Here is a 72,089-nt window from a genome sequence, read left to right as displayed (position 1 = left end):
TACATGATAAGGATAAGATATGCGTACACATGCACTATTATTCCTAGATCTTACTTGTGAAATTATATTATATATATTTCTAAAAATCTTTCTTAAGTTGCACTATTCATAGAGTGCTTCTTAAGAGATGAAAAAATTAGTCTCTTACGTCTTTTAAATTACTTTTAAAATTTAGTGTTAAATCAAACATTTTCCTGTGATAAAACAGCATTGTTTTTTATTTTCTCAAAGCAAATAAAGTTAATTTTAAAAATGTTAAAAAAAAAAAAAGAATAATGAGGTGGGGGTCCTGAGACCAGAAGTCAAAAGAAGAATGGTAGTAGTGTTCACACATGGGGTTCTCTCCCGGTGTCTCCGGCAATTGTCTCCTCCGTATTATGTTTTGGTTTATCCACGTGTTGCTATATCATTTGTCACTCAGTTTTCCACAGATTAAGCTACTTTGAGAAATGAATAGGGCAATATAATTAATAACTAAATATAAAATAAATATAATACTCATTATTTTTTATATTGAACGGATATTATTGAATATCTATTTTAATAAAATGAATAAATAAAAATAGATTAAACTGAAATAACTATTTTTAGAAAGTGAATCAAGTAAAACAGTGGGCAAAAGGAACGTGCTTCTAGTGTTGCGTTAATTCCTTCCTAAGCCGTAACTAATTTCATGTCATTATTATCATCTTTATCTTTGTTTTATTATTTGTAGTGAGTGGATTGGTTTGTTGCACTGATATAATTTAATTTCACCTTAAGGTCTCTCATAAAATAGAATTCTCTATTTTAAATTATTCATCGTATTTTTTTATAAGCTAAAAAAATATTAATTAGGAGGAATTTTGCTTATATTACCCCATTTATGTTTTGAGATATAATAATCTCTCTTCGTTGAATATTTACTCTATTATGTTATATAAATTTTAAGAATAATTATGAAGGCCAAAATGAGAAAAAATAATTAAATTTATTTTAAAATTTTAGAATGACAAGTATATAATTCGAATCAACTATATTTAAAACTCACAATAAAGAATTTGAAATTAAGAGAGCATAGTTATATTTGGTTGGTTGAATGAGCAAGATAGAATACTTAAAAGCTTTTCTCAACTTGACAAGAACTATTAATTGTACACCTGAATTATTTGTAATCACAAAATTATAATCATGATTTATATCAAATCGACGTTATTAAAGGGTCTACGATTCAAGGAAACAGAGAGATAGATGAGGATGTCTCCCACCGTATTTGGGCTGGTTGGTTGAAATGGAGGCTCGCTTCAGAAATTCTATGCGATAAGAAGGTGCTCCTCAAGCTGAAAGACAAATTCTTTATAGCTGCAGCTATGTTGTATGGAGCGGAGTGTTGGCCGGTTAAAAATTCTCATGTCCAAAAGATGAAGGTGGCGGAAATGAGGATGTTGCGTTGGATGTGTGGATTCTCTAGGGTTGACAAAGTTAGAAATGATATTATTCGGGAGAAGGTGAGAGTGGTGTCAGTGGAGAAAAAGACGCGGTAAGTGAGGTTGAGATGGTTTGGTCATGTGATGAGGAGGGGCACGGATGCCCCAGTTCGTAGGCATGAGTAGTTGGCCTTGGATGGCTTCAAGCGGGCTAGGGGTAGGCCGAAGAAATAATGGAGAGAAGTGATTAAACGTGACATGGAGCAGTTACAGTTGACTGAGGATATGACCCTGGATAAGAAGATATGGAGGAATAGCATTAGGATAGAGGGTTAAGGGTTTGGTTAAGGCGTTGTCAGTATTTAGGTGGACTTTGGGGTCTTGTGTTTGGCAACATACAATTTTCTTTGGATGTCGTATAGTTGATATTTTATTGTGTTCTAGGATTTTCATGCTTTTGTATGTTGTCTTCTAACTTGAGTTGGGGGTCTATCGGAAACAGCCTCTCTACTTCTTTAGAGGTAGTGGTATGGGCTGCGTACACTCTACCCTTCCCAAACCCCACTATGTGGGAATATACTGGGTATGTTGTTGTTGTTGTTGTTGTCTTCCGGTATTTATTGTTATTTAGAGAAAGTAAAAAATGCAAAGAACCAAGTGTTAATTTTTTATTTTCCTAAAAAGTGTTCTCCATTATTTTGATCTTTATACAATAAAATCTTCCTAAATTAATACTTAGCAAATTAATAATATTTTTCTCCGATTTCGACTTGAGATAGTGAAAAAGTTATCGATTTCGATAAGAGAATACGTTAATATATTTTCAAAAGACCCTTATATAAATATATAGTCCTACTATTATTATAAAGGAAAAATCTTTTCGGCCCAAATTTGGCCACAATAGAAAATAGGGTCAATAATCACAAAAATATCTAAACTTTGATTGGATTTTCAGTTGAGCATATTGAACTTTGCGGGGGTTCTATCACCCCTAAACTTTTTTTCGTATTTTAATGGCTGTCACACCCCTTTTTAACCTAAAAATTGATTTTAAAGTTTCGAAAGGGTTTTAATTATTAAAGTGATAAAATATGAAAATTTGTTTAAAAAGGGACTATTTACATTTTTATTTAGAGTCACCACTTAGAATAATCCGATGTGCCAAGTCTCCTTTGAAAGATCCTTTTCAAAATGATTTGACTCTTTAAAATTGATTTGCGAACGGAGATTCCGGCTAAGGAATTCTGTTGACCGAGAGGAAGGTGTTAGGCACCCCTCAATCCCATGGTTCGACCACGGTTGCTTGGTGGAGCTTATCGGCTAATTTGACATTACAAATGTATAAACCATGCAAAAATACATAAACAATCATTCAAGCAAACAAAACAAAACAATCCAAATTTTAGTGTCCAGTCCTATTATTACAATCTCGAAATAGAAAAATTCAAAAATATAAACCTACTCTATTCTATGTTAATTCTAAACTACACTCCATTGCTTTCTCCACCCGACATTTTGAGCCTTGATCGTGCGTCGTCTTTAAGTACATGGTACTTCGGGGCATTCCCCGGATAAATAAATACAAATCCCTCAGGGCATTCCCTGACAAATAAATACAATTTCAATTTCATGAGATAAACTAGAAAAGCATTCAACACATTCAACATTCCACTCATCCAATCCAACATCATTCCTAACTTTGCCTACCCGAACTTAAACTTTTGCCTATTCATTCGATGGCCCAATCATGATACTGTCACATTTGACCTTCGTATTTGTTCTAAAATAACCAACGATAATAAATCAAGACTAAACAATATTCATTTTTATCAATTCCTATCATCCACCCCCCACATCCCCTTTTAACACTAAATTTCAACAAATTCAAGATTACTATTTCAACAATCCACAACCATCTATTCAACGAAATTGGGCAAAATAAATCAATATCACTCAATATCCAACCAAATCTCACACAAATCAAAACACATATGATGAACTAAAATGAGAAGAGATAGAATCGGACCTTTTGATGACTGATTTTCGTCGATAATAATATTTAAGAAAATCCGGACTTGGAACCTCAAATAAAATAACCTCAACCGTGATGAATCCAACTCGGCATAGAGAAGATTATTGAAAAATTGATTTAAAACAAAGAACCAGTGATAACAATGAACCCCAAAACGGAATCAAGAGGAGAACCAATAAATTCCGCCTATTCGGAGCTTCGACGAGCGTCGATAGAACAGAGAACAGAGAAAACCACTCAGGTTTTGATGATGGTGACGTCTTTTCAGCGAGAAGCAGCCGAAAAATCCCAAAATCCCCATATTCCCCTTTTCTGTTCAATGTGAAGTCTCGATCTCTCTCTCTCGAATCTCTCTCTCTTTGCTGCTCCCTCTCCCGTTCTACTCCCTTTTCTGGGCGGTATATTTGGTCAATTTCTAAGTATTGTATGTCAGTTTACGGTGGTGAATCGAAGAGAAGAAGATGATATTGCCGCTCTTCGGTAGAGCTAGGTCCCATATGAGGAGAGTTCACTGTGTATGTGCCTTTGTTGTGTTTTTAATGGTATGGTGTGTATGGTTGCTGTTTGTATATAATTATGTGTGTAGTGTGAGAATCTATGAGAATTGAGAGTGTATGAATTGTATATGACCGTGGAGTTGTTGTTGGAAAAGTGAGGCGAGCAGCCTAGTATGTGGATTAGGTGAGGGTAAGGGTAGGTAGGGGGTAGGGTAGGTAGGGGTAGGGGATAGGTAGGGAGAGACAAATTAGTAGAAATTATTTTTTTAGGACGGACAAAATTACGTGTCTACATCATGCCCCCTTTGAATGTAAACACAAAGTGTTTATAGACAACGAAGTAGACAACGAGATGGAATTTTATCCCGAGCATTATTCAAAAGAAAGAAACAAAAGGGAGGAAGACAATCGAGTCTTGATTTTGGGCTAGCTACCTTTCTCAAGTTATGTGATAGTCAAGTCACATGTAGTTCCTGGGTTGAAAAGGAGGTGGACTATAACGAGTTGGAGAGTCGAGTGAGGTCCCATTGAGGTGTCGATCCGCGACACTGTTATTACATCAAAAATAAAATTACAAAAGATCTATATATACAGCATCTCCCGATTCTTGTCTTGGGTTTTCGATACTTTCAAAAGTGACAAAAGATCTGATCATCTTTCGGTTGAACTTGCAAATAGATTCTTTCTACATACAAAATTTGGTGTTGGAGATGAACTCAAAGTTGGCCATGTTTGGCAGGTGGTATGTTTGAGCTTGAACCTGGATTTGAAATTCTTCACCTTATTTTTCAGGCTGGCTCCTGACTTGCAATTTTTCACCTTGTTGCTTGGCTTCCATTTATTCACCTTGTTGTTTAACTTTCAGTTTTATCACCCTATTTTTCAGGCGGACTCCTGACTAGCTATTTCATCAATTTTTAGTTTCATCACCCTGTTCTTCAGGCGGGCTCCTGAAATCACAATAAAACTAGAAGGAGAATTATCCTAAACAAAGATCATGATAAAAAATGATTTCATTGTTTGAAATGACGGTTCTATTTTCCAGGAGGGTCCAGAACAAAAATTAAAAGGAGGGTCCTGAACAAAAAGTAAAATCTCATTTTCCAGGAGGGTCCTGAACAGAAAGTAAAATCCCATTTTTTAGGAGGGTCCTGAACAGAAAGTAAATTCCCATTTTCCAGGACCTTTCCAGGAGGGTCCTGAACATAAAGTAAAATCCCATTTTTCAGGAGGGTCCTGAACAGAAAGTAAAGTCACATTTTCCAGGAGGGGCCTGAACAGAAAGTAAATTCTCATTTTCCAGGAGGGTCCTGAACATAAAGTAAATTCCTATTTTTCAGGAGGGTCCTGAACAGAAAGTAAATTCCTATTTTCCAGGAGGGTCCTGAACATAAAGTAAAGTCCCATTTTTCAGGAGGGTCCTGAACAGAAAGTAAAGTCTCATTTTTCAGGGGGGTCCTGAACAGAAAGTAAAATCCCATGGATGTGTATTTTCAATGGTAGCTGAATTAAGTGGAGAGAATTTTCCCCTATTTCAACAAAGAAAATTTGTCAGTTAAAACTTAGTGGTGGCTTGCAGCACTTGGCTTCCCAGATATCTGCTCCATCACTTGTTCCTTTCATCTTTGTTTCAGATTACTTACACTTTCCCCTGTCTTGTCGCATCATTGACCTAAATCAGATTGAGGGTAATGACCTTGACTCAAGCACTGAGTTTCTGTTCTGCCATGCCTATGAGATGCACCTTTTGACATCTGATACTCCCATGAATCCAGCAACCTGTCGGTTGATAAACTACCTTAGCCTTGCTTTGAATTATGATCGTGTTTCTCTGATGTGCTGGTCTTGGCTTTCCTCATACAATTGGGAAGACTAATAGCAAGTTTTGAAGTCCTTTCTTACTTGTTTTGACACAGAATAGACTCAAAAATGTAAAGAAACGACGGTGACTTTCTTTTGATAAAAGGCATAAATGAACAAAAACATGAATGTGTAAATAAAAGAAAAAGGGCAATGTCCCTCAAAAAACTTATCTGAATATGGCAACCAACTCCAATGACTATGACATGCATTTTGGATTGAGCTGCCTGATCTTCCTATCAAAACTTTCCATTTGCTGTTAAGTTCATGCCTTTTCCTCTGAATTACTTTTTCAAGCCTGTTGGACTCATACAATTCCTTTAATTGATGACATCTTGAAATATTTTTGCTAACAAGCCTCTTTTCTTTTTACTTTTCTCAAAGTCGCTATCGTCTTGCGGTGCTCGTGGGGGGTTTCACCAATTAGACTCTTTTATTTTTTTATTTCTCTCAACTCACCATCGCCTTATGGTGCCCGTGAGGGTTTTCACCAATAAGACTCTTTTTTTTTAATTTCTTTCCTGATTCCTTATGCTGAGGAAGACAAGTAGTTTCCAAAATGCATCGTCATATCCATTACATGCTTAGCCTTAAAATTCTTAAAGATTGATATGAAGGTCTTTCTTTGGTTGTAGCTTGGCTTTTGGATAGGGTTAGAAACAAAGGATAGCATGAGGCTCAAACGACACTTGAAGTGGGGTAGGACTTACAACTTTTGGAATCAACTCAAACAATGAGGATTAACTCATGCCCCAGTTTTGGCTGGACAATTATAAATTGTTTATTTGGTTGGACCGAGCCCCGAATAGTGTATCCTACGTATCTCACTTCCGAAAGAGGGGAATCAGGCCGCACGTAGTTCCATCAGCTTGTTCTTTGTTTTAGTTTGATTTTTTTAATTTCTTGACACTTTTTTTTTTACTCTGTTTTGATTCCAAAAGACGGGTATGAAAGAAAAATAAAACTAAGCTCAAACGGGGTAAACAAAGGATGACACAATGTTTGGATAGCAGAATGAAATACCTTCATCATATCAATCTTAAAAAAATTCTAGTACTAAACATGCAATAGAACCAACAAGGAATAAAATATCATACATAATATCTTTTGACTGCATCTACATTGATAGCCATTTCTGCCATTTTTCCTTCAATATCTGTCAAATATAAGGCTCCATTGGGCAACACTTTCTTCACAATAAAGGGACCTTGCCAATTTGGGGAGAACTTGCCTTTCGCTTTGATCTGATGAGGAAGGATACGCCTCAATACCAACTGACCAACTTTAAAATGTCTGGGCCGTACCTTTTTGTTATATGCTCAAGACATTTTCTTCTGAGACAATTGGCCATGACATACCGATGTTTGTCTTTTTTCATCAATCAAGCACAACTGTTCCAATCGAGTTTTGACCCACTCATCATCATCAATCTCTGCTTCAATAATAACTCAAAGGGGAGGAATTTCAACTTTTGCGGGAATGACTGCTTCTGTTCCATACACCAATAAATATGGGGTTGCCCCTATTGAAGTGCGAACAGTAGTGCGATAACCTAGTAGTGAAAACTATAATTTCTTATGCCATTGCTTGTACCCTTGTACCATTTTCCGCAGTATCTTCTTGATATTCTAATTAGCGGCTTACACAACACCATTTGCTTTTGGACGATATGGAGTGAAATTTCGATGTGCGATCTTAAATCATTGACACACTTCTTGCATCAAATGACTATTGAGATTGGCAGTATTGTCTGTAATGATCATCTTTAGAATTCTAAAACTAAAAATAATGTTGGCATAAACAAAATCTACTATCATCTTCTCTGTTACTGACTTGAAAGTTACTGCTTTCACCCACTTTGTGAAATAATCAATGGCCACCAAAATGAATTTATGTCCATTTGATGCCTTCAGCTCAATCGGTCCAATCACGTCCATTTCCCAAGCTATAAATATCCATGGAGCAGCTATTGCGTGCAACTTAGCGGGAGGAGAATGTATCAGATCACCATGTACTTGGCAGTGATGACACTTTTGAACAAATCGAATAGAATCCTTCTCCATAGTACGCCAGTAATAACCTATGCGGAGAATCTTCTTTGACAAGACATAACCGGTCATATATGGCCCATATACTCCAGAGTGTATTTCAACCATGATTATCGAGGCTTTTTTTGCATCCACACACCTCAAAAGTCCCAGATCTAGGGTTCTCTTGTATAAGATTCCCCCACTTAAGAAAAATCCACTAGCCAAACGTCTAATAGTCCTCTTTTGATCACTGGTGGCATGTGTTGGGTAGTCTTCTGACTGAATGTATCACTTGATATCAAAGATCCAAGGTTCGCCATCAAGCTTTTCTTCAACCACATTATAGTAATCATGTTGATCACGACTCTGTATATGCACTGGGTCGTTGTAGGCTTTATCAGGATGCTGGAGCATTGAAGTCATAGTAGCTAAATCATCTGCAATCTCATTATGAATTCTCGGAATATGCCTAAACTTTACTGACACAAACCATTGACATAGTTTTTGCAAGCATTGTTGATACGGTATGAGCTTTAAATCTCGCGTCTCCCAATCACATTGAATCTGATGGACGAGAAAATCTGAATCTTCCAACACTAATACTTCCTGGACTCCCATATCAAAAGCTAACATCAAACTTAAAATGCAAGCTTCATATTCTGCCATATTATTTGTACAATAAAATCGAAGTTGCGCTATTACTGGGAAATATTGCTCCAATTCAGAGATAAAAACTGCACCTATTTCGACTCCATTCATGTTGACAGCTCCATCAAAGAACAGCTTTCAACCTGGATCAGCATCTATAATGATTTCATCAATACACACACCTCTTCATCAGGAAACTATGTTTTTAATGGCTCATATTCTTCATCAATGGGATTCTCAGCAAGATGATCTGCCAAGGCTTTGGCTTTCACGGTAGTTCGAGTCACATATACAAGGTCAAACTCGGTAAGCAATATTTGCCACTTTGCAAATCGACTGGTCGGTATAGGCCTCTGGAAGATATACTTCAAAGGATCCATGCAGGAGATGAGATAAGTAGTGTAGGATTAAAGATAATGCTTCAACTTGTATGCTACCCAAGTCAGGGCACAACACGTCCTTTCAAGAAGAGTGTACCTACCCTTACATGCTATGAACTTCTTGCTAAGATAATAAATAGCCTGCTCCTTTTTGCCCGTGACATCATGTTGATCCAACACACAACCGAATGAATTGTCCAAAATCAATAAGTACAAAATCAACGGCCTGCTAGGATCGGGTGGAACTAGTATCGGTGGGTTTGAAAGATATCTTTTGATTTTATCGAATGCTTCCTGACATTCTACAGTTCACTCAACAGCAGCACTCTTCTTCAGCAACTTGAAAATGGGCTCACAAGTGGTTATTAGTTGAGCAATGAACCTACTGATTAGATCAGTCTACCAAGCAAACTCATCACCTCTGTTCTATTCTTGGACGGAGACAGATCCTGAATGGCTTTGATCTTTAAAGGATCCAATTCAATAGCCCGACGACTGACTACAAACCCCAATAACTTTTCGGATGGAACTCCAAATACACATTTTGCCGATTGAGCTTCAGATTATACCTGCAAACCCTCTCAAAGAACTTTCTTAAATCTTTAACATGGTCAGCCTGAATCTTTGATTTAATAATCACATCATCTACATAGACTTTAATCTTCTTATGCATCATATCATGAAACATGGTGGTCATGACTCTCCTGTATGTTGCTCCAGCATTCTTCAAATCGAATGGCATTACTCGATAACAATAAGTCCCCCATGGTACGATAAAAGATGTCTTTTTTGTGTCTTCATTATCCATAATGATCTGGTGATATTCGACATAGCAATCCACAAAAGAGGCTACCTCATGTTTAGTGTAGTTATCGAACAAAATATGGATGTTGGGCAGCGGAAAATCATCCTTCGGACTTGCTCTATTTAAATCATGGTAATCAACACATACTCAAATTTTGCCGTCTTTCTTTGGGACAGGAACAACATTGGATAACCACGTAGGATAATGAGCTACTCGAATAACTTTGGTTTCAAGTTGTTTCATGATTTCCTCTTTGATTTTGATACTTACATCAATTTTAAACTTCCTCAACTTCTGTTTCATAGGGGGAAGGTAGGATCAGTTGGCAATTTATGAGTCACTAATTCTGTGCTTAAACCAGGCATATCATCATAAGATCATAGAAAACCATCCTTATAATCAATTAATGCTTGAATTATTCCATTTAGCTGTGGAAAATCATGTACACTGATTTTAGTTTCCAAAATATCTTTTTGATTCCCTAGATTAATTGACTCAGTTTCATTCAAATTAGGATTCGACTTGTCTTCAAACTGTTCCAACTCTTTGCTTATTTCTTCTAGTGCCTCTTCTTTATCATATTCCCCCTCTTGCTTCATTATATCTTGATTAGTTTAGATTTTAAGATCACGCTTAAAATTTTGCATGCAACTCATGTCATTAGAGTCAGCATAAAGAGAACAGTATAAAGAAAAGACAAAACAAAATACATTAGACACAAAATAAAAGGGAAATTGTATTTCATTAAAAGGGAAAGATAGAAGGATTTAAACAGAAACAACAGAATATAAACAAGCTAAATTCTGAGTTACAACCCTGCAATAACTTGAAAAACTGAAAGAAAAATAAAATAAACTACCAAAACTCCCTCCTAAAGGGGAGACGAGTGACTTCCTAATTATTGAGACGGATAGCTGGACCCATGAACTGCATATCTACCTTACTGGTAGCTTCTCCTACTTTAACCATGTTAACTTCAATCAACTAGTTCTGGAAGTCATCAACCAATTCAACTTCAAATTCTACAGGCTTCGTGACACCGCTCTTGACAAATGACTCATTGAGCAGCGGCATTGGGCGGGGGAGTGACCATGCTTTTTTTTCCTTTCCTTGGCCTTCTTCAGATCTTCTACCGTAGGTTCAAAACCCATACCAAAAGTGCCCATGCTCTCTCTCGGACATATGGGACAAACTATACCGTGCAGAGAGACTTCCAACCCCCTTCCTAGCTTGAATCCATATTTTAACATTTCATTTATCATCATGACAGAAGCAGAAGACAATTATGGCCCTGGAATAACCTGCCCTTCAAAGATACGATACACCGACACTGTATCAAAGGTTTGATAGACAAATGTGTCCTCTACGTTGTTCGCTTCAATAAGAGACAAGGGAGAATCTTCGTAGGCGGACAAATCCCCTTCACCATGAATAACCAATTCTTTCCTGTCAGGCTCAAACTTGATCATTTGGTGCAATGTATATATAACCGCCTTGGCCTTGTAGATCCACGATCTTCCCAACAACAGATTTTAAGAGGAGTCAGTATTCAATACTTTAAACTCTATGGCGAATTTGGCAGGCCCTATAATCAACATCAGTTCTATTTCACCAATGGAGATTGATTTTTCTCCATTGAAAACCCTGACACATACATTGTTGGGTCTGATCCTCTCAACACCAATGTTTAATTTTTGTAAGGTGGAAATAGGGCAAATATTTGAGCCAGAACCTCCATCACTCATGACATGAGTAATGTACAAATCTTCACACTTCACGATAGTGTAAAGACCCCGATTATACCCCGTACCTTCAACTGGCAATTCATCATCAGAGAAGCTGATTCCATTTACTTCAAAGATTTTTCCAACCATTTTCTTAAGCTGATTTATCGTAATCTCCCTAGGAACGTATGCTTCATTCAATACCTTCAGTATAATGTCACGATATTCCTTGGAATGCAACAACAAAGATAAAAGACAAATTTGAGCAGGGGTCTTCTTCAATTGATCTATTATTGAATACTCTGGCAATTTCATCTTTTTTAAAAATTCTTCAGCTTTTTCTTCAGTAACAGACTTTTTGAGAGATGAAGGCCCGCTCACCACTGGCTTGGGCTTCCTCAAACCTTCAGGCATGAAGCATCTTCCTGACTGAGTCATACCCCCTACCTCATCTACTTCTTTCTCAACTTTCTTTCCCTAATAAGTTATCACAGTTCGTTTATAGTTTCAGGGCATCTTTTTCGTATCAACCATCAAAGTTGGGTCACTGGTTTGATGATAATAGGCTGTAAGTGCTCATTTCACCGTCAAGATAGGCTTATCCAGAGCTCCTACCACCATCAACTTAGGTTTGTCTTGACTTAAACCAACATCTTTTCTGGCGCCTTATACCATGATCACGGGTTTATTTGCGCTCTCTTGAACTTTATTTTCTCTCATTCCTTCCTAGCTTAATGACATTGCTTTCAATAAATCTGCTGCATTTACCGATTTGTCCTTATTGGTCTGTATGCTAACAATAGGCTTATAACACATCGACGATTCTTTGACATCATATATTAATTCCAACATATTGGTTTCAACATGTGTTGGCAATGGATTCTAGTTAATGTTTGGAACTTCCGGGGCCTATACCAAAATCTGATTTACATCGATTAAATCTTAGACAACTCTCTTTAAATACTAGCATTTCTCGATATCGTGGCCTGACATGTTAGAATAATACACACACCTTAAGTAATAATCAAGATTCCTCGAACGTGTATTTTAGAGCCTTCCTTGGATTGGGCTCAAGACCTTTATCTTTCTCAACCTATCAAACAAGTTAGCATATGATTCCCCAAGAGGTGTGAACTGATTTTTGACCGCCTTCTCTTTCTTATAATCGGGAATAGGTTGGAAACCGGGTCTGGAAGGGTTTTGGTAATTTGGTGGGGCTGATGGACGATTTTATGGAGCTTGCGCACGCCATTACGGGTAATAAGAGATTTAGACATATAGATGCGCGTTATATACTGGGTACGGGAGTAGTGGAATAAAATATAGTGGGTTTTGTGCAGGATAGTAATGGTGGGGAGGAATATATGGAGCTTGGGCATCGGCTTGGGCTTGGGCTTGGGGATAAGGGCGAGGTGGTCTTTTGGGATAGGAATGAGTTCCAGCTACAACGGTTGCCACGTACTCTTTCTTCTTCTTACCTCTGAACCCTCCAGATCCACCTTGAATTGCTTGGGTGGTGGATTTCAATGCGGTACAACTCACTATCCACCCGGTCTTAATTTCATTCTCTATCATCTCTCCCATTTTAGGGACTTTGATAAAAGACTTTCCTATTGCCGGAAGTAAATATTGAAAATAGGTCTCATCCTGTGCCTGAATGAAGACCTCTACCAGCTTACTCTCCTCCATTAGAGGCTTTACCCTAGCGGCCTGTTCACGCTATCTTATTGCGTATTCCCTCAAACCTTCAGTATTTTTCTTCTTCATGTTGACCAAGGATTTTTTGTCAGAAATCAGGTCGATGTTATACTGAAAATATTACACAAACTCAATAGCTAAGTCATCCCAGCTGTTCCATTTGTCAATATCCTGATCGACAAACCATTCTGAAGCCAGATCGAAAAGACTTTCGCTAAAGAAAGCTATGAGCAGCTCTTCCATTCCTCCTGCAGCCCTCAATTAGTTGCAATAACGTCTCAAGTGCACCATGGGATCATCGTGCCTAGCATACTTCTCAAATTTAGGCATTTTAAAACCAAGGAGAAGGTTAAAGTCTGGGAACATACAAAGATCTTTATAGAAAACACTCTTATAACCTCTGATTCTCTACAAATTTCTCATGGCCTGTTCCAAACTTTTCAGTTTCCGCGCCATGACTTCTTGTTCCTCTGTTGCAACAGGCTTGTTCATACCAAATAGAAATACAGGTGACTGAGTGTACCCATACGGTTCATTCATCCTCAAAGTAGGTTCCAGGGAATAATACTGATCATTCAAAACCTTCAATACTGGCTCACTAGCAGACCGAGGGAGTACCATCGTCGGACACACAACATAGGTTGGGGCTTCAGGTGGTGGCGGAGCCATGTACATAGGCGCTGCAGGTGGCGCCGGCTGAGCAACAGGCCTTGGTTGGGGAACTGGCAAGGGCACACTGGGGGTGCCAGGATAATATTGACGCGGAGTGAATCATGGCGCGTGCACAGGTGACTCAGTGGGAGCAAAAAATTGCTCCTGAGAAAGCGGTGGACAATTAGAGATATTTCCAAGATCTTCGGGGAGTGGAGGAGGAGGAATTCCGCTAGCCCACGCCCGGTGAAAATATATCAATTGTTGACTGAGCCTTACTACCTCATCATTGCGTTCTGAACTTTCTTCTCTAGGATCCTGATCCGGGTTAATGAGCAAATTTTCAATCTCCCTGCTAGCCATACCAAGCTTTGCTTTCGATCTAGTGAAGTATGGGTGACTAGCCAGAGTGCTACAATACCAACCACTTTTGAGTCATGTGTATTTCTACCAACCTTTGAGGGTAGCGAGGTCATTTTAACATCATCCTAATCTTTCTTCTATGCCAAATTGCTTCTTTCCTCCAACGACACCTCTTTTTTTTCTTTTCACCCTCACTTTTCTCTTCTTTTTATCAGTCTCTTTTCTTTCACCTTATTCTCTCGTCACTCTTTTTATTTTTTTCTCTCTCACTATCTACCTTCTTTTTATCATTTTTATGGCTTTTGCTTTTCTTTAAAAGAGGAAAAATAATGAAGAACGAAGATCAAAATGATTAGATCGAACCTACAAGTAAGTTGCCTACGTATCATGTTGTACATGAATTAGATCTTGCGAGTTTGGGAAGTCTTGTCGAAGCATCACAAAGTTGAAGATTTTTGATTGATTTTTTGTTTACGAAGAACACACAAAAGAATACAACACCGCAACATCACTACATTTCACAAAAGAGACAACTAAAACAAACTTCTAATTTAAGACAACTTTGAAACTAATTAACAAATACGAAACAACACTCTAGACCCATAGGACAACATACATTACTTTCCTAATAAAGACTTCAATGTTAAAACAAACTTGACACCGACTTAACAAAGACTCAACAATACAAATAACAAAAACAAAGGACTCAAAAATAAAAGAAATGAAGTGTTCCTTCAAACTGCTGCACTGCGTGATGGCCTTGGCTGAGATGGACCTGTCTGTGGAGTTCTTGCTCTCCCATTCAAACTTTGTAGCATATCCTGCAATGTATCTTTAATGCTTGGGAAGAAGCTCCTGGCACGTATTCCTGCCTCTTGAGGGGTACACCTGAAAATATTTCTCTGATACCCTTTCATAGTTGTAAGCAAACCTAATAATTGAACCCTTAACAACTCCACTTTGGCCCCTACACTTTCATCCTGACAATCATCAATTATGCATTCTTCCTGTATTCTCTCTCTAGGTTACGCTGGCAATGGTCTATTGACACCTCAAGGAATAGATTGTAGCCTAATTCTATATCTTGGAGTGTATCCTGGATTATCCATACCTTCTTTGAGAGAATCTACACCCATTTTTGTTGCATTAAGCCAGAATTGCTCATATCTGATTTTCCCTTTTACTATATTCTTAAAATACTCGACATCCTTTTGAAGATCCATTATTAGTGGAATGTCCTGAAGTCTACCCAATTGAAGCATTACCCTACTCGGGTTGTAAGGTCTAGTGCATTTGAGCCCAATCAGAATAAGAAGAGGTTCCATGCGCCATCCATACAAGATTACCTTCTGATTGAGCCAACGATAAGTCTAAAGGATATTTTCATGAGTTCTTGCTTTAAGAAATTTGACCCAAGCATTGACTCCTATAGGTAACGTGAACTTATCAAAATGCATTCTTTGTTCGATGGCGTTCAGTCGCTCGTTTAAACAACGATCAATCACATCAGGTCTGACCAAAGAAGGAGTGTGCAAATGTTCCATCATCCATAATTGTAATATCAAATTGCTTCCTTCAAAAAATTGCAGCCCCCCTCTTACCTCGGTCAAAGCCTTATATAGTTCCACCAAAATCTAATGGGAACACTAAATTACCTAACAACGCCAAACAGAAAACCTCAAGACGCCGTTTTTCCCAATTCTTCTTGGTAGTACAAAATTCATCCCAAAAGTAATCAAAACAATCTGGAGACCCGAATCTACCGAACAAATAATCTAAGGAAATCTAAGATTATTTCAGGGACCCTAGGTGTTCATTTGCCTTCAAACCGCAAAGCTCGAGAAATCTCCTGCTAGAATGATTTCGATCTAGGATTAACTTCTCACCGATATATGGAAAATGAAACAGACCAGATATTTCAGCCAGGGTAGGCGTCATTTCACAATCTCCGAACCTAAACACCAAGCTGTCTAAATCCTAGAAGGTCGATGCGGCCTCTATCAGATCTGGTCGGGATGTGATATTCAAAAACAATGTAAGATTGCCTAACAATTTTTCTATCTCATGCCTTTTAGAGTAGTTGAGCATACCCCACTATTTGATTAACTTCTTGGGTACCTTGGAAATCATCAAGACTCTAGACCCTGTGGACGGCTCCATCCTGTAACAATACACAGAGTTATGACTCATGATTCAATAAGGGCAAGAGAATTCCCGGCCCTCGAGATTCTGACACAAAGAAGTATCACGTAACACAGGAACAAGACGACCTATAACTCAAAATCGCCGAATAGAAACGCTAAGAAGACTCAACCTAGCTAGCTATGACCGTTAACAAATACTTGACTAAGCAGAAAATGGACCTTAATTAGGACTAGGACAACAATTGAACTTAAAAGATTATCGGACCCACCGAGGGCTGCCTACGCATCCCGCCCTGAGAGATGAGAATCATGTATGTGTAGTTCGTCCAGATTGGACAAATAAAGATTAGACAAATGATTCAAACCTAACCTAAGAGACACGACCATAAATTGATACAAATCAGTCCACCAAGATGCCAAAATAGTCCACAAAATGTGAGAAGAACAAGCAACACAAAGGGATACAAGATGACAAACATAAAAACACACGGATTTGCAAAATAATAAAAGGATAGACAGTGAGACCAAGATTATTACAAGCTTAAGAACCATGTATATTTCAACATTAACCCCTAATGAATGTAATAATCAAAATCACACTCTTACGGTGACTGCCAAGGTAATCGATTTACCTTAAGATCCACCGTTTCCTAGCAAAGAACAATATTGGATTTTTCCAAGCCCAATACTAAGGATGACTTTTCCAAGTCCTAACTAAGAGTATACTAAGGTGGTCTACTCTCAAGAGAGAGGATTTCAAGTGTTTCAATCTTTCATCTTTCAAAAACTAACTAGCAAATGAGCTAATAGAACCTATTTATAGTCTAACTTATTACATAACAAAATGACCATAATACCCTTAATGAAAAAGGATGGTCATGGAGTGTTACTTGGACAAGGCTAAGTGACCAAAATGCCCTTAATGAAGGCCCAAAACCGTGAGTCCTCAATTTTCAATGCTCCAAGCAATCTTCCACACGTGGGATTGCTCTTTGGTGTACTCAAATCGGCTGCTCCATGTAGGATCCCGTGTTCTCAATGCGACCAAAGCTTGATTCCCCACGTACTGACTTCGAATGATGTCATCGAAAGCTAAGGTGACCATTTGAATCGTATCATAAAAAGATGACACACAATGTTAAAATATCTTTTTGGGTTTCCAAATTGATACTTTACATAAACTAGACACCAACAACAGTGAAAGAAAAATCTTTTTAATATTTTTGTTATATGAAATGTACAAAACTTCTATCATTTTTTTTAAAAATAAATTCCTCGAAAAAATCTTTTTGATTGAATTTTTGAATTTTGAATTTTGAATTTTGAATTTTACTAAAGAAGACAAAGGAAAATATTTTTGATGCTTTTTTGACAAATGAGTGCAAAAATAAAAAAAATCTTTTTGAATTTTAAAAAACAAAAGCCATAAAGAACTCTAAAACTACGACACTCTCTTTTTCTTTTCGATCTCACTTTTTCTTTCTTTTTCCTCTTTTTTTTCAAATGTTTTGTCTACACACTTTAGTTCTAACACATGCTTTTTTCAAATCAGTCCGTCGAATGACCACGTTACCCTCAGAGATGCAAACATTTAGTACATAGAGATGCTTTAGAGGTGAGTCTCCTACAAAGGGCCACATGGGTCCCGCTAGGTCTCGATATGATGCAAATAAGCATGATCTAAAGGTTGACCTACGCTGGGGTTCACTAACAAGGACGGGAGCGTATGATCGATAGTGGCGGCAATAGCTTTCCGCCCACTCCATACATCCGACGGCTCCCCCTCCTAAAATAAGGGTGACTCAACTAGAGTTCGTGTACACGACGTGCACTCTGAGACTTGTTGCAGAAAGAATTCACTCGGGTTATGCAAATGATGTCAGATATAAAGCGGTAACGTATAAATAAAAACTGTTAAATAAAGAATACGTAGGCACTCAACAATGGTAAACAATAACACAAAACTGCACAAATAAAATATCTATACACCTATAGTGCCAAATTAAGCTGATACAACTCCCAAAAAATAAGCTCAAATAATTTAGTATTCCCCAACAGAGTCGCCAGAGCTGTCACACCTCTTTTTTTTAACCAAAAGAATTGATTTTAGAGTTTCGAAAGGTATTAAAGTGACAAAAGATGAAAATTTATTTCAAAAAGGATTATTTATATTTTTATTCAGAGTCGCCACTTGACATAATTCGGTGTGCCAAGTCACCTTTGAATGATCCTTTTCAAAATGATTTGACTCTTTAAAACTGATTTGTGAATAGAGATTCCGACTAAGAAATTCTGTTGACCGAGAGAAAGGTGTTAGGCTCCCCTCAATCCTGTGGTTCGACCACAGTCACTTGGTGGAGCTTATCGGCTAATTTGACATTACAAATGTATAAACCACACAAAAATGCATAAACAATCATTCAAGCAAACAAAACAAAATAATCCAAAATTTAGTGTCCAGTCTGATTATTACAATCCCGATATAGAAAAATGCGAAAACATAAACCTACTCTATTCTATGTTAATTATAAATTACACTCCATTGCTTTTTCCTCCCGACGTTTCGAGCCTTGATCGTGCATCATCTTTAAGTACATGGTACTTTGGGACATCCCCCGGATAAATCAATACAAATCCCTCGGGGCATTCCCCAGCAAAAAAAATACAATTTCAATTTCATGAGATAAACTAGAAAAGCATTCAACACATTCAACATTCCACTCATCCAATCCAACATCATTCGTAAATTTGCCTTCCCGAACTTAAACTTTTGCCTATTCATTTGATGGCCTAATCATGATACTATCACATTCGAACTTCGTATTTGTTCCAAAATAACCAACAACAATAAATCAAGACTAAACAATATTTATTTTTATCAATTCCTATCATCCAACCCCCACATTCCATTTTAACACCAAATTTCATCAAATTCAAGATTACTATTTCAATAATCCACAACCATTTATTGAACGAAATTTAGCAAAACAAATCAATATCACCCAATATTCAACCAAATCTCACACAAATCAAAACATATATGACGAACTAAAATGTGAAGAGATAGAATCGGACCTTTCGATGACTGATTTTCATCGATAATAATATTTAAGAAAATCCGGACTTGGAACCTCAAACAAAATAACCTCAACCGCGACAAATCCAACTCGGTATAGAGAAGATTATTTAGAAATCGATTTGAAACAAAGAACCAGCGATAACAATGAACCCTAAAACGAAATCAAGAAGAGAACCAATAAATTTCTCCTAGCTGGAGCTTCGGCGAGCGCCGACAGAACAGAGAACGGAGAAAACCACTCAGGTTTCAATGATGGTGATGTCTTTTTGGCGAGAAGCAGCCGAAAAACCCCAAAATCTCCGTATTCCCCTTTTTCGTTCAACACAAAGTCTCGATCTCTGTCTTTCTAATTTCTCTCTCTTTGTTGCTGCCTCTCCCTATCTACTCCCTTTTCTGGGTGGTATATTTGGTCAATTTATAAGTATTGTATGTAGGTGTACTGTGGTGAGTCGAAGAGAAGAAGATGATGTTGCCTCTATTAGTTGGAGCTGGGTCGCGTATGGGAGGAGTTCACTGTGTATGTGCCTTTGTTGTATTGTTAATGGTATGGTATGTATGGTTGCTGTTTGTATATAATTATGTGTGTAATGTGAGAATCTATGAGAATTGAGAGTGTATAAATTGTATATGGCAGTGGAGTTGTTGCTGGAAAAATGGGGCAGGCACGTGAGGGTGGCAGCCTAGTGGGTGGATTAGGTGAGGGTAGGGGTAGGTAGTGGGTAGGGTTGGTAGGGGTAGGGGATAGGTAGGGTGAGACAAATTAGTAGAAATTAATTTTTTGGGACGGACAAAATTACGTGTCTACAATGGCATATATCTGCCCACTTGGACAAGTGTAACTATGAGGTTGAAGCGTGTATTACATGCGCCAATACATGTGTAAAAATGAGATTGACCCTTATATTACACCGCCAGCCGCCGAAACTGAGTATAGAGTTTTTTTTGGGGGAGGGGAGGGGGGAATTAAATCTACTTTAAAAAGTCTAGAGGGGTAATAGGACCCCGCAAAGTTCAGTATGCTCAACTGGAAATCCGGTTAAAGTTCAGGTATTTTTGTGAGTATTATCCCTAGAAAATATACATGTTCACACTATAAACTAGTTTCATTTTGGACATTTTTACCCTTTTATCTTAAAAGTTGAATATATTCTTCTATACTATTCCCAATACATTGATTATGTTAATGTGCTTAATTATGGTTAATTTAACTATGAAAAGGTGTTTGTTTCATGATTTATATTCATTGTCAACTTGGAAAATGCATTTTCAATAATCTTTTTACTTAGGTAAATATATTTGTTTAAGTATTATTCATATTTATATGTGTATTTCTGAAAAATATATTAGCTAGAAGTCTCTAATTTTAATTAGTATAATTTTACACTTTTTGAAGTTAAGAAAAAAATAATTAGGTAGAGATCTCAATATTTCAGTGTAATCTTAGTCAATGTTTATTCTTTCATAGTAAGAATTTTATTTGTGACGGTAAAAAATAACTAGTACTTTAATTCACATATTTTAAGTTTGAACATAACACCCTTGACTCTAGCTACGGTTGTTCAAAATTAAATCAAAACCAATAATCTGTAATGATAGTTTGATTATTGGATTAATGGTTCGACTTATCGGATTACCAGATGTTAAGTGTTGCGAGTTGTTTTTGTTGTAATATTTTATAAATTATGCTTGAAAATTATTTAAATATATACATTAATTTTATTTAAGTGTAATAATTTAAAAATAATTAATTAGAGATCATTTTAGTAATAAATATAAGTAATAATTCATGATTTATCAAATCGGCGTAATATAGAGGCAAACGACTTGTATGATTAACACTTATTGGTTCGACATATGTGAACTATATGCATGATTTCTTTAAGTGTCGACGTTTACCAGATCTAAAGTGTGGTGAGTAGTCGTTATTGCAATATCTTACAAATTATGCCTGAGAAATATTTAAATATATATTTTAATTTTATTTAAATACAATACTTAAAAATAAATAATTAAAGGTCATTTTAGTAACAAATATAAGTAATGATTCACAATTTATCAAATCGGCGTAACATATGGGCAAAAGACTTGTACCATGAATATTTATGTCTCAGTCTCTTTGATTCGACACATATTGACTATATACATAATTTTTATAATATGTCGAGACTTACCAAGTCTAAAATGTGTTGAGTTGTCATTATTGAAATATTTCACAAATTATATTTAAAAATTATTCAAATATATACTTTAATTTTAATTTAACATAATAATTAAAATAATTAATTAGAAGTCATTTTAGTAATAAATATAAGAAATGATTCACAATTTATCAAATCAACGTGGCATAAAGGCGAAAGACAATCAACACTTATGTCTCACTCCTTTTGGTTCAACATAGATGAACTATATGCATAATTTCTATAACGTGTTGATATTTATCAGTTCTAAAGTGTGTTGAGTTGTCGTTATTGAAATGTTTCACAAATTATGTTTAAAAGTTATTTAAATATACAATTTATGTTTTATTTAAATATAACAATTAAAAATAATTAATTGATGGTTAATTTATATATATCTATCTATATATATATATATATGTATGTATATATATATATATATGTATGTATATATATGGGAAAATACTCACAAAAATACCTGAAGTTTGACCGGATTACCAGTTGAGCATGCTGAACTTTCCGGGGGTCCTATTACCCCCCAAACTTTTTTTTCGTATTTTAATAGCAGATATCTTCCACTTGGGCCATTGCGTGTTAGTCACGCGTATTGAGCGCGTGAAACTGTTAAAAAATATTAAAAACTTCTTTTTTTTGCCAAATAGCCCCTAAATTTTCTAATTTTTTAAAGTTTTATATTTATTTATTTATTTTTTCATTCTTCTCTCTTCTCTTCTATCTTCTTTCTTTTTTCTCTCCAATAATGGAGTCTTCAATAATGGTTGCTCCATTGTTGAGTTGAAATTGAACACAATTTTATCATACACATACACATCCAAATGGTCATATTCAACACACTCAATTCAATTACATCAATTTGATTCAATTTCAACACCCCCTTCCCCAAATGGGTCATCTTCAATTCTATCAAAATGACAAAATTTAACCCAGCATTGCCAGCACCAACCAACCACCATTGATCAGCCACCAACTAATGGGAAAATCAAAAAAGAAAATTCACCAAGAGAGGAAAAAAAATTATTCGTCAAAACTAGAAGCAAATTTGAATAATTCTTGAAGAAAATTTTCAATTTGAAACTTTAAATAATTTCAAATTCAAATTCAATTTCATACTTGAATTCAAATTCAATTTCCAGTTTTTAATTTCCAGTTTCATTGCGTTCAATGTGCCATAGATTGTGTTGAATAGTCAAAAATTGAAATTTGAATTTGAATTTCCATTTTTTTGGACTTGAAACTTGTAATTGACTCAATGAAATCATTTGAAATTTGATTTGTAGAAGGAATTTGAGTTGTGGAATCTTTAATATGGTTATAATGGTAAAAAAATGTTGAAAAGTGATAAAATGGAGAAGACAAAGCGCGTGTACTACACTTCCAAAGTCAAATCTGGGTATAGCTTTGCGGGGGATAATTAATTCCACTTTAAAAAAGTCCGGGGGAAATTAATTTCACTTAAAAAGTATAGGTGTGTAATAGGGCCCCCGCAAAGTTCAATATGCTCAACTCGTAATCCGGTCAAATTTCAGGTATTTTTGTGAGTATTCTCCATATACATAAATATCTATACATTATATATATATATATATATAAGTAGCGATCCACAATTTATCAAATTGGCGTTACATAAAGGCGAAAGACTTGTACGGTCAATACTTATATCTCACTCTCTTTAGTTCGACACGTATGAAATATAAACTATATGAATTCTATAATATGTCAACATTTACAATGTCTAAAGTATTTGAGTTGTCGCTATCAAATACTTCACAAATTATGTGTAGAAATTATTTAAATATGCAATTTCATTTTATTTAAATATAATAATTAAAAAATAATTTCTTAGAGATTAATTTGATAATATATATAAGTAACTATCCGCAATTTATCATATCGGCATAACATAAAGGCGAAAGACTTGTGCGATCAACACTTATGTATCACTCTTTTTGATTTAACATAGATGAGTAATCAATTTTTATTTTATTTTCATAATTTTAAAAAATAATTAAAGTAGGTGAAAATTGTGGGATTACATTGGGTATATTGTTGTAGGCAAAAATTGAAAGAATTTAAAAATAGAATATTTAAACTAATGTTTATTTTGGTCAAAATTTATCGATGATCATCTAACATTGAGTTTGTCACACATAAAATTCCTTTCATTCCTTTTTTTTTTTTTTACGTAAAATAACAATATTTTAATAATTATACAAAAATATTTTGCTATTTTATTACATAAAAGTATTCCATCTTTAAAATTTATCACAACAATTTATTTTATTTATTTTTGTAAAATTTACAACAAAATAAGTATATCAGGATAGAAAAACAGTTAAATTTTTTTTAAAAAAATATTATTGATAATACGTTAAAAATAGAAAAACAAATATGACAGTGTGTATTTCTAAAAGTCATGTGTTACCCTATGTATCAAACCACTGATGGATGTTTTGAATATTATCATAGATGTAATTTATTTTGAAGCAAAAACATATTTTTTATATAAAATATTAAATTCATGCAACATTTACTTTTAAATTAACTTGTTTAAAGTTGAATGGTTGCTAAGTGACAAAAAAAAATGTTGAATTCATGTGATAAATTTTAAAATTAATAACTTTTATGTAAATGAAAAATTAAAATTATATGACATTTTAGAATTAAATGACTTTTATATACTAAAAGGTAATTTTTATGTAATAAATTTAAAATTAAATGACCAATGATGATTTTTTTAAAATTTTATTTTAATAAACTATGATTTGTATGTAATGAAATTAGTTTTAAAATTTAATTATTTTAAAAATAAAAAGACAAGATAGAAGATTAAAGGGGAAGTAACAAAATTTTTTTAACAAAAAGGAAGATTAAAGGGGAGAAACGAAATAAAAAAGCAGTGGACAGAAAGAGAAAAAGGTGAATGTGTCCCATATTTAAAGTCATGGCTCACTCACATAATTAATAGCATAAAATTTTGATTTGAGTGTCTAGAAAATAGTAGTAAAAGAATAGTTTAAGTTATTGGAACAAAATGATGTATTCATTATTAGCAATTCTTCCTTAAAGAATGTTTTGCATGATCAATTCTACTATATGCTAAAGGATATCATTGAAATTTAGTTAATATTCTAGTGAGTATGAGCAAGGTTGGAGGTTGAACTTTCAGTTGTCACAACTTCTTCTATCACGTCCCTAGATTGAATATATGCCGTCAACTACTCCAGATCCACCGGATCCGCCGCAAAATGTTGATATCATCATGGAAGATTCGGAAAATAAAAAACCATCTTTTAAAGAGATCCTAACAGCTAAGGCTCAAGATCTCAATAAATCTTACTCTACCAACAGTTACTTCTCGTCAAAAGTAGGCCCAACCAATGGGGAATCCACACTCCTATCGGATCTTGAAAAGGAACGGATCTACCGCCCTTGGCACCATTCAGTGGTAGTAAAGCTAATGGGCAGAAAGATCTCCTATCAATTACTCAAATCCAAAATAATGGAACTTTGGAAGCCGTCAGAACCTCTAATCTTGATCGACTTGGGCCATGCATTCTTCACGGCCAAATTCAAGAAGGAAGAGAATAAGATAAAAGCATTACATAGCGGACCGTGGTTCATTGTTGGGGGCTTTCTCTCCGTAATTTCTTGGGAACCCAATTTTGCACCTTTGAACCTAACAATGTCTCACACCGTAATTTGGGTTAGGTTGTCGCAACTCCCTACGGAGTTCTACAACCATCTGATACTCGAGAAAATCGCCAACCATCTGGGCTCCTTACTCAAGATCGACTCGTGTACCTCCTCAACCCTTTGAGGAAGATACACACGTCTATGTATACAAATCCCCTTGGGACATCCAATCCAGAAGACAATCACAATCGGAGAACATACCCAGCTAGTGGAGTACGAAGGAAATGGCGTCCTATGCGTGGGTTGTGGCAGGGTAGGGCACACCCTTAAAGGTTTTACCTTCACACCAACGCCTCAGGCTCCACCTATCGCAAGCTCATCCACCATCACTCAACCTATTGGGGGAAAATTAGAAGACATGTGGACCTTGGTAAGTTTTCCAAAGAGAAAATTATAGAACAACAGAGCTTCAGACCAGGTACCAAATGCTGGATCTCGGGCAAGTTAGTACCCTAACCATACTACCCCTTCCCATAATATCTCCAAGAGACCGGCTAACCCTTCTCAGCTATCAAAGAGATCTGAAGACCCCTCTTTGGTGATATATGGATCTAAACTGGATAACATTGTTGATTCTATTGAAGGGAAAGGTGTTTCTGCCCAAGGGACAACTTTAGTAGTTCACAAAATAGCCCAGCTTGACAAAAAGAATAGATCCAATGCTTTGAGAAAAAATATTCCTGAGAACAGGAATGTTCAGCTTAACACTGTAGATGACAAGACCCTCAAGGTCATGTCCATTAATACCTATGCTCCCCCTGAAGGATCAATCCATTTAATGGAAGATTATAACTCCTCTGAAAGGGGAGCTAAAGAAACCCCAACCGTCCAAGATATGACCATTGAGGTCCCATCTTTTAACTCTCCCTTTACCAACCAACATCCTCTTTCTAAAAATGGTAAAGATCTCCCTAACAACCTTCAGCTGCTAAACTCCTAAAATACCAATGGACAAAGCCCAGAAGCAGAAAACACCAAATGCCCCCTCCAAAGACCCCCATCTTCTTGGTGACTGTACCTCCTCCTCAGGATTACTCACTAAGATCCTGGTTGGAACTATTCCCACAGGACTTCCCCCTAACACTCAATTCTTTCATTGGGAATCAACTTGTGATCCTGACCCTGAAAGACCCTCATTACCTGGCCAATGTAGTGAAGGAAGCAATAGACCACTCAGTCAACTTGCTGGGCAACCAATTATGGATGTAAACCATCCTTCAGGCCCAAGCATCCATGAACTCTGTACACCTGATCACTCGGGATTATGTTTCAGACTCTACCCTTCTTCCCAACTTAACCTTCCAATGCAATACTAGTGGGTCTTTCCTTCATACCATAGAACCCTGTGGGCCCCTTAATAAGCTAACAACTACCCCAAATATCAGAAGTATGGGTAGAAAACCAAGAAGAAGAATAAATCTCCAACCTCAACAATCTAAGGTAATTCAACCAGAAGAGATCCTAAAAAACCTTAGAGATCTAACCCCAGATACCTTTCTTCTAGAGGATTACTTTTAATAAGAGTTAAAAAAGCCATCAAGAGAAGCTATTATTGTGCTTTGTCCAAAAACACATAGACCTTCTCTCTAACCCTGAAGACAATGATGGACCAGAACCCACCAGTGATAACACCAAGGCCATTCAGAGTACCCAACCCCACTCAAGCCTAGGGGAAAGAAAAGATTATCATCTCCATACCACTAATCCCAATGCATATAATGATAAACTTCATTATTTAGAATGTTAGGGAAGCCCACAGTAGAACTTTTAGGAGGTAGTGTACCTCCTTAGTAAAGCTTCATAACCCTGCCATGTTGGTTCTGCTTGAGATAAAAATAGTTGAGCATAAGGGTATCACCTCTGAACTTGGATTTGATGATCAAATTCAATCCCCTTCTATTGGTAGAGTTGGGGGAATGGTTATTATGTGGAGGGAGTATTTCCTGAAACTTGAAGATATATCCATCACTCAGCAGTTTATCCACACCAGAGTTAAGGTACTTTAATCCTCTCACTCTTGGCTCTTTACTGGTATATATGCTAGCACTGACTTTCCCACAAGAACTGCCTTATAGGATAACATTATAAACCTGGCTCAGAACCACAACATTGACTGGTTCTTAGGAGGGGCTTCAATGAAGTCCTCCAGGCCAGTGAAAAGAATGGGGAAAACAAGATAAACCCATACAGAACCAACCTCTTCTGGAACTATCTAAAACTTTGTGGGCTAGTTGACCTAGACTTTAAAGAAATTAAATTCACTTGGCCAAACAAAAGATACAGAAAGAGAGGGGCATACATCCTTGAAAGGATAGACAAATGTCTAGCTAATAACCCCTGGATTACTAGGTACCCTGACACCTCCATCACCCACCTACCTAGGACTCATTCAGCCCACGGCCCAATGCTTCTTAATCTCTCCAAGATCAAACAAATCCATTCTAATAGACCTTTTAAAATGGAACCTATGTGGACCAGACACCCTAGTTTTAAAAAAGTGGTCCACCAGTCCTTCCACCCTCCTACTTCTATCGTGCAAGCTATCACCAAACTCCAACAAAATTCCACCACTTGGAATAAAGAGTCTTTTGGAAACATCTTCCAAAAAATAAAAAGACTGATAGCTAGGATTGAGGGAATCCAAAGATCATCTCATTATGTTTCCAGTGTCTTCTTGCAAAACCTTGAAACTGAGCTTACCTCAGAGTATGACATCATGCTAAAGTTTGAAGAGGACTTCTGAAAAACCAAATCTAGAATTAACTGGCTTCAGCAAAGGAACTCTAACACCAGGTTTTTCCATGCCTCTACACTAATAGAAAAAAAAGGAACAAAATCCTCAACCTAAAGGATGAGGCTGGGAACTGGATAGAGAACCACACTAACGTAGCCAACCATATCACTGAATTCTTCTCCTTACTCTACACAACCAGACATAGTGCCTCTTTAAACATAAACCATCCCACATATCAGACCTTTGTATCCTGCAACACTCTTACCACTTCTGACCTTTCTTTGCTAACCTCTCACTTGACTGACTCTGAAATCACTAGGGTCATGAAATCTTCAGTCCTATGAACGCCCCTGGGCCAGATGACATTCAACATAATTTTTTACAAAAATACTGGGAGATAGTACAACCTCAGGTTATGGAATTCTGCCATGACACCTTCAGGACTAGCACTATGGAACCCTCTGTAAATAATACCTTTCTGTGTTTAATCCCTAAGTATCCCAATGTTGTTTTAATAAAAAATTATAGGCCATTAGCCTGTGTAATACCCTGTACAAACTCATCATAAAAATTATTGTCTTCAGAATAAAACCTCTCCCCCATAAGATCATTGGTTCTAGTCAGGCAAGCTTACTTCAAAACAGGAAAGCCTCTGACCATGCCATGATTGTTCAAGAATTCATAACACACTTCAGGAGGATGAAAGGAAAACAAGGCAGTATGATCCTAAAAATTGACCTTGAGAAAGCCTTTGACAGACTGGAATGGTCCTTCATCAAGGATACACTTCAGTTTTGCTTTTTCTCAACCTCTCATCTCACTCATCATGTCCTGTGTCTCCATCACTGTCATTTCCATCCTCATAAATGGATCCAAGTCTCAATATTTCAAACCCACTAGAGGCATCAGATAAGGAGACCCCCTCTCTCCTTACCTCTTCATCCTCTGCGTGGAGAGACTTTCCAGAAACATTGACTCAAAAGTTTCTAATAAAGAGTGGTAACCCATAAACATCTCTTATCATGGTCCCTCCATTTTCCACCTGTTTTTTACAAATAACTTAATCCTCCTCCAAGAGCCAACCCTTAGGCCTACCTAGCAATAAATCATGCTTTCAAAGACTTATGTGCTAGATCAGGCCAATAGGTTAACCAAACTAAATCTAAGATAGTCTTTTCTTCAAATTGCAAGGACACCACTATGTCCTCCTGCATTAGCCTCCTAAAGATCAACCCCAGTAACACCTTTGGTAAGTTATTAGGTTTTCCTATCTTCCATGTATAACCCTCCAATAGTGATTTTCAATTAATTATTGATAATATGCATAAAAGACTGGGTGGATGAAAAAATAAAATGTTTTCCATGGCTGGAAGGCTCATCTTAACTAAGTATACCCTTGCCTCCATCCCCTCCCATGTTATGCTATTCATTAAAATCCCTGACATAACTACTAAAACCATTAATGAAATTCAAAGAAATTTTTTCTGGGGCAGTACAGCTGACAAGAAAAAGATTCATTTGCTTAGCCGGGAGAGAATCTCCATAGCCAAAGAAAAGGGGGGGTTGGGCCTAAAAAATGTGAGATCAGAAATAAGGCTGGTCATGCTAGGCTGGCTTGGAGAATTTACCAGAACACTCAATCTCTTTGTACAAAAATCTTCTACAGCAAATACTGCATATAACACCAAAAAAGATTAAACCAAAAAGCTTGTTCCAGAACATGGAAATACATTAAAGAGAAATGGTTAACCTTCATGGAAAACCAAAGATGGACTGTCTACAGAGGGAACAGAGTCAGATTCTTCTTAGGCAAATGGATCCCCAACCACCATTCTATTAGGAGATACATTTCTGGCCCTCTAAATAAAGATGAAGACAAGCTTAATGTAGATACAATTCACAGACATAGAACATGGAATCTTGGTGCCATATCTTTTACTCTACCCCATGATCTTCAGAATATTATCACCAATACATATATCCCCTACCAAACTGTGCAAAAGGATAAACTCATCTGGGATAGTTCCCCAGATGGCAAGTTCACTATGAAAAGTGCATGCAACACTCTTCAAACCAAGTATATATGTGTCTTATCTGAACCTGATAAAAAATATCTTTGGATTTGGAAGCTTAGAACACCTAATAGGATAAAAACCTTCCTCTGGCTCCTCAACCACAATAGACTCCCAACTGGGAGTTTTCTCAGACACCTGGGAATGGAGGTGCCTTCTCACTGCAATCATTGTAAAAATCTAGAAGAAGATATCTCTCACATCTTCTTCCAGTGACCAAAAGCCAAAGTTTTTGGGAGGGAATTGCTTCTAAAAGAATCTCCGTCACTTCTTTCAACTCTTCCACCCTTAATAGTCACAACTGGATTGAAACCTAGAATGCCTTTGGGAATAAACCTTTAACCAACTGGTACTCATGGGACACCATTCTCCCTTTTTGCATGTGGAATATTTGGTTAACCATAAATTATAACTTGTTCAACAAAAGAGATGACAATATCTCTATTGAATAAATATTAGCTCATGCCAATAAATATATTCTTACCATTGTGAATTCAACCAGCTCCATAAAGACTTCCTCCACCATTTACCTCAAATGGGAAACCCCAACCTAGGGCTCCTATAAACTTAACACAGACGCGAGTGTCAAGAATCAACCGGGACCAGGTAGAGTAAGGGGTGTGTTTAGAGACCATGAGGGAAACTGGATCCTGGGCTTTATAAAAGACCTCCCCCATGTTGATGTGCAGCAAACAAAACTCTTAGAAATCTTTGAAGGCCTTAGGATATCCCACTCCAAAAAACTGACCCCCATCGAAGTTAATTCAGATTGTAAGACTGCCATAGAAATGATATGCACTAACCACCTTGGCTACTGCAATGTTATTTCGGAATGAAGTTTCTTAATGTAGGGTTTGAGCAATCCAACACTGAAGCACTCATACAGGCAGCAGATCAAGGTTGCTGAAGCACTAGCCAGATCCTGGGGAGGGGAGGCAGCTCTTGATCAGGTGCAAATTTTGACAGTTTCACCTTCGTTTGCGAAGAGCTATTGAATCGGACAAGTTAGGGATTGCCTTTCCTAGAAAGGTTGTACAAAATTATGTAACTAATATTAACATGGCTTCTTACCAACATGATTTAGAGGACCCTGAGTCCCTTACTATCCGTCTTGTAATTAACTTTGTTTAACTATTAATGTTATGCTCTCCTCTTCACCCAAAAAAAGTAAAAGAATAGTTTTCAATGTGAGAATTGACTTTTAAGTTTAAGGCATAACAAATAATTTAATTTTCTTTGATTAAAGAAAAAGGTCATTGCAGTCTTTTCACAATTGTGGCCAAACACTACAAGAAAGAAGACATTTTCCAACAATTTTTTTTGTTGCCATATATTCTATGTTGTTGCCAAAAGTACTTTTGGCAACAATAAAAAAGTTGTTGCACGTCGTTGCAATAAATTCCGATGGAAAAAGTTTTTGCAACAATAAAATATATTATTGTCAAAAATAATTTTACGTAACCAAAAAAGTTGTTGTCTTACATTTGTATGGTTGTGGCTTATAACAAATTTCGCTACAAAGTTTAATGTTGCTATAAATTATTTTTTTTACCAACATTATTAGTTGTTGCAAAAACTTGTCAAAAAATTAGTTAGTAGGTGGTTAGAAAGCTTTTTAGCAACAATAATTTTTATTGCATAACTTAAATATTTTCTATAAACTTTTAGCAACAATTTGTGAGTAGTTGCTACATACACAAACACATTTTAAATACAATTTTATAAAAATTCTAAAAATTAAAAATTACATAGTTTGCAAAGGTCAATAAATATATAAGATTCATGAACTAGATATTTTCTACTTTCAGAAAATTAAGTACTACATGTCTTAACTTGTAAAAAAAATATAAACTGATCATTATGATCCTATACTAAGTAATTAAAAAAAAAAATCTTCTCCGATAGCACTTCTGTTGTTACTTGATTTAAATCTTCATCTTCTTCTCTACTTCTTCAATTTTTCCCTCAAGCAATGCTTTTTCACTCAAAAGTCTCTTCTTTGTCTTTTCTACAGTACGTAACATAGAACGAGCTTTCAACTCTTCATGAAACTTTTCTAAGACCTGCTAGTGAAAGATTCATGAGTTTGTATTTTATGGATTACAAACAAATTTGGACAAAGGTCAAATTCATAGGTCTACCTGGTTATTTTCTTCAACCAACTCTTTTGGATTTTTTTCAAACCTTGAGGACCCAGCAACTTTGAAAATTGTAATTCTAAGTTTTGCTTCTCTATTAAAGCAACCTGTCAAGAATGAATCAATAAAATGAGATGATTTTCGCTTTAATAAATAAAATTTAATAACTTTTAACAAATACCTGAAACTCTGTATCTTCTTCATTGCATAAAGATCTGAATATATCACAATCACAATCAGCCACTTCCAAATTTTGCTTCTCAAAAGTGAAGTTGTCTTTTGAGCGATCCAGTTCTTTTTGCAACTATGATTTTTGTTTTTGCTTTTCTTGTAAATATTCCATCAACTGTTCACCAACATATAGACCATAGGTCATAAGTAAATATTTACCAAAAATATATTTCATTATGCTTAATAAAGATCAAATGCAGGGTATTACTGAGAATAATAAAGAAAAACAATCTCAAGATCAACAGTTTTTTTAAGGTGAAAAACAAGCTTTATTCAGGACACAGAGATCTACATAGCTGTTATATTTGTTCCCACACACATTAACAAGATACCAATATCAGCTAACTCAAAATTAGTATCTCTTTTCACTGCACCAGCAGTCTCAATACCAAGACTGATAGGTGTGACATCAAGAAGCAGCAAATCTTGAACTTTCCGGTCACCTTCTCCACTCAAAATTATAGCTTGAAAAGCAGCACCATAAGCCACGACCTCATCAGTTTTGGATTATTCGTACACTTGACCCTTATCAATCTTGGCATCCTTTAAGCATTTCTCCACAGGTTCCATTCATTTCCTGAAAAGATCCATGTTCATCTCTTCAAATCTCGCCCTGGTTATCGTAGCATAGAAATTGATTCCTTCATATAAAGAATCAATCTCAATAGTCGTCTGAGCAGTCAAAGAGAAAGTCCTCTTCGCCCTCTCACAGGTGGTTCTCAATCGCCTCAGCGCCCTCGAGTTGCTACTAATATCATTTTTATGCTTCCTCTTAAACTCTTGCACAATGTGATTGACAAGTCTATTGTCAAAATCTTCACCACCTAAATGTATATCACTAGAAGTAGCGTTCACTTCAAAAATCCCTTCCTCAATAGGCAATGAAACATCAAAATTTTCACCACCAAGATCAAAGATCAACACATTCTTTTCGCCAATACTCGTAGCCTTCTTATCCAAATTATAAGCAATTGCAATAACAGTAGGCTCATTAATAATCCTCCATATTCAGACCACTATTAGCCCCTGCATTTTTAGTAGCCTGCCTTTGAGAATCATTGAAATAGTGCTGAAAATGCAAAACCTTGAAGTGCTGGTATAGCAGAGGAGTTAACAGATAGCAAGAGTGAAATTGGATCGTTTGAGACAAGTGAAGCATTGTGACCAGAAAGTCCCAAAATAATCAAATTCCATGACATAACCATAACTAAAGGAATAGTTCCACCTATGATTATTGCTTTTCTAGCATCATGTACAGTGTTACCAGCAAGTTTACAAATGAAAGGTGTGATTACATGGAACCCCATCTTAAGCACAACCACCAGAATAACAGGCAAGACTGATGAAAATCTCCACGAAGAAAATCCAAAAGAACCAAGAATACTCATTCTCCCAACAACTATTCCAGTTTCAACTAATGTTGTAATGGAGAAAAGCATTGTGATGCATAGAAACCTATTAGCTACATCGATAACGTTGAACGGTAACAAACATAGAACTATCCCAACTAGTGATGGAAATAGCCCATTAGCAAGAACATGATTGATCTTAGGAAACCACAGAGAAATAATCGAACCAATGCCTGAAACACATGCTACTAACAAAGCAAAAGTTAACGAACCATAAATCAAAGCGACTAAAGAACCGAGTGTACTTCCCAACGCCTTGGTTGCAAGGCTAGTGAAGCTAACTTCAACAACCCCATCTTCTTCCATTGCTGCAAAACTAAGCTTAGCTACAAGAATTATTGATGAAATAATATAAACTCAAGTCAATAAAAATGATATAGTTGATGGAAGTGGACCAGATTTTATAGTTGCTACAGGTAATCCCAATATCCTGGACCTACAACACCCCAAAAGCTCTTTTCTTGAACCTTGTAGCTTTCAGAAATACTAACTTCATCTACATTCGAAGAAACAGCTAAAACTTTGTGCTTTACACATAGATTTTGACCTTTAAATTCATCTAGAATGGGCTTACAGGCTACGTGCTTAAAGTTTGAAACTTTCAATCTTTTAGCATGAGTAATATACCTATTATAACAACTATGGTGTTTGAAAAATTGAATCTTGAACTGATTTAAAAGAAGCATTCTCAGATACTTAATTTTTTTTCAAGATTTCTGGTTGATTACACGTGACAAGTACTATAAAAGAACAAGAACTTTCAATTTTAAAAAAAATATAGCCCGATATACTAAAACTACCGCTATGCACAGGGGGCCGGACCAACAAATAAAAGTATATAAATGTATCTATCTAACAACGTGAACTTTTATATGAGATCTCACATAATTCAGCACAAACAATCCTCAAAAGACTTAAACTTTAATAACTAAATGCACAAAGAAAAGGAACAATCTGTACTAGCATTCACCAGTAATAATTTTCCATTGGTTTTATCATAAACCATACTCCATTTAACTCAATAAACTACAATTAAACAGTTCTCAATTGAAACTGTAACAATTACTTATCAAACACATTGCTTAACAAGTTGCTAGATTCGACTAAACTAAATAAGAACATACAAATTATACACACACAGATCACTCACCTGGAAAGCAAATTAAATAGTAACAAAAATATATCCAGTGTAATCCCACAAAGTAAGATCTAGAGAGGGTAGGTGTACGCCGACCATACCCCCTACATGGAGGTAGAGAGGCTGCTTCTAATAGACCATCAACTCGCACAAAAACAGATTAAAACAATTTCAAAAAGGAAAAAAGAGAACTGAAAATACTATAGAAAGCATGACAAAACATAGTGAATAGCAAATACAACAAAAACACAATAATCAAAGTACAAGATGTGGCAGACAAAAAAAATCTATGAATAAAAAACTACAGAATTAATGCTACTACTAGCATGGAAAGATAAGAAGGACCATATTCTACTACCTGCTAATCTACCATCCTAATCTGTATACTCCACAACCTCCTATATAAGGCCATATCCTAGATAAGGTGAAAAACAATTCAAAAACAGAAACTTAAGAACAAAAAGCTATATAAGAAATGCTACGATTACTAGTATGGAAGGATAAATGGGACCATACTCTACCACATGCTAACCTACCACCCTAATTCGTACCCTCAACAACCTCCTAGCCATGATCAAGTCCTCGATAAGATAAAAACCAATTTTAAAAAACATATCTACTCAATATAATTAAAAAAAAGTAGATAATGAAGAAATGAACTATAATTAGGTTTATCTTCAGGTGTAATAGTAACTGACTAGGAACAAACGGTACAAGGAGGATTTGATGGACGGATGAGGCACAATGCATTGGAAACGACACTGGAACAACCAGTGCCTAGGAAGATCAACATTGATTGTTGCAGTTGCGTGCTGCCGTTCTCAGCGGGGGCCATTTTTAACCGGAGAGGAAGAAATGTGCGTGTTTAATTCGATTGAGGAAATATGCCGCTGTTTAATTCTAAACTAAGGCAAATTATACTCTTTACTTATCAAATTGGAACACCCAATTATCTCTTCGAATTAGCAACTTCAAATCGAAATTGAACATAAAATCCATAAACAAGTAAAATAATAAAGAGAGTACGTACCAAATGGGTAAAGAAAGACAGTGAACTGAATAAAGAAGGAATCTATTAGTAGAGAGTAACGAAATGGGTAAAGCCGCAATAAAGGAATCGTAGAAGAGATAATGCAATGAAAAAAGAAAACCTTATTTTGGAGGAGTTTTTTGAGGGATTTGAGAACTGAGAAAAATGAGTCAAAAGATCCCATAAAGTTTCCAATTAAGAAAAGAGGACAAGTGGGTCCCACAATTTTTTAAAAAAAAACTAAGTCTTTTTGAACAACTGTGATAGTTGTTGGATAACTACATTAGTTGTCTGAACAACTTCGCGCTGTTGTTGAACAACTTGTGCAGTTGTTGAACAACTTTGATAGTTGTTGAACAACTTCGCAAAGATGTCTAGCAACTTCGGTAGTTGTTTAACAACTTCGCAAAGATGTCGAACAGCTACCAAAGTTGTTCTACAATTGGAACAAGTTGTTGGGACAAAAAAACTTTAAAAAGAAAAAAAAACTTGTCCCTCTCACCTAATTTAAAAAACTTGGAGGACTCCCACTTAATTGGACAACTTGGGAGTCCTTTTTAATCCAAAGTCTTACTAATTTTTGGCGGAAAATTAAAAAAAAATTAATGAATTAAACGCTAATTAAGCAGATTAACAATATAAAAAAAATATTATTGACAAATAATTTATAAAATAGCAACAATTAAAATAAGTTGTTGCCTTTTATTAAAATCAGACAACAAAATTATGTTTGTTGCAAGTTTTTAATATTTAAATTTTCTTATATTAATTGTAGAATATAGCAACAAAATAAATTTTTTGGGCAACAATATAAAAACCGTGGTTAAAAATTTCAAGATGTAGCAACAATAAAATTAAGTTGTTGCCATTTATTGATTTAAGCCAACAATAATATTGTTGTTGCTAAAAAGTTGTTGCTAATTGTACATTTTCTTGTAGTGAAATTTGGGCCATATTTTTGTGGCCATTTAGCACTTCCCTATTATAAATTATTTTTTAAAAAAAAATTATAAAAATATTTAATACAATTTAGTGAAATATGATTCTAATATTTTTTGCTCAAATTTAAATCTAGTTGAAACTCATCTCTAACTTTTTTTATTGTATCTTAAAAATTTTGATGTTATCTTCTTGAACTGCTCCAAAAGATTGTGAAGAATTCTAGACTCAATAAATGTTTCCGTACGCCTAGTTCCACAATTTCTTCTAATCTTGAACCTCTCAACAATGAAATTACAATAAATTATTTAATTAAAAAAAAATTACAATAAGTCATACATCATACATTCTACTTTATGTATAATGATTCTTTTTATCAATAATTCAATATATATACAATGTAAATTAGTAAGACACAATAGTTTTGATGTAATTAAAAATTACCCTTCATTGAATCTCAAAGAAACTCTTTAGATTAATAAGTAATACTTTAGATTAATAAATATTACTTTATCAATTGAATAATATCTTTACAAAGTAATAATATTTTATGACCCCAACAATATTAATTTAGAGAGGTTTCACTGTATCTTTGAGAAAGAATAAATTAAATACTACCTTCATCTTATTTTAACTCATAAAATTTGCTCCAAAATGATTTTCATATTAAAAATTTAAGACTAAAATTTGCAGTTAGCTTTCAATTAAGACTAAAATTAAACAAGTAGGATAGATCGGTGTACTAAAGTTTCCGTCATGCAAAAAGTTCGAGGAAGGGCCCGACCATAACACTCTATTGTATGCAGTCTTACCATATATTTCTGTCAGAAATTGTTTAATGTTTGAATTCATGACCTTCTGCTCACATGCGTGATAGTAACTTTACTAGCTAGTTACTTCAAAACTTCCCGAATCTTAACATTAAAGAAATATGCACAATATTTAAGAGGAAAACCAATCTAATTTTGCTAAATAAGAATAACTTAACGAACTATAATTTATATTTAAAACAAAAAGACAAAAACTAAAATGGAATAGGGGAAGTAAAATAAGCATAGAGCAGTGTGCATGGAGTACTATGTGATCCAGGAAAGATTTGTAGTGTGAAAAATGTATAACTAACGTGATTAGGAGGATAATAAACTCCTCAATGTATGTGTTTTCCCCCAGTTTTGAAGGAGAGATTTGTGATGCATAAATAAATTTCCATGAGAGCATGGAAGCATGTTCTTCTTCATTAAATTTATTCTATCTCACAGATGTTCAAACCTTGAAATTGATGTACTTTTGGAATACTGTAGTAGTAATTTACATTCTACCATTCCTTGGGATCAGTACTAATATATCCTACCATTACTTCATTCATGTTTGCAACAAGTTAGACTTCACGTGTACTCCGTCCGTTCATTTTACCTATTCTAAATTTTTAATTTAATTTCTCATTTTACTTGTCATTTTTCATTAATGAAAATAAGATAATTTTTTTTTCCTTTTTTATCTTTAATATTAAATATTTTTCTCCATATTAAAAAGTAAATATCATTTAATAGTAGAGCTGTCAATACGGATCTGCTCAAAGTTAGCTCACACGGGCTTTCAGTTTAACGGGTCAGGCCGGGTTGACCTATCATTTTTTATGGGCCAAAAAACACTTACTCTGTGAGCTGCGAGTCTCACGGGTCAGCCCATTATTTAAAAAATAATATTTTAGAATATTAATAAATATAAATATTAACGGACAATATTACATAGTCTTAATACTTGTTATTCAAGTCACCAACACCTCAAAACATACTACCAATAGCGAAATTAAATAACTTTTGAAATGATATCTTTCGAACCAAATACAAAAATTAATAAACAATCTAAATAGTTACATATATTTGACTTATGAGCAGGCCCACGGGCTAACCCAACCCACATTGCTCAAGTCCCACGGACCACAAGCTTATCCGGACCGATCTAAAAGGCCCTGTTCTTAAATGGACTACAAAAACTAAAGCCCAACTCCATCAAATTACAGGTTTGGTCGGACAAGCCCGACGGACGTAACCCATATTGACGACTCTATTTAATAGGAGTACTATGATAAAGTAATCATGTTATTAGTTATTTTTTTTAATCAATATACAATATCAAATTAGAACGAGTAAAATGAAACAGTGGGAGTAGTCATGTTAATATAAGTGATAGAGGTACAGTTGTGATATTTTTCATGCAATATTTGATTCACTTTTACTTGTGTCACTGCAGTAGATATATTTTTTATTTTATTTATTCGATTTAGCATATTAAGAGAAAGATAATCTTTTTTTTTAAAGAAAATATACATTTTATTTAAAAAAAAATTAAAAATATATGTTCAAGTCAATTAAGGAAATGAATTGTGACGTGAGACAATGTTCGTTATATTTCAGATGACGTTTTAACCGTTTAAGTTTGATACAAAATAAATATGTTCTTCTTGGTGGTATTTATGTACTTGCTTCGTTTCAAAATAATTGATTTTTTTTTTAAAAATATTCATTTCAATTTTGTTACTCCATTCATGAAATCAAGAAAATTTTATTATATTATTTTAATACTACTTTTATCATTAAATAGCTAAATAAAATATATTTACTCAAATTTATAGTTTCAAAACATAATTAATAAAGTTAATTTAGTAAAATAAATTTCTAATAAATACTTCCTCCGTCCCATTTTATCCATCCCAAATTAGGTAAGTTGATGTCCCATTTTACTTATCAAGATAAGACAAACTTTTCTTTCCATGTTTTATCCTTTGCATTGATTACTTTTTTAAAAAATTAAAATGTAAACATCATTTAATAGGGGTACTTTGGTAAACTAGCCATGTTATTTATTATTATTTTTAATTGTTGTGTCATCCCAATTTGGGACAAGTAAAATGAGACGGAGAGAATATTTTCGTAAGTAAAATATTAAGTCAATAAGGGTTAACTATTTTGAAGGGAGTATCAAGAAACATTGATCATTCTTTTTGAAATTTACACTTACTACAAAGAGATAAAAGGTGATTAGATATGTAAAGTATAACTTAGTTAAATAATCCTAAGAATTAGTATTACTTATAATTATTAAATAAAAAATAGTTTTTCTAACTGAGTGTGAAAGAATTTGAATGACACATAATAATAATAGGAGAATCTAAAAATAGACCCAAATTAGGGTGACTTTCAAATTTTAGCCTCAAATAAAAAGACTTTGTTAAAATAACTTTTACTTATTAACTCAAACTTTTTTGGACGAAAATACCCCTCCAATATATTAGCTTTTCTTTCTTCCAAAACAAAACACTCTAACTTTCTTTCAAAACAAAACAACATCGCTCTTTCTTTCAATCAAACAAATTCACACGATCATCGCTCTTTCTTCCTATCAAATAAATTCGCAGCCGCAAGATTTTTTCAGGTAAGAACTTTATCATCATAATTCTCTAATTCTTTGGGGGCAGTTGAGTGAATTTTAGCTCTGTGTAAATATCTAATTTGCAGTAAATTTAAGCTTATTGATGCAGTGCGGTAAATATTAGCTCGTTATATAATTAGCATATTGATTTGATTTTCGGGGAGGTGAACGTAAGCTGGAGTTGGGATATGTTGTTGTAGTCACATATTTTTCGAGGAATTGTGCCGAACAGGTTGTGGGAAGTTTGTTATTGCAGTTATGATTGTGTTTGAGTAGTTGGGGGGGGGGGGGTGGTCTTGGAGAAAAAGGATGTAAGCATGTGACTGTAAGCATAAATATATTGCTTGTAAATTTGGACCACCACTTATCAAGAATTTTCTGTTTGGTTACTCATTCATTTGATTATTATTGATTAATGGTGTCAATTATATGTAGGTAGTCATTGGCAATGAACTTGTAGGAGATTTAGTTGGTTATTGAGATCAATGGACAAGAGGAATTAGTTATGGAAAAAGAGACCTTCTGAGAAGAGCAGTGGTGAAACTGAGAGTTCTAGTTCACTCTTTTCACATTCAGAATGACACTCTGATGAGCAGGTACAAGGTGAAATAAATATTTTTTTTGTTCATAGGATGTCTTGATAATCTCTTTCTGACCTTCTAATTGATTGTGCTGATATAAGGAAGCTAATACTTTGATTTAAGTATTCGTACTCAAATCTTTATATGCATGTTTATTTAAAGCTGAAATGGTCGAGCTAAATATTCAGCTCATGTTTTCCTAGTTAGAAAGTGTTATACTGTCAATGGTTATACTCATAAAAATTTAGTATGCTTCAATGCCTTTTGCAAATGTTGTATCTTGGCAACTCTAATCGTCTTTCATGTATTATATCTTTATTTTTCTTCTACCTCTTTCTCCTTGAGTTGTGTCTAGCAGTTCTTTGGAACTACAGGATTCAAGTTTCAGACATAAATGCTTGAGAATCCTTTGTTTTCCAATGAACCATTGCCAAGAATTTGTCATTCGTCATTTTAGTATGCTTGAAAGTTGGAAGCTTCAACTTTAGATTGATCCAAAATATCAATGACTTAATTGTAAAAGTGGAAGTATGGAAACATCATTTAGTGTTGGAGCCAGCTAGCTACCTAGTAAATGGGCACTTGAATGACGTTTTGTATATTTGAATTTTGTAGAATTAATATCCACTAAATTTTCTCTACACTAAATTTGATGTGGTAGTGGTAAATTTATAGTTTTAAATAACTCAAGCTCTGTATTCAAAGATTCTAGTTCTGATGCCATGAGTCTCAAATTCGTAAGCCAAAAGACCAATATAGGTGTGAAAGAAAGTTGATTATTTCGATCCCTTAATTGTTGATTAGCCAGAGTATTAAGAGAAAAGCTAAATGACTGCTAGTTAGTTTCATGTGCATTTTACTTTATATTAGCTAATATAGTAATGAAATTTTATCCCAAGCTTGATGCTGTTGTGTGCTTGCCTTTTTTTCCCCTGGTAATTCCTTGTTAGTGCTTGTTAACTTCACTACTCTTACTTTAACACTTGCAATTTCTACTATTCGGAGCAGGATTCGTTAAACGAAACTCCAGAAAATGACAACCAGTCACCAGAAGTGACCTCAAAAGCAGTAACTATTGATAATGAAGCCAAGGAAAGTCCAAAAAAGTTGACAGAAAAGTTATCAGCTGCTCTGGTTAATGTTACCGCTAAAGAAGACTTAGTTAAGCAGCATGCTAAAGTGGTAGAAGAAGCTGTTATAGGTATCTTCAACCATACCTTTCTTAGAGATAGTCTAGACAATATCCATCCCTTTTGTTGTACATGAACTATAACTATGCCTCATTGGCAAGACTTTAGAAAGTTGTTGAAATTGAAAACTTTTGCCCAAAAGGCAACAATTTATTCTTTAATTGCACTGATTAGATTATTAACATATATGCAACTTTTGCGTCATGGGCAAGACTTAGTTTAGAAAATTATTGAAATTGAAAACTTTTGCCCAAGAGGCAAAAGTTTATTCTTTAATCACACTGATTAGATTATTAATATATATATGCAACTCTTGCCTCATGGGCTAGACTTTAGAAAATTATTAAAATTAAAAACTTTTGCCCAAGAGGCAACAGTTTATTCTTTAATTGGACTGATTAGATTATTAACATATATGCAACTCTTGCCTCATGGGCAAGACTTAGTTTAAAAAATTATTGAAATTGAAAACTTTTGCCCAAGAGGCAAAAATTTATTCTCTAATTGCATTGATTAAATTATTAATATATATGCAACTCTTGCCTCTTGGGCAAGACATTAGAAAATTATTGAAATTAAACCTTTTGCTAAGAGACAATAGTTTATTCTTTAATTGCACAGATTAGATCATTAACATATATGCAACTCTTGCCTCATGGGCAAGACTTAGTTTAGAAAATTATTGCAATTGAAAACTTTTGCCCAAGAGGCAAAAGTTTATTCTTTAATTGCATTGATTAGATTATTAACATATATCAACTCTTGCCTCATGGGCAAGACTTTAAAAAATTATTGAAATTAAAAACTTTTGCCCAAGAGATAACAGTTTATTCTTTAATTGCACTGATTAGATTATTAACATGTATGCAACTCTTGCCTCATGGCAAAGACTTAGTTTAAAAAACTGTTGAAATTGAAAACTTTTGCCCAAGAAACAAAATTTTATTCTTTAATTGCATTGATTAAATTATTAACATAAATGCAACTCTTGGCTCATGGGCAAGCCTTTAGAAAATTGTTGAAATTGAAACCTTTTACCCAAGAGGAAACAGTTTATTAGTTAATTGCACTGATTAGATTTTTAACATATATGATAAATGAGGAAAAAAGATGAATGATATGGGTTCCTAATGAACAAGATGTGGGATCTAATGTGCAAAATGTTGATCAAGATAGAAACACCAATGAACAGACTCCTAATGAACAAGATGTGGGCTCTAATGTGCAAAATGCTGATCAAGATGTAGGTGTTGTTGAGCTAAGTGTTGATCCAGATGGAAACACTAATAAACATTTTCTTAATAAACAAGACGTGGACGCTGCTGAGCAAAATGCTAATCAAGATGGAAATGCTAACAAACAGAGTCTTGATGATCACGATGTAGGTGTTGCTGAGCAAAGTGCTGATCCAGATAGAGACACTGATGAACAGGTTCCTAATGAACAAGATGTGGCTGCTACTGAGCAAAATGCTGATCAATATGGAAATGCTAATGAACAGGTTTCTGATGAACAAGATTTAGGAGCTGCTGAGCAAAATGCTAAACAACATGAAGACATTAATGAACAGAATCATGATCAAGATGGAGGCACCCAAATGAACTGAATGAAGATGTAGATCAACTGGCTAATGGAATAGATAATATGAACCAACAGACATTGATAGCCTATTCATGCTGATAGAAATACAGAAAGATATACACTTTTTGGATAGACTAATTAGACTTCATACTTACACAAAATGCTAATTCTATAATTGTGTGGTATTCTGTTTTGAGATTGCAGTACTGTAACTCTCTATATGCTGCTTAGTTTGTTTTTAATTTCTCGACACAGGTCATCTGTCAAGCATTTGAGTATAATCGACAAGTTAAAAGTTACTACTGGATTACTGATCTATTTCCTTATATTTTGCAGGACACTTCATAATAAATGCTACTGAACTTTAGTATTGGGAAATATGATGTTTTGTTATATGATGAAGTTAGATTAACAGATACATTTGAAAATTGTGGACCTAATAATTTTCGGTTTTCACTCTCATCCTGAAGATATAGGGTGGTCTCCCATGTTTTTTGTAGTGCAATTAAAGAAGAGTAAATACATAATTACCCCACTGATGTTGGCCGAGATTTTTAAAAAGACACCTAAACTTTGAATTCGACCTATTACCCCACGATTCTTTTTTATTTCGTTGCAAACATACCATTTTTCGTTGAATCTCAATCACAACAAGGAGAGTGAAATACATGCGCCAATCAGGTGCTTCCACGTGTCAAATACGTTTAATTTATATATTTTTTTATTTTATTAATAAAGTTTTACTTTTTATTTAATTTAACACCCCACCCCCTCTTCCCCTACCCACCCCATCCAAAAACTCCCCTAACAACTCTCCTCCACTCCTCACCCCCATTCAGCACCCCAACCCCCGTCCAACACCCCCACCTCATCAGTATCTCCCCCAAGCACCCCAAACCCCCCACTCCATCACCATTCTCTCTACCCGTTCATCTTTTTTTCAAATCAATTCAAAAAATAGTTTTATGATTGAATTGAGAGTTTTATGATTGAATTGAGTTTTAAAGATAGTTAAATGATATGATTTAACTGAAAAATTAAGCTTTAATGATATAATTTAAAAAAAAGCTTCAATGGAGGAGCTTTAATGGTGACATTGTGTTGAAGAGCTTTAATAGTGTTGAAGAAGATATTGTGTTGAAGAGGAAATTGTAGGTAGTTAAATGATATGATTTAGTTGTAAAATGAAGCTTTAATGAATGATTTAAAAAAAAGCTTCAATGGAAGCTTTAATGGTGAATTAAGTTGAAGAAGAAAGAGGGGGTGGGTTGGGGGGGGGGGGGGCAGAGAGGGGGTAGGGATAATTTTAAAAAATAAATAAATATTATTTTTTTAAAAAAATGAATATAAATTATATTTTAAATTATTTTACACGTGGCAGCTTTTAATTGGTCAAAAAAGTCAAATTCAAGCCCTTTCATGCGCCTGTGGCGCGTGTATACACGCAGAGGGTCAAAATGGTGTGTTTGCAACGAAATAAAGAAGAATCGTGGGGTAATAGGTCAAAGTTAAAGTTTAGGTGTCTTTTTGCAAATCTCAGACAAGATCAGGGGGTAATTATGTATTTACTCATTAAAGAATAAACTGCTCATATATAGGGCAAGAGAAAGCATATTTGAGAAATGGGGGAAAAAGATGAACGAGAATGAATATCTAAGGAAAATTCTGGAAAAAAGAGAAAAATTAAAAAAACTCTAAATAAAGGTTAAAGACAACTAAATTAAAAAAGGAAAAAAATAAAGAAATAGATAATGGTTGAAAAAAAAAAAGAAAAACAGAAAAAAAAAATAAAGGTTGAGACAAATAAATTAAAATATGAAAATAAAGTTGAATAAAAAAATAAAAATTGAAAATAATAAAAATAACAATAATAAATTTAAATGAAAAAATAAAAAAGTGAAAAAAGTAGAATTATAAAAGTAAAGGAAAAATTAAAAAGTGAAAATAATAAAAAATAAAATTTGACAGATAAATGAGTATGGAAAGTTTAAAAATATATTTGAAGTATAGAGGGACAAAATGGTACTTTTAGTATATTAAAAAGTAAGAAAGGTTATTCTTCAAAGACATTCTTATTTGGGGTCAAATATCTAAAGCCACCCATATTTGAGTCTATGACATGTAATTTTCTCAATAATCAGGGGTAATATGCCAAAAGTTGGATCTTGATTTACGGGTAGTTGTCTATCCAAGCCCATCACAATATGATTCATTATATGAGTCGTTATATTAATTAAGAAAAGGAAAAAAAATTACATTTGGAAACTTTATTTGTTAGCTTTTCTGTTAAATACTGCCATAAGGTATTCCTTTATAAAGCCTTAGTAAATAATATAAACATGGAATATCAGTTTCAAGTAGTGTGGAATAGACAACTATTAATAGGTCAGTCACTGGAGACGAGAATGATTTTTTTTCCTTAGAACCACCGTTGGTGAGGGGTTAGCGATTTACACGACCCTTTATATTTTCCAAAAAATCAAGTACATGGAGGAGGATGTAGACCTTTGCCTCCAAGATAATATGAAGAATGAGAGAACTTATTCTTAGATACATTTGAGCACAAAAATTAAGGTTGTTATGCTCGATCTTCCTCGCATAAGGGTAGGGGGTTGGGTGGTGAGTAGTTATACTAATACTACTATTAAAAATAATTATTACAATCATTAATAACAAAATGAATCTTCTTATCAGTGATTCTGAAATAAGGGATTCCCTCCATATCAAGCCTCACTATGCTCTTTATCTTCTCCAGCAAGGAGTTAATCTCATAATAGATGATTAGTTTTTTTGAGTCTTCTCCAATGTTGGCCAAGTGATCAACAATTATATTTCCTTCTCTAAAAGTATGAACAAAACTAAAATTTCCATACTTGAAGAGGGTGTTAATCTGATCTATGATGTCTGCTACTTACCAGGGTGCATTCGCTTTGTTGTTAATAAAATTCACAATCAACTGGGAATCCGACTCAACAATAATAGTCAAGTAGTTATTCTCAAGACACATCTTCATCCCTTGTAGGATGGCTTTAATTTCATCCATATTGTTACTAATTTGATCATAGAAATCCGCAAAAGCAAAAATGCAAGAACCTGTGTGCTCTCTTAGTATCCCTCCTCCACTGGAACTTCCCGGATTACCTTTAGAGCAACCATCTGTATTGAGCTTTAAGAACCCAAGGATAGGTTTTTCCCAAGTAACCATTCGACTGTTAGTAGTTGTAGACACGTAATTTTGTCCGCCCAAATATTAATTTCTACTCATTTTTACCTCTCTCTACCTACCTCCTACCCTACCCCTACCTTACCTACCCTACCTAATCAAACAACTCTCTGAAACTCACCCAATACTCCACTATATTTGTTTTCCATTCACAACAACAATAAGAGATAAAACACAATCATTTCACAAGGGGGTCACGTTTTTCTCATCATCACAACAACACGTACAGAACACCCATCTCCATATGCAGAAAAGCTTTCATGGAAAGGAGAAACACACTTACCTGACACTTCCACTTGGATTCTATAAACACGTAACACAAATTCTTTTAATGAAATACATACGCGCTATTTTGAGAGGAGAAGGAATCGATTTTCTTTTCCCTTTTTTCTGCTACTGCGTACACCCACACGAAAGAGAAATATATGAAGGAGGGATATGAGAGAGAGAACTGATTGAGAGATTTAAGAGAGATAACTGATTTGAAGCTGAGATCTAAAACTGAGAAGAAAATGGGGTCGAGTTGAGGTTATTCAGGAATGGATTTTGTGGGTTTGGTCACTGTTCCGGCCGAGCTTCAAGTTTTCCCAGTAGGGTCTTCAAGTTTTTGGAGGAATTTTTTGCCAGAATTAGCTTCGAAACGCTGAACAGATCCGACCCAGTCTTGAAACCTTTGAAATCTCCTAGTTTCTTTTGATTTTCAAGCAAGTCAGGCCTTAAAGTACTGAAATTCACTTGAACCAACATTTTATACTGTCGTCGGAGCTCACCGAAGCTCGAGCTACGTTGGGTTTTGGTTTTCTATCATATTATTAAGATTTTGGGTTTGCCTATTTTATGGTTCATGGTCAATATCGGGTTTTGGGGTGATTTGCACACCGTATTAAAGTTTTATTCCCACTGGTTTTGAAGCTTTTCGATAATTAGTTCTCTATACAGAGTCAAATTTGGTCGTGGTTGAGGTTCGGTTTGAGGTTTTCAGGTGAAGACTTTCTTTTATTAGAATAACATTGAATTCGAACGCTTCAAATGAGGTCCAATTCTACTCTTTCAACTCTTTTATTTCATTGTTGATGATATCTGGTGCGTTGAATTGAATATCGTGTTGGTTGATCTGTGATGATGTAAATTTTTGGTTGTTTTGATTCGTTGTTTGACTCCCTTGATTGTGGATTATGTGATAAAGTGATATCTCATTTAAGAATTAAAATTGGTTGTTTTGGGGCGAAAGTTAAAAGTTGATAAAGTGGTTATTGTGGTTTTGATTCATCGACATCGAACTTGATGGTATCATGGTAGGTCGAGTGGATAGGCAAACATATGTCGGGTAGGCAAATTTAGGGATTATGGATTGATGGAAAATTTGAATTGTGTGATTGAATGGTTTTTGGCTTTATCGCTTTGGGATCACTTGTATCATTTGGCCGGGGAATGCCCCGAAGTACTTGTGTTATTTTATCCGGGGAATGCCCCGAAGTATTTTGTACTCGGAGGACGTCCGTGATAAAGGTCCTAGGCATCGGGTAAAATGTCAGAGCATAATTTAGGATTAGTTCAGAATACTATTTATATTTTTTGCATTTCTTTATTTTTTGGATTATAATAATTGGACTGGACACTATAAATTTGGATTTGTTTGTTTTGTTTCTTTGATCAATTGGTTTGTATGTTTTAGTGTGGTTTATACACTTGTAATGTCAAATTACCCGATATGTTCCACCAAGCGACCACGGTCAAACCACGGGATCAAGTGGTGCCTAACACCTTTCCCTCGGTCAACAGAATTCCTTATCTGGAATCACATTTTGCGGATCAAATTCTAGAGTCAAACTGTTTTGAAAAGGATTTTCAAAGGTGACTTGGCACACTCGATTTATGTCAAGTGACGACTCTGGATAAAAATGTAAATGATCCTTTTTCAAAGCAAATTTTCAATATTTTGTCACTTTAATAATAAAAACTCTTTCAAACTTAAAAAGAATCTTTGGGAGTTAAAAAAGGGGTGTGACATCTCTGGCGATTCTGCTGGAGATTTTTCAGAATTTGAGCTTATTTTTTGGAGTTGTATTGGCTTAGTTGGGCATTATGGGTGTATAGACATTATTTGTGTTATCGTTTGTATTTATTTTATCATTGTTATGTGCTATGTGCTACGTGTTTACAGTCTTTCTTTATGTGTTACTGCTTTATATCTGACATCAGTTGCATAACCTGAGTCAATTCTCTCTGCAACAAGTCCCAGAGTGCACGTCGTGTACATAAACTCTAGTTGAGTCACCCTTATTTTAGGAGGGGGAGCCGTCGGACGTATGGAGTGGGTGCAAAGCTGTCGCAGCCACTATCGACCATACGCTCCCTCGAACAGCCTTGTTAGTGAACCCCAGCGTAGGTCAGCCTTTAGGTCATGCTTATCTGCATCATAGTGAGACCTAGTGGGACCCACTTGGTCCTTTGTAGGAGACTTACCCCTAAAGTATCCTCTTGCTAATTGTTGCATTTTTTTAGGGTAACGTAGTTGTTTGATTGATCAATTTGGGGAAAGCATGTGTTAGAAGTAAAGTGTATAGATGAGAAAGTGTTGAAAAAAAGAGAGAAAAAGAAAAACTGAGTAAAACAAAAGAGGGCTTCATAGTTTTTTTAGAGTTCTTTAGGGCTTTCATTTTTCACAATTCAAAAATTCAAAAAGATTTTTTTTACCTTTTGCACTCATTTTTTGAAAAATAAAAAACGTCAAAAAGATTTTTCTTTGTTTTCTTTAGCAAACATTCACAATTCGAAAAGTCCAAAAAGATTTTATTTTCAGTAGAAGTTTTTTTAAGAAAAATTCAAAAAAAGATAGAATTTTTGTCCATTTCGTATAACGAAAATACCAAAAGATTTTTCTTTCATAGTTGTTGATGTCAGTTTTATGTGAATTGTCAATTTGAAAACTCAAAAAGATTTTGTTAACGTTGTTTGTCGTCTGTTTATGGTCGTGTCTCTTAGGTTAGTTTTCAATCGGTTGTCTAATCTTTATTTTTCCAATATTGGACGAACTACGCACCCCTGACTCTCCTCTCTCGGGAGTAAGATACGTAGGCAACCTATTGTTGGTTCGAAAATCTTATTTCAAAAATCCAAAAAATATTTTATTCACTCTTCATTTAGAGTAGGTGTTTCATATACATCTTTAAGAGAAAACTACAACAAATTTTTCTTTAATAGTTTCAAGTTTCATTTTCGTATGAAATTCAGAATTTAAAACCCCAAAAGATTTTTCTTTGGAAATTATAGGTTTTATTTTGTATAGAAGTCCAAAAAATTCAAAAAAACATCTTTTTCACTCTTCATTTAGAGTAGGTGTCATATACATCTCTAGAAGAAAACCACAAAAAGAGTTTTCTTTCATAGTTTCAAGTTTTATTTACGTATGAATGCAAAATTAAAAATTCAAAAAGATTTTTCTTTGATAATCGTAGGTTTCATTTTGTATAGGAATTTTATAGCTAAAAATTCAAAAAGATTTTCATCAATTCTTTTGACCATTTGTTATTTTCTTTTCTTCGTAAAGTTTCAAGAAAAAAAAAAAGAAAAGAGTTTGATCGGTCATTTTGGCAAGACTTCACGAACTACGCACACCTGATTGTCCTCTCTCAGGAGTGAGATACGTAGGTGCCCTTCTTGGGTTCGGTGATCTTTTCAACAAAAAAAGTGAAGGAAAAAGAGGTTTTGAAAAAAGTGTTAAAATTCTAACACATTTATTTTTTGTTGAATCAGTTTAAGGTGGTTGGTTTGTGACATTCTGGCTGGTCCTCCATATCACACCAAATCCAAAGGGTTAGTTGTGTCCAACAAGGATATACAGACTGACATCATGGATCAAACAAAGAGTTAGGAAAATGAGAGTTTAAAGTAAGATATTAGGAGACTAAGACAACAAATGAATGAAATGCATCGAGCTTGGGCCAGTGGGTTGCCTCCTCCTCCATTTCTCGCTATTGATCCTACAAATACCTCGAGTTTTCCACCAAAATTGCAAAGTCAGTGTCCTACTGTTGTTAATGCACCACAACATGACTCAGAATTCATTTCAGGCCAAAAGCATCACAATACTTCCATCACTTTTCCTCTAGCTCCTCGGTATAAGCCTGCTACATTCACAATACCACATATCGTCTGTGATCTTGTTGCTTAATCCCCTACTGAGGCTTCAATATTGGCCAACCGCCCAACAGTTGTTCTTCTTCATGCTGCTAATGGACCGTTGTTCAATACTCTTGGTGATCATCTCTATACTCCTAATCCTACTTTTATGCTAACTGGACTAGCAAAATTTCTTAACAAGAAGCCTAGTGTGCCAGAAGAGCCAGAGAAAATGGTTGCTATTGTAGTTGGAGAACGGGCACATCCAAGAAGACAACGTTGTCGTTGCCTTCAATCTCAGGCCCAAGTTCATATCCAAGCTCTCTATAATCACTCCCAAAATCCATTATACTTCATTTCCCCACCTTTATATCTAGTATACTATGCACAGCCATATGTTCAACTCTCTTCTTACTCACAATAGCGCGCACCAACTCCTCATAGTTACGCTCCGACTCCACAAATCTATCAAAGATTTTCTAGGCTCAATTTTGGATCTAATACAAATAATGAAATAAGGCAGAAATCGAGGGATAGCTTCAGACTAATTGGAGAGTCGTATGCCAGCTTATTTTAGAAATTGGTACAGTGGAGTATGATCACTCCTCTCCTTGGGTATACTCATGATCCACATTCAAGAGGTTTTGACCCTAGTGTACGATCTACATATCATTCTGATGTTCAGGGTCACAGTATTAAAGATTGTCAAGCCTTGAAAAGAGAAATTGAAAAGAAGATTCAAGATAGATCAATTATGGTGCAGAACATTGACAGTGAGAAAAAATCTAGTCACGCTGATATGCAAACCAGTGGCTAAGATGTCAGACTGAGCAATTGAGAAGTCACCCCTCTCCCTCTTAAAAAGAGGTCTGGTAGTTTGTTTTGTTTTATTTTTTGGTATCCGAATTATTTAAGGTTTGTAGTCCGGGATCTATCTTGTTTTGTCCATTTTTTCGTTATGTTCAAACCCTTCTATATTTCATTTTAATTAAATAGAGTGTCCCTTTTTCCTTTGTATTTTAAATATGTGTTTCTTTGTTTTCTTTCCATAGTACATTTTATGTTGACTCTAGTGATATGACACACTAACAGAATTTTAAGCCAGATCTTAAAATCCAGTTTAAGTATGAACATTGAACCAAAAAGTTAAAGTCAGGAAAAGAGAGCATTTTCGAAAATAGGTAGAGTGCTAAGGCATTTGGTGATCAAGTTCAAGCCTTCTTTGAAAATTAAGACAATTATTTTGAGAATCACAAGAATAACTTGGTCATCAATTGAAAAACATTGCTCAATTAGGTCAAATAGCGGATGTGTGGCCCCGAGGGACAGAAAAATCAACTCCACAAAAGCATGAGTCATTCGATGTGAGGAATGTTCAACAAAAGTGGAGTGATATATTGAACAAAATACAAGATTAGTGACGCACAGAATCAGTTAAAGTTATTGCTTAAAAAATGTCACATATGATCTTCATCTCTCACTTTCATATTGCATGATATGTACTTGCATTTTCATGGATTGATATGACGAAGGAATTTCATTCTGCTATCCAAACATCGTGTCATCCTTTGTTTACCCCATTTGAGCTTTAGTCCTATTTTCTTTCATACCCTTCTTTTGGAATCTAGATAGAGCCAACAAAGCCCAAAGAAAAGTATCGAGCAAAACAATAGAGTCAGAAAAGTTAAAAAAAAAAGAAAGAAAATATGTCCAAAAAGAAACAAAAGAAAAGTGTCAAAACAAATAGAGTCAGAAAAATCCAAAGAGAAAAAGGTGTCAATAAAAGAAAAAGAATCAAAAGTCTAAATCATGCAAAACAAGCTGCCAGAATTACGCCTGACCTGATTCTCCTCTTTCGGGGGTGAGATACGTAGGCTGCCCTATTCGGGGCTTGGTCTAACCAAATAAACAATTTAGAATTGCCCAGTCAAAAGAAACTGGGGCTTGAGTTAATCCTCATTGTGTGGGTCGATTTCAAAAGTTATAAGTCCTAATCCACTTCAAGTGTCATTTGGGCCTTATGTCATCCTTTCTTTCTAAACCTATCCAAAAGCCAAGTTATAACCGAAGAAAGACCTTCTGATCAATCTTTGAGCATGTTAAGGCTAAGCATGCAATGGATGTGATGATGCATTTTGGGAACTACTTGTCTTCCTCAGCATAAGGAATCAGTAGAGAAATAAAAATGAGAGAGTTTTTTTTGTGAAAACCCCCGCGAGCACCATAAAGCGATAGTGAGTTGAGAGAATGAAAATAAGAGAGTCTTATTCGTGAAAACCCTCGCGGGAACCATAAGGCGATAGTGAGTTGAGAGAAATAAAAATGAGAGTCTTATCGATGAAAACCCTCACAGGCACCATAAGGCGATGGTAAGTTGAGGGAGATAAAAATAAGAGTCTTATCGGTGACAACCTTCACGAGCACCATAAGACGATGGTGAGTTGAGACAAATGAAAATAAGAGAGTCTCATTGGTGACAAACCCTTACAGACACCATAAGGCAATGGTGAGCTGAGAAAAGGAAAATGAGAGAGGCTTGTTGGCAAAAACCATTCAAGCGCCACTAGCCGAATGAGGTCTTAAATTCAATTGACCTAAGAAAACAACTCAATTTCGAGGTTATTCACTCAACAAAAATTGGTAAAAAGTTTTGGATGGAAAGAACAGACAGTCTAATCCGATATGCATGTCATAATCATTAGAGTTGACTGTCATTTTCAGATAAACTTTTCTTTCATCTTTTTCAATGGGGATATTCATTGTCGTTTTTTTTCTCTTTAGTTATATTTTTATTTTCTCGAGTCAGTTATCCAAATAAAAAAAAATTATTGTTATTTTTCTCTTGTCTTTGAGTCAAGTCCATGTTAAAACAAGTGAGAAAAGATTTCAAAACTGGCTGCGAACTTCTTCAATTGCACAAAGCAAGACAGAAAGGCCAGCGCATGAAAGAGATGATTGTGAGCCGAAGTAAAGGGCATACAGAAAGCTTTGTCAACAGGCAAATTTGGGAACTCATAAAAATACCAAGGTTTAACTGAGATGCATGGCAAAGAAGAGATACTGTGTTTATTTAAGAGTCACTCTTAATAATCTAAGTTTGGATCAATGACGTGACAAAGCAGGGGCAAGTGCTAACAATCCAAAACAAAATGAAGGAAATGGACACTAGAGCAGGTGTCGGGACAGCCAAGTGATGCAAGCCACTACTATGTTTTTAACTGGCAAATTTTTTTTGTTGAAACAAGGTCAAATTCGCTTCACTTAATTTAGCTACCAATCCATGGGAATTTACTTTTTGTTCAGGAACCTCCTGGAAAATGGAAATTTACTTTTTGTTCAGGACCCTCCTGGAAAATGGGAATTTACTTTATGTTCAAGACCCTTCTGAAAAATGGGATTTTATTTTCTGTTCAAGACCCTCCAGAAAAATGGGATTTTACTTTCTGTTCAGGACCCTCCTTGAAAATGGGATTTTACTTTCTGTTCAGGACCCTCCTAAAAAATGAGGACTTTACTTTATGTTCAGGACCCTCCTGAAAAATGGGATTTTACTTTCTGTTAACAATGAGAATTTACTTTTTGCTCAGGACCCTCCTGAAAATAGGATTTTACTTTCTGTTCAGGACCTTCTTAAAAAATGGAAATTTTACTTTCTGTTCAGGTCCCTCCTGGAAAATAGGATTTTACTTTCTATTCAGTACCCTCCTGAAAAATGGGATTTTACTTCATGTTCAGGACCCTCCTGGAAAATGGGATTTTACTTCTGTTCAGGACCCTCCTGAAAAATGAAAATTTACTTTCTGCTCAGGACCCTCCAGTAAAATGGGATTTTACTTTATGTTTAGGACCCTCCTGAAAAATAGGACATTACTTTTAACAAAAATGAATGAATGAAATCTTTCTTTATCATAATCTTCATTTGGGATAATTTTTGTTTTAGCTTTTATTTCGGTTTTAGGAGCCCGCCTGAAGAATAGGGTGATAAAATTAAAAGTCAGGATCCCACTTGAAGAACAGGGTGCTGAAATTAAAAGTCAGGAGCCCGCCTGAAGATTAGGGTGATGAAATTAAAAGTCAGGAGCCCACCTGAAGAACAGGGTGATGAAATTGAATGTCAGGAGCCCGCCTGAAGAATAGGGTGATGAAATTGAAAGTCAGGAGCCCGCCTGAAGAACACGGTGATAAAATTAAAGGTTAGGATCCGCCTAAAGAACAGGGTGATAAAATCAGAAGTTGATGAAACCGAAAGTCAGGATCCCGCCTGAAGAGCAGGGTAAATAAGTTCAAATTCAAACAACAAGTTGAAGAAATTGAAAGCCAAACAACAAGTTGAACAAATTCCAAGTTAGGAGCCCACTTGAAGAATAAAGTGATGAAACTCAAGTGAAGAGTCCAAATGAAGCTGCATAGATAGGACTTTTGTAATTTTAGTTATCTTTTAACTTGTGATTTTCATTTTTGATGTAATGACAGAGTTGCGTACCTGAACCTCGATGAACCTCACTCGACTCTCCAACTCGGTAAAGTCCTTCTCCTTCATTTGGAGGTATCTATGACTGGTTCCCTTCATAACTTGGGTAGGTAGGATGTCCTGATGTAGATTCGGTGGCCCTCTTTCCTTATGTTTCCTCCCTTTGAATAATGATCGGGACAAAATCATCTCATTGTCTACTTCTTTGTCTGGAAACACTTTGTGTTTACTTCCAAGGAGGGGCATAATATAGACACGCAATTTTGTTCACCCAAATATTAATTTCTACTCATTTTTACCTTTGCCTACCTACCTCTTACCCTACCCCTACCCCACCTACCCCACCTAATCAAAAAACTCTCTGAAACTCACCTAATACACCACTATATTTGTTTTCCATTCACAACAACAATAAGAGATAAAACACAATCATTTCACAAGAGAGGTCACGTTTTTCTCATCATCACAACAACACATACAGAACACCCATTTCCATATATATAAAAGCTTCCATGGAAAGGATAAACCTGATACTTTCACTTGGATTCTATACATACGCAACACAAATTCTTTTAATCAAACACACACGCGTCATTTTGAGGGGAGAACGACTCAATTTTCTTTTCCCTTTTTTCTGCTGCTGCGTACACCTACATGAAAGAGAGAGATATGGATAGGAGAGATAAGAGAGAGAACTGATTAAAAGATTTAAGAGAGAAAATTGATTCGAGGTCGAGATCTAAAACTGAGAAGAAAATAGGGTCGAGTTGAGGTTATTCGGGAATGAATTTTATGGGTTTGGTCACTATTTTGGCCGAGCTTCAAGTTTTACCAGTAGGGTCTTCAAGTTTTCGGTGGAATTTTTCACCGAAATTAGCTTCGGAACGCTGAACAGATCTGACACAGTCTCGAAACCCCTAAAATCTCCTGGTTTCTTTTGATTTTCAAGCAAGTCAGGCCTTAAAGTACTGAAATTCACTTGAAACGTCATTTTATATTGTGGTCGGAGCACACCGGAGATCGAGCTACATTGGGTTTTGGTTTTCTGTCATATTGTTGGGGTTTTGGGTTTGCCTATTTTATGGTTCATGGTCGATATCAGGTTTTGGTGTGATTTGGACACCGTATTAAAGTTTTATTCCCACTGGTTTTGAAGCTTTCCGGCAATTAGTTCTCTATATAGAGTCGAATTTGGTCATGGTTGAGGTTCGGTTTGAGGTTTTCGAGTGCAAACTTTCTTTTATTAGAATAACATTGAATTCGAACGCTTTAAATGAGGTCTAATTCTACTCTTTCAACTCTTTTATTTCATTGTTGATGATATCTGGTGTATTAAATTGAATATCATGTTGGTTGATCTGTGATGATATGAATTATTGGTTGTTTTGATTCGTTGTTTGACTCCCTTGATTGTGGATTATGGATTATGTGATGAAGTGATATATCATTTGAGAATTAAAATTGGTTGTTTTGGGCGAAAGTTAAAAGTTGATAAAGTGATTATTGTGGTTTTGATTCATCGACATCGAACTTGATAGTATCATGGTAGGTCGAGTGGGATAGGCAAACATATGTCGGGTAGGTAAATTTAGGGATTGTGGATTGATGAAATATGAATAGCAATATGAAGGATGAAATTAAAGCATTAGAGGCCAATAAGACTTGAGAATTAGTTGATTTACCCAAAGAGGAGAAGCTTACTGGGTGAATATTGGTGTATGATATAAAATACAAAGCTAATGGTGATGTTGATAGGTTCAAATTTAAGTTAGTGGCCAAGGGTTACATTTAGAAGCATGGTCTTGACTATCAAGAAACTTTTTCTCCAGTAGTTAAAGTGAATACTGTGAGGTCTGTAATTTCTATTACTATATCACAATATTGTCATTTTTATCATATGGTTATTTATAATATTTTTTTGCAAAGTGACCTATATGAGGAGGTATTCATAACTTTTCCACCTGGGTTCAACAACAAAGAAGGGTTAAATTAAGGTTTGTAGGTTGCTAAAGTCACTTTGTGGATTGAAACATATTTTCAGGCAATGAAATAGCAAGCTAATAATCACTTTAACTTCTTCAGGCTTCATTCAGAGTACAAAAGATTATTCTGTTTTCACTGAAAGGTATACGGACAAGATAGTAGTTGTTCTCACATATATTGATGATTTATTATTCACAGGTAATGACATGGTGATGTTACAAGAGACTAAAGATGATCTACAAGTATCCTTTAAGATTAAAGTTCTTGGTGATATTAAATACTTTCTTGGGCTTAAATTTACTAGAATTAATTAAGGTATTCTCATACATCAAAAGAAGTACGCATTGGAGCTTTTAACTGATATGGCACTTGAAGATGCAAAACTTATTTATACTCCAATGGAGATACATCTCAAACCTACATCAACTGAATTTGATAATCACATTTATAATACTCTTACTAATTCTTCACTTGATGATTCTGTAGTTTATCAAAGGCTCATAGGAAGGTTGTTTTGTCATACAATAATTAAACCAGGAAATACCTTTACTGTACAATATTTGCATTAGTTTATGCACTCTCCTAAAACTTTGTACAAATACAACACTGAGAATAGATAGGTATGTCAAACAAGCACTTGGTTTGGGGATTTTCATGTCATCGGATGTAGGTTCTAGTCTTAAGATGTTCTGTAATATTGATTGGGGTTCTTTTAATAGGAGGATGTCTATTACTGGTTATTGGTACAATTTGGTTCTTCTCCTATCTATTAAAAATATAGAAAGTAAATTAAAGTCTCTAGGAGCTCTGTAGAAGCTGAATACAGAGTCATGACTTCTTTCACTACAGAGGTGATTTGGCTTACTGGTTTATTTCATGAATTTGGAGTAGATATTTATCTTTCCATTCCTTTATATTGAGATAACTCTTCTTATTGCAAATTACTTCTAATTCTATATTTCATGAGAGGATAAACACATTGATATTGATTGTAATTTTATTTGAGAAAAGATTCAACATGGTCTCATTCTTGCCTCAAACATTCCCTCTGCTTACCGGCCTATTGATGTCTTTAACAAGGCTTTTGGTAAAGGCCTCACTGTATCTCATCTTCAATCTAGGCATGAAGAATATTTTCATAGCTCCTAGCTTGAGGGGGTGAAGGAATTGAGCAAGTGTATAGATGAGGCTTGATTTGTTTACAATTAGCAATTTAATTATGCAGAGTAATTAGTTAGTTAGTTAACTATGGATTAGTTAAAGTCAGTTAGTGTTGAGTTATACATGAACCGTGTAATACCCCGAACTTTTTTGCTAGCTTAAATTCGTTCCTAGAATGTTAAGGGTAGTCTTCCAAAATGAGTAATATTTGTTTCATATAGAATTCTCTAGATTTCAATATTTCATTATGTGCAAAATTGAATAGCATTTTCATCGATACCAAATTCGCCCAAATCCGATACTCGGTGAAGAACTTTGAGCATTTTTAAGTTGACAATGTGCCAACTGGGCAGTCACCGCATTGCGGTGAAGGACAATTTCATAAATGTCATATTCCAGTGGACCACTGCGATGTTGGAATGTCGCGTAGAGGCCTATTTTCCCGATTGACGAATTCCAGTATCCCAGTGCGATAGTAGTGCACCGCGCCAAAGGACAAAATGGCATTTCTATAGGGCACCACAATGGTGGTGCGTTGCATTGAAGTTCTAGGTTACAATTGTCAAATTTCAGTGGGACAACGCGATGACTCTGCATCACGGAGACCTCCCAATTTCCCAGTCGTTAAATTCCAGTGAGCCACCGTGATAGTGGCCTGTCGCTGTAGTGTTTGCTTTGAAAATATGGAGACATTATCTTTATGGGTTGCACGTTGATGTGTTCACGGACCACAAAATCTTGCAATATGTTTTTACTCAGAGAGTAGGAGTGTGTAAAAATCGAACTGACCGATAAACCGAACCGAGAAAAATGTTATTGGTTTATTGTTATTGGGTTAAAGGGTTTTTAATGGTTTTATAAAAAAAAATTATTGGGTTATTGGTTCGGTTTGATTTTTTCTTATTGTGTTATTGCGTAAACCGATAACCCAATAAGAATATATATCTATATATATATATATATGACTTATTACATGTTTCTCTACAAATTAACAAACCTATTATTTCAATTATACAACTCTTAATTTCTTTTATCAACATTTAGTTCATACTTGAAGATTCTTGAAAATTAAAACACATTATATAGGATTTTTGTTTGCAACTAAGATTTGTTTTTTTTCTCATGTTAGTTACTACTATTTCTATTTTATGAGAATTTTCTTATCGGTTAAACTGAAAACCAAACCGTTAAGGACTAAAAATCAATAAATCAAAAATCGATAAAAAAATCTTATTGGTTTGGTTATTGGTTTAGCATATTTAAAAAATAAAAACTGATAAATCGAATCGATAATATGTCGATGCACACCCCTATCAGAGGGAGTTAAATCTCCATCAAAGAAAGTGGTTAGAACTTCTGAAAAATTATGATATGAGTGTGTTGTATCATCCGGGCAAGGACAATATAGTGGCAGACGCCCTTAGTAAAATATCCATGGGCAGTGTTGCTCACGTGGAGAATGATAAGAAAGAGTTAGCATGGAAAGTGCACCGTTTGGCTTGGTTGGGTCTTAGATTGGTTGATTCGACTGAGGGTAGCGTTTGGGTGTAGAGTAGTGCAGAATCTTCCTTAGTTTCTGACATAAAGGAGAAACAATATTGAGATACCATCTTAGTTAAGTTGAAGGAGTCGGTTAAAGACAAAAAGGTAGAGGTTTTCTCCCAAGGGGGAAATGGTGTACTGAGATACAGGAGTAGATTGTGTGTACCATGTATTGATGATTTGAGGCAGAGGATTATGGCTGAAGCTCATGGTGCGCGTTATTCCATTCTTTCTGGTGCTACTAAGATATATCAAGATTTGCAGGAAATCTACTGATGGAGTGGTATGAAAAAAGATATTGCAGAGTTCGTGGCCAAGTGTTCAGTTTGTCAACAGGTTAAGGTAGTGCACCAAAGTCCTGGTGGTGTTTTGCAAGAGTTCAGTATTTTTACTTGAAAGTGGTAAGAGGTGAACATGGATTTTGTAACAGGACTACCTCATTGGCAATGTCGGCATGATTCAATTTAGGTTATTGTTGATAGATTGACTAAGTTAACGCATTTCTTGCCAGTTCATACGTCCTATACAGCTGAAGATCATGCTAAGTTGTATATTTAAGAGTTAGTTAGATTGCATGGAGTTCCCATGTCCATTATCTCAGGTAGGGGTACTCATTTTACCTCTTAGTTTTGGAAAGCTTTTCAAAAGGGTCTTGGTATCCAAGTTCATCTTAGTTCCACTTTTCATCCTCAGACCGATGGTCAGGCAGAGAGGACCATTCATACTCTAGAAGATATGTTGAAAGTGTGTGCTTGATTTTAGGGGTAGTTGGGATGAGCATTTGTCGTTGATTAAGTTTTTCTACAATAATAGTTATTATGCTAGCATTCAGATGGCTCCGTTTGAGGCACTTTATAGGAAGTGACATACATTACCAGCCGGGTGGTTCAAAGTGGGTGAGGTGGCATTGTTAGGGCCAGATATGGTGTTAGAAGCTATGGAGAAAATACAGTTGATTCAACAAAGGTAGAAAGCATCTCAGAGTCATCAGAAATCGTATGAGGATGTAAGGAGAAGAGATCTTGAGTTTGAATTTGATGATTTAGTTTATTTGAAAGTTTCACCCATGAAGAAGGTAAAGAGATTTGGCAAGAAAGGAAAACTTAGTCCCCGTTATGTAGGTCCCTTCTGAATTTTGAGTCATGTTGGGAAGGTGGCATATGAGCTTGAGTTGCCTACAGATTTATCATCCGTACATCCTGTATTCCATGTGTCTTTGTTGAAGAAGTGTATTAGTGATCCAACGATTGTAGTACCCTTATAAAGGATAGAGGTTCATGATAGTCTCTCTTATAAAGAAATTTCAGTTGAGATCCTTGACCATCAGAATCGTAGACTAAGGAACAAAGAAATCCCCTAAGTCAAGGTTCTTTAGCGAAATCAATCCGTTGAGGGAGCCACTTGGGAAGCAGAAGCTGATATGCGGACCAAGTACCCTCATCTTTTTGTTGCAGATTCAGATTTAGTTTAAGGTAATAAGTTCCCTCAGATCATCTCTTTTCATTCTAAGTTTCAGCTTTATATAGCCATTCCTTCGAAAGTTCATTCATTTGAAATCAGTTTAGTCATTCTTTTAGTAATATATTCCAGCTATGGCCTCAATTTTCTGCATCTCAGTTTCACTAGCCACATTCGAGGATGGATGTTCCCAAGGGGGAGATATTGTAATACCCCAAACTTTGTTTGCTAGCTTAAATTCATTCCTAGAATGTTAAGGGATGCCTTCCAAAATGAGTAATATTTGTTTCATATACAATTCTCTAAATTTTGACTTTTTATTGTATGAAAAATTAAATAAGCTTTTCATCGATACTAAATTCGCTAAAATCTAACACTCGGTGAAGAAGTTAGAGCATTCTTAAGTTGACAGTGTGCTAACTTGGCAGTTACCGTATCACGGTGAAGGAGAATTTCATAATTGTCACATTCCAGTGGACCTCCGTGATGTTGGCGCGTCGTGAAGAGGCCCATTTTCTCAATTGTTGAATTCCAGTAACCCAGCACGGTAGTAGCACACCGCGCCGAAGGCCAAAATGGCATTTCTATAGGGCACCGTGATAGTGGAACGTCGCTTTGAAGTTCCAGGTCCCAATTGTCAAAATCTAGTGGGACAACGCGATAACTCCGCATCGTGGAGACCCCCCTAATTTCCCAGTCATCAAATTCCAGTGAGCCACCGGGATAGTGGCGCGTCACGGTGGCCCATTAAATTGGGACCCAATTACGTTTTTTCAGTTTCGTTTAGGAGTTTAAAGAGGATATTTTGGACTTTTTCCCAGCCTCCAAAACCGTCCAAACACAAGATTTATGTCCCTTACCTGCATTTTATAATATATTCCTCAAAATTTCTCTCAACCAAAAACCCTAAGCTTCAACAACCCACCTCAAGAATCCTAAGATTCCACCACTCTTTTTCTATTCAAGATTCAAGATTCCCAACATAAGAATTCCAAGAACCATCATTCAAGAGTACGAATAAAACCTCTAAAGCAAGCTTGTTCATCCAGTTCATCATCCAAGGTATGTGGGGTTTTGAACAAGGATAAATCTTTCATCCTTGTGCCCATAACTTAATTTTGATTTCAATTTTTCTGAATATACTATGATTTCCCAAGAAATTTAAGTTAGAGTTGATACCTAAATCCTCATTATTGTAGTTTTTGACATTATTATGATATTTAAGGCTCCAATTGCAAGAGATTTACATATATTCATGTTTGAAATTATAAGATTCGTATTATGAGTTATACACCATTACCTTGACTGAGATTGTTGAAAGTTTTTAAGATGATTGTTGAGCATGAAGTTTAAATCTGATTATTGATGTAATTATTGATGCATTAAAGCTATATACTTTAAGTCCTAAGTACTATTGATGATTTTATAAGGATATTATGATCTCAAGTCCTATTGACAAGTTTTGATTAGTGCTTTCAAAAGTAAAGATTGATATTTTGATCCTAAGCTAAGATAGAATTCCACATTTTTCATACAGTCTATGATTTAAAACAAAGAGAAGCATAATTAGTTTTAATTACGAACCCTTGTGCTTTTTTCGGGTGTATTTTCTAAAATTTCTGAGCAATAAGTATGGGAGTAGTATTTAGCACTAAGTTGGGTATGATTCCAAGATATCATGCTCTAGAACTACGAGCCACCGTAGGTTTTAAACACCCGTAGTGGGCTAAGATAGTGATCACTTAAGTTAAGGTTCTATTTCGATGGCAAGAGTAAAACAGCTCTCCCAAACGTGGGCAAGACGTTGGACTCCATGTCAGCTCACATGGTTTATGTCGGTTAGAAGAAACTCCCTATGTCCCAAAGTTCCAATATTTCCAAAGCTCTCAAAGCTTCTAAGTTTCAAAAGAAAAGAATGATAGAAAAGCTTTTATAAGACTAAGGGTTATGACTCACTAGATTTATAAGTATGATTTGTTATACATGATTTTATATTTTGATATTTTTGATAATCAAGCTTATGTGAGTCATATACATTCAGCATGCATTTACTTTCTAATTATGAAGATGTTTTACTTATGCATTACACCCCCATATACTCAGTACATCCTCAAAGTACTGATCCACATATACGATTATGTGTTGCATTGTCTTATAGTGTAGGTTCAGGTTCTCAGTATCAGTAGTGTGAGTAGTTCGAGCATCTCTATCTACGCTTTCACAGTTGGTGAGTCCTCATGATTCGAGGGCCTACTCCTTCAGATTTTCATCTTTTATAGTACTTGATTTATTATTTTCAGTTTAGTCTGAGTCAGTTGGGGGTCTGTCCCAACGACTCTCTAGTTCCTTAGCATTAGAGGCTTTTCGGACTACTAGTTAATTTACAGACTTTCAGTATTTGTTTTTCAGACAGTATCTACAGTTTATTCAGTTTAGTTTGGTATAATACAACATTATTTCTTGACTATATTATCTTAAAGTAAGGTTCAGACCTAGTAGTAGGCTCAAAGGGTTAGCTTGAGGCTACTCGTAACCTTGAGCACCGTGTGACGTCTCGACATCACATTTCAGAGCATTACAAACCGACATTCTATTTTATGCGTATATATAGATGAGTACATATAATGGAACAAGTAAGTTTGATATTTGTTCATTTCGCTCTTGCAGTTTTTCTTACTTGTAACATCCTTGAGCTAAGAACCAATTCGTTCATCGAATATTTTTAAACCCAAATCTAATGATTTCTAATTATACATAGGTGTTAACATAAATTCATTAGTTTATGAAGAGTCTTATAAATGAATTAAGGCCACGAATAACTCCTAGCTCCTATTCAAGTTGAAATTTTTCTTATCAACTAAAATTTTATATAGAATCTATCTACAGTTAACTTCAAACACATATCACTCTCAGGTTTTGATGGGTTTTAAAGCTCAATACCAACCAAATGAATGGTCTTTGAATTTTTTTTCCAACTCATCTAATTTTGTCTTAATCTGATATCAAAGTAAAAGGTTATAACCAATTTATCAGACAGGGTCTGTGCCACGTCGAGTGGCATAATCTAAGGACCTTAAAATAGTAGGGGCCCGTGATATTTTCATGCCATGGCGATTATGCTCCACTATAGCCACCATGCCATGGATCTAAAGCCTTGTAATGGTTCCATGCCACCCTGTGGCGAGGGGGAAAGGCATCCCAACTTCACTTTTTATTCGTTTTTGTAAGGGTAAATAGGTATTTTGACTCTAAACACTCTTATAACTTAATATAGCTCTATTTATATCAATATTTCAAGATTAAATTATTGTTCATTCTTCTCTCAACTCTCAAGAATACAAAAGAGGGGTTTATCTAAAATTTCAGCTCCAAGGCTTCAAACTGGAGCTCTCTTTCAAGAAATAGATAAGTTAAGGTATGTGGGACTTAAATAAGGATAATTCTTCTGTCTTTGTACTCAAACTCAAATTTTTAAGTTTCATAAATATATATTTTTGTGTTAGGATTTAATTTCATGCTTTCAATTCTAATTCTCGTGTTCTATTTATGTGTTTTTCCTGCGTACTTGATAATATTAATGAACTCCCATGGTTTAATTTCATTCTTATTCACATGTTTTCAAACTCTTATTTAAGATTTGATAGGATTTTCATCAAATCTCTATAATTTGGTATTGGTCCTTTGGAATTTACAAGAATTGCAAATCCTTAGTATGATTTCAGGATTTTCAAGCAGAAATAGGAAATAAGTTCTTTCCTTGATGTGATTTATCCCAAATATCAAGCAAGTACATGATAAGAATATGAATTTAGAAGAATTTTTATGTTCTTAATATTATTTAGCATAATTTAGCACGAACAAGTATGAATTTCAAACATGTACATGATATAAGTCTAGTTTACATAAAATTTTAATGTTTTTGCATAAGTTATAAGACTTGGGGGTTTTGCTACAAAAAACGAGCATGTACTACACAAGATTATATGAATTTCAAGATTTAGCATGAAGTACATAAGTTTGACATAATTTTGCCTTGTGATCTTAGTTTATCATGAATCTGTGATTTTCAAATATATGATTCATGATTAGTATGACTGTTGGGTATGTCATTAATACTTATGTAGAATGACATCCAGATATGCTATCATTGATCTATGAAATAGTGAAGAAGCTTGGCTAGTTTTTAGCATGTCAGGACTATGTTCATCAGTTTACTTTAAAATTAATTTTATTCTTCTTTCCATGATGAATTTTATATATAATGAATAAATAATATTATTTTGGAAGTAGTATCTAGCCACGAGTGGGCGAGAGTTTAGCGTATCCTAGTCTTAGAAACTATGTGCCACCGTAGGTATTCAGCTTGCCCAAATAGGCTTGGACAGGTGATCACATAGATACACCTTTATACCCTAACAAGGTATATTGAAACCTTTCGATGCTAGAATTTACATCGAACTTTATGTTGCTCGCATGATTTATGTTATTTAAGTGAATCTCCCACGAAAAGACAAGATTTTAGCTAAGTATACAATGAATCACTCCACTATGATTTTCATATATTTGCATAATGCTAGTTCTCATTATGTTTTCTAGTTTACTTCATGTTTAATGTGAGTCATTTATACTCATTAGCATGCCAAGTATTATGCATAATTTCTAAACTAGTATAATTGGTTCATTACACAAATATTCATATTTTCTTATCATATGAGCTCTTACTCTGTTTCAGTCATTCATATACAATTGTGAACCATATAGGTTTGTCAACATATTTTCAACTTTAAGCATGATTTATTACTTTTGCTTTACTTATGCATCGTACGTGTATTCCGCATGCTCAATACATTCGATCTTACTGATCACAAATACGTATGTGTGGCCACATTATTTCATAATGTAGGTATCAGTTCTAGATCATAAAATCTTGATCAGACAGTTCGCAGCTTCCAGCCAACAGGTGATTAGTTCTCTTTATTCGAGAACTTAAGTCAATTATAGTTCAAGTATTTTATTTTGATTTATTTGTATTGATTAGGGATAGCTGAGGGTCATGTACCGGCCATCAATAATCAGTATTAGTAGATCTTCATAGACAATCAGTCAGAATTGATGTATTTAGTTTGCTTTTTCTTTTTGTATAATTATTGTTGTAAAATTTTGACAATAATGTATTGAAATAGATTATCTTACGATTATGCTTCCACTCAGTAAGTTTAACTCTTATACATGTTTAATTAGTTGCTCATGCATTATGTCAGTACATGAATTAGTTTGGGATCACTCGTGGTTCTAACCACCATATTACGTTCAGGGTGTAGTCTTCATGCATTACATTATTTCTCTTTTCTCTTTCGAAAATAATAAGATTCCTTGTGAATCATAATTTGTTACTCTTTACATATATAATCTTTTATATTAAATAACTATATGAATAGTAGTAATAATTAATTTCGAAACATCATTAATAAAATTAGTATAGTAAAACACATATATAACTACTTAAATTTTTCTTAAAGTGTGTGTTATATCAATACGATGTAGAGACTAATAGATGAAAGGTGTGACTAGGGAGACCTTTTACTAACCCAAGATCATTAATTAAGATCGAAAGATCCAACTAAAGAAGAGGAAACTTTGAAAAAATGCTTTATTATGGGAGAAGAATTCTTGAATTAGATTTTTTGGGTTGATTACAAATGTTCCAAACTACCCCTATTTATACTTATCCATGGATGGTTCTAGATACTATTCTAGATACTTCTACAAGAATAATTTTGACAACTTTTATCTTTCAGTTATCTAAAAATAATTTAGATATTTTTCTAAGATAATTATTCTAAATACTATACTAGAGTATTTTAGAGACTTTACTAGAAACTATGATATTAATAATACACTAGACTATTCTAGAAGTTTAACTAGAAAATTATGATATTCTTTCTTTCAAAAAATTCACTTTAGATATTTTTCACACTCCGCTTTAAAGTAATTTTTTTAAAAGTTATCCCAGACTCATTGCAGAAGAACTCAAAGGAAACTTTGAATCATACCTTGGTGAAACTCTTAGTAATTTTTTTACAACTTTTCTCTCTTCTTTCAATGATGAAGATTTTTCATCATTGATTTGTCTTTGCTGAATTTTATAATATTGACTTCTTGAGCTCTTTTTTTTTCTGAACTCCTCCACAACTTTATTATGTGGAGACACATATGTGATAAAAAATTTTGGATCTCTAGCATTCAAGATTTTAGAAATTACTTTTTCTGAAGCAACTCCATAATATAAGGATATTTCATTTGTATCAATCTCCTCATTTGATTTGATGACGATCTAATCATCAATTTTTCGTGAAGCCTCAGCATCATAATATGATCCACCACTAGATTTAATTTCTAGCTCTTCAATCATATTGTATGCCTCTCAATCGAAAATTCGGGTTTTACTTTTAACTTTATCATTCATAGAATCTTTAGCTTTTTCATCAACTTTCAATTTTTGTTTTGAGCCAATGATTGACCTTGATAGGCTAGACGATTGATTAGAGACTTCAACTTTCATTACATCTTGCTTAATGCTTTCTTCAATATAGTCATCACTGACACATAGAGTTTTGGACACATTATGCTTAGAATCTACTTCAGTATCCTCTATTCCAGACTTTTATTGGCAGTTCAGGATCTACTTTTTTTATTTTTGATTTTCTTGATAGCAGCTACCACGACTCTAGTCTTAACGTCTTCAGTATTATCTTGCTTCTTACCAGTGTCTTCCTTCTCCACATAACGAATTGTGTTATATTAGATCCAATCTCTTTCAAAATTTATGAAAGATAAGACATCTATTGCTCGACTCTCAAATGCTAACCATCTTCCCCAGTTTTCTTCAATAATTTTTTTAGTTTGAGCAATGTTGCTCTTTGTGGCTTGAAAATATCTTGTTACATATCCCCATTTTGCTACATCGATAATATTTGAGAGGCTTTTTATAACTATTAAATGACTTTTCCTTCTTTTCAGAAAAATTTGAACCGCCTGAGAATCGAGAATGAGGTATATCTATTGATTTTTCTTTAATGTTCCTCTTGTCAGCTACAAGAGCGTTTCCTTCCCTTTCTTTGACAAATTAACCAACCAACCGTTTGGATAGTAACTCCTGTGACAACAAAAGATTCTAAAATTCCTCCTAGGATGGTTGTTGAGCTCATTCCTGAATTGATGTCACAAAGAAAGTATATTTTGATTTTAAACCACGAATGATAATTCTTCTCATTCGTGCTTCAGAGATAGGTTCGTCCGTATTCAATAAAGAAATCTCAGAACATAAATTCTTAATCCTTAGAAAATACTCAGCAGTAGAAAGATTGCCTTTGTTGGCGTTAGCTAATACATTCTCCAATATCTATAGCCGAGCTTCATTTTTCTTATTGAATAACTGATCGATGATCCTCCTATTTCATGGGCTGACTTGCACCTTATAATATGCTCGAATAAATTGGAGAAGATGGATCTTTTCAAGATGAATTCCGTTTTTGCATAAATCTGCTTTCACTTTTTATATTTACTACTATTTTTCAGTCCGTCATCCAGAGGACTTGGGGTTCCTTCCATTAGCAACATCCCACAAATCCTCGCCCACAAGATATGATTTCATATATGTCTTTCATAGCTGGTAATTAGACTGAGCCAACAGCTTCATTTCCAGTACAATAACGCGATTGCTTAAATCAATTCGGACAAATCAGTTAAATCGACCACAAACCTGATCTTGAAATAAATACAAGTCAATCTACGAATTTTGCTCTGATACCATGTAGAAAATAACAGAAGAAAGGTGTAATTGGAAAGACCTTTTTCTAGCCCAAAATCATTAACTAAGATTGAAAGATTCAATTAAAAACGAGGAAGCTATGAAAAGATGCTTTGTTATGGAAGAAGACTTCTTGAATTCGATTGTTTTGGGTTGGATATAAATATTTAAGACCATCCCTATTTATATTTATTTATAAATGGTTCTAGATACTGTTCTTATTCATGAAGGGTTCTAGATACTGTTCTAGAAACTATTCTAGATACTTCTACAAGAACAATCTCGACAATTTTTATCTTCTAACTATCTAATAATAATCTAGATATATTTTAAGAAAATTATCCTAAACTATATTAGAGTATTCTAGAGACTTTACCAGAATACTATGATGTTAATTCACTAGACTATTTTAGAAATTTAACTAGAAAATTATGATATTCATTCTTCAAAAAAATTCACTATATTTTACACATACGGGCCAATTAATATGAAACAAGGTTTTTATTTTCATGGTCTTACAGTATTACATTCCTGAACTTCTAATACTTATGTTAGAAGGTAACTAAAATACAGGCTTTACTAAATTTTATGGGGGATTTCACTTGATTTTATACTACTGCTCTGGTCATTATATGATTTCTTTTTTTTTAGAAGAAGAAAGAATTAAATATTCTATGATCATCACAGAGTTAATAACCAACTTTATAATGATATTACAAATGATAATACTAAGTAGTGAAAGATTCAAATAAGTAAGAATGTAGAGTCAGATCCATTTTTTTTAAAATTAAAAATCTTCAAGAAGCTGTAGACCTATAAAGATTGATTTTTCACCTTTTCTTCTTCCTCCAACCACTCCAAAATATCTTCATATTTCGTCAATTCTTCTTGATTTATTGAATTTTGTTGATATAATTGAACCTTGTTTTTTTTTGTTTTGCCACCCTCGTTGATAATTTTCTTGGAATGACCTCTTCAGACACTTTACTATCCCAACTATATTATCTCTCAAACAAGGGCAGATCTTATCTTTCATAATTCAGTGCTCCATCATCATAGTTAACCATATTTGCTTCATTCAATTCCCGTTATTCTGGAAATTAATAATTCTACATTAGTCAATTAATTTTCAACGTCTTGTCACAGGAAAATCTTTTTTTCGGTATGTCATCAATTCTCAAATTTATGGAACAGAGTTTGTCACTAGATCAAAAATCAAATCAGTACTATTTATAAAGACCTACAAATCTCTCAACCTATACAGTCTATCCGACAATCCTGTTTACGTGGAAAAATACGTTTACTATTTCATCTGTCTTTTGGACAAAATGAAAAAAATTATCTTTGTGTTTGATTAGGATAAGTACAAATTAGTTCCTTACGTATGCACCCAACAATTTTGATCCTTTAAATTACCCAACAGTCAACATTTTTAAATATCCGAAACAGATCCTTGCGGTTCGACTCTTTTTCTGACTTTGTGCATAGTGAAAGGCTTTAGTATCGTGGATTGCCCTTTTTTTTTCTAGTAACACAATATATTCTATCAAATATATAGTGGTTTATCTTACCTATATTCGATAAAAAGAAGTGGAGAAAAAAAAAGATTTAGCCATAAATGCCAAGAAAGTCCTATCAAAACCTAATTATGCAACACAAAAAAACTGCACCGCACTCTGCACTAGACACTTTAAAAAGATATAAAAATCAGCAAAAGTTGTACCTCAAAAAATTGCATCCAACTCTACAAATAAAATAAATACTCTCTCCGTTTAAAAAAGAATGAATTATTTTTTTAATCTCTTTAAAAAAAGAATGACTCTTTACTTTTTTTATAATACTTTAATTTTAACTTGTCACATAACATGTTTAAGACCACAAGATTAAAGACATTTTGATACATTTGACATAACTTTAATTTAAGGTCATAACATTCAAAAGTTTTCTTATTTTCTTAAATTTCGCATCAAATTAAAGTAGATCATTCTTTTTAAAACGGAGGGAGCAGACAGAAACTTAAAGACCTGTACCTTTAAATGTGAGTTCCCTACCTTATTTCTTGTTTTATAGTTCTTGTCAAATCTAACAAACAAAGTTGGATAAGTATTTAACTGAGATTAAAAGTGTTAACTGTTAATAAACTTAAAAAAATCTTAAATAAAATTATTAAATGTATACTTAAAAGATTATTTTGAAATCTTTTTTGCATGAGTATGACCAGGTTTTCTGTTTTATTTTTTTTTCCTACTAGTATTTGTTTTTGAGTTAATACTGTCCTCAAATAAAACATTATCGAAATAGGCAAAAGTTATGCAAAAATGGTTCTGAATGTATGTAGAGTACATGACAATGATTGTTTGAGTTGACAGCCATCTTCATTATATGTGCATGAATGAAGCGATGCATCACCAAATTGTAAAAAGAATTAAAGTCCTTTTGCTCCTTCAATTGACAAAAATGTTGATACAGATAGCAAGAAGTAATATAATGGCGATCAGGCGATGTAGTGCTTCTGTAGCTAGCAGGTATTGTCCATTGCCATAAAATGTTATAAATTTAGTATTTGTAGTTAAATTGCTTTCCACATCTATTTTGATAGTAGTAGTAAGTTTTTACTTGTGATAAAGGTGTCAAGT

The 72,089-nt window shown here is 34.7% G+C and overlaps 2 pseudogenes; both read right to left on the bottom strand.

Moving 5' to 3' along the window:
* Positions 1-31,939: 31,939 nt before the first annotated feature.
* On the bottom strand, positions 31,940-33,446 carry LOC124885860 (annotated as a pseudogene).
* Positions 33,447-33,450: 4 nt separating this feature from the next.
* Positions 33,451-35,765, bottom strand: LOC107876755 (annotated as a pseudogene).
* Positions 35,766-72,089: the final 36,324 nt, after the last annotated feature.

Source organism: Capsicum annuum, chromosome 7 (genome assembly GCF_002878395.1).
Source record: "Capsicum annuum cultivar UCD-10X-F1 chromosome 7, UCD10Xv1.1, whole genome shotgun sequence".
NCBI classification, from domain to species: domain Eukaryota; kingdom Viridiplantae; phylum Streptophyta; class Magnoliopsida; order Solanales; family Solanaceae; genus Capsicum; species Capsicum annuum.
This window is presented reverse-complemented; position numbering and strand designations above follow the sequence as displayed.